Source organism: Zalophus californianus, chromosome 7 (genome assembly GCF_009762305.2).
Source record: "Zalophus californianus isolate mZalCal1 chromosome 7, mZalCal1.pri.v2, whole genome shotgun sequence".
Classification (NCBI taxonomy): Eukaryota; Metazoa; Chordata; class Mammalia; order Carnivora; family Otariidae; genus Zalophus; species Zalophus californianus.
Window position 1 is genome coordinate 4443881 of NC_045601.1, and position 72089 is coordinate 4515969.

Sequence of the window (72089 nt, forward strand, 5' to 3'; positions counted from 1 at the left end):
CCCCAAGACTGTCCCCACTTCAGATGTCAATCTCAGTGTTAGTTCTGAGGTTATCCACACATCCATCAAACTTGGTTACAAAACCAGAAGTTCCCATAACCCCCTCCACAGGTTTCATAATTTTCCAGAAAACTAGAAGTCTGGAAAATACTTTATTTTCTGTTACCCATTTATTATATAGAATACAACTTGGGCAGTGCCTGGGTGGCTCAGTCAGTTAAGGTCTTCCTTCAGCTCAGGTTATGATCTCAGGGTCCTGGGATCCAGCCCCATCTTGGGCTCCCTGTTGAGCAGGGAGCCTGCTTCTCCCTCTCCCTTCACCCCTCCCCCCACTCTTGTTCTCTTTCTCTCTCTCAAAAATCAATCAATCAATCAATCTTGAAACAAAAACAAAAACAAAAACAAAAACAAAATACAACTCAAGAACAGCCAAGAGGAAAAGGTGCATAGGGCAAAGCATACTTATCTTTAATAAATTCTGAAGATTGGTCCATATTTCCCTTAAACTACAAATTGGTTTAAATTGTGTTTTAAAATTTTCTTATAGAAGTGTGTTTTTTGCATTCACTACATTTTAATTTTACTGCCTTGGCATTGGAATTTTATTTTATTATTTTGGGGTTTTATTGCCAAAGCTATAGTCTATATTGCTTGACCCTCTGACACATGAATAAGTTTTTCTCTATATTATTTGGGCCCAGGGTACAATACATAACATAAGCCCTATTGTATTGACCATGTTTCCAGGCCTTCTAAATCACTTATATTTTATTTTTTCTACTTAATTTGTCTTAGACTCTGTGTTAAAGACTACATTTTGGGTTTATAGCTACCAAAAAAATCAATATAGATACAAATGAACCAAATATCAAGATCAAGCAATTGGATTCAATTTTATTTACTCTGAATTACTACATAAATAGTAGAAATATTTACATATCTTTTTATGCTTCTAGCATAATCTCTATTCTAAAACATGATAAACACCTCATAAGAAAATAAAATTACAGGCCAATTTCACTAAAAAATTAACAAATATTGGAAAATCAAATCCCATATTATATATAAGGAATAATACATCACAACAAAGGGGGTTTATTCCAAGGCTTGAAAATTGGGTAACATTTGATTATTAATCAATGTTTCTTTTACTACATTAAACATAAAATAAGAAAGGTTATATTATTATATAAGTAAATTCGGGGAAGGTTTAAAAAATTTAATACCCTTTCTTAATTAAAAATATTATTAAACCAGGAATATGAGAGTACTGTATTATTTGAAAAAGAATAACTACTGAAAAAAAAAACCTTAATCTCCATGGTAAAATATTTATCTTTCCTACCCTTAAAATCAGGAAAAATAAAAAAGAATGCTTGCTATTCTTCTTGTTCAACAAAGTGCTTACTGAAGTACCTAACCTTTGCTATGAGGCAAAAAATTTTTAAAAATCTATATGGATTTTGGAGATGGAAATAAGCCTGTCGTTATTTGTAGGCAACATGATTAATTCTCTAGAGCATCCAAAAAGATCTACAAACTGTTTAAAATAAGTATGCAGACTTCACAAGGCTATTGGACACAAGGTTACTAAAAATAATCTATTGTGTTTTATATACTAGCAACATACTTTTGGAAAATATATATTTCAAAGACATGCCAATAGTATTGCCTCAACAATATCAAATACTAGGACAAAAATTGATGAAAAATGTGCAATATTTCTCAATTGCATATTCATAGATTCTTCTGATTCAATATTGGAAAAATGTCAATTATCTCCAAATTTTTAAAAAATATTTTATTTATTTATTTGAGAGAGAGAGAGAGAGAGAGAAAGCACACAAGCAGGGGAGAGGCAGAGATATAGGGAGAAGCAGACTCCTCACTGAGCAGGAAACCTGATGTGGGACTATATCCCAGGACCCAGAGATCATGTCTTTAGCTGAAGGCAGATGCTCAACCGACTGAGCCACCCAGGCGCCCTTCCGCAAATTGATCTATGAATTCATTTCAATCTTAAACAAAATCCAAATAATTTTTTTTTTGAAATTGACATAATGATACCAAAATTATTATGGAAATGAAAAGGCACAAGATTGGCAAGGATTTTTCTTAAAGAATAATTTGGAAAACATACATTCCAAAAATTAAGACTTATTATTATAAAGCTACATGAATTAATACAGTGTAGTAGGGAATGGGTGTTGCTTTGTAACTGTATTCTCTTATGAAAAAATGTATTTCACATCCTATTTCAGACAATACACAAAATTAAATTTCAGATGGGATCCAAATTTAAATAATGACATTTAAAATAAAGAATCTTTTGGCAGAAAACATAAAAGAACATCACTATGATTGACTTTAGGGCAGATTTCTTAAAGACATATAAAATCACTAACTATAAAAGAGAAAAAAATAAACTGAGATGCATTAAAAAGTTATCATATCAGAAGGGATTAAGCTATTGAAAAGACAAGCATCACAGGGGAAGAAAATACTTTCAATACATACAAGCAACAAGGGACTTTAGAATACATAAAGAACTCTTACAAATGAATAAGGATAAGTTGGATAATCCAATAGAAAGACAAACCTTGAACAAATATCTCACAAAGGAAAATATAAAAATTGCCACTAAATATGTTAATTTGTTCATCTGTTTGTCATTAGGGAAATAATTATAATGGTATGGTACCATTACATATCCACCATTTTGGCTAAAATGGGAAAAATACTAAAAACTCACCAAGCACTGGGAAGAAGGTAATGTAAGCAGGACTCTCATACAACACTGATGAGAGTGTAACTTGAAAACTGCTCTGGAAGGCTATTGGGCAGGAGCTACTAATGTTGAACATATGCAGATCAATGTCATCACCATTCCGCGGTCCTGCATATACTCAACGGAAATGCATACCTACCTTCACCTGGAGACACGGACAGGAATGTTCATAGCAACATTCTTGGCAATAGATATGAAGGTAATTTGACAATATGCATCAAATACCTTGAAAAGATCCACATTCAACACTATTTTAAAAGAGTCTTACCTAAACCTATTATTAGAAGTGTCAACAAAGGTATATGGAATTCCTTATAAAAATAAAACTAAAACTGTAAATAATGAGTGAATGGTTACCAATGATTAAGATTTATTCTTAAGATAGAATATTATACAGTCATTAAAAATCATGTTCACAAAGATTATTTAATGTTAACGATTAATGTTTCTCAAAATGTGGTCTGAAACTCCTGAGATGGAGACAATAGACTTTCAGGATACATACGCAAACTCTTACACATAGATGAGGATAAGATGAACAATCCAGTAGAAAGATGGGCAAATAATTTTCATAATAACATTAACATATTTTCTTTTTTACTTATTCTCTCAGTGTACAGAATACAAAATTTTTTGAAACTACTATTGACTTGGGGTTATTAAGTAGACATATCACAATTAGCTGAATAGGAAAATTAAATACCCCTCCCTTTTCCAAAAACCTATCTGTGTGAGATCAGATTTCATTTAATATATACATTAACCAAACAACATATTGCAATCTATTGAATGCAGAAACATATATCAGAATCCAGCTGTCTTCCTTTAAGCCAGACAGCAAAGAAATTTACAAAAATGTAAAACAATGCCCCTTCTCACTAATATTTTGTTTTGGGAAACATAGTTAAGTGTCAGACAATATATTATCTTTGTTAACATGTAATAAATTACTGTTATTTTTAAATGACTAAATATGTATTTAAAATTATTCACAGTTTTAAATTGTGATATGGTATATCTTACATAAACCAAAGCTTCTTGATGGACTCAGTAAATTTTAGTAACATTATTCCAGAGATCAGAATGATTGAAAACTATTGGCGTAGGTAGTAATACCATAAGAAATTAAATACAGTTGATCCTTGGATAATTCAGGGGTCAGGGGCACTGATACCAACCCCACTAGCTGAAAATCCACATATAACTTTTGAATCCCCCAAAACTAAACTACGAATAGCATACTGTTGACCAGAAGCCTTACCAATAACATAGTCAATTAACACGTATTCTGTATATGTGTTATATACTGTATTCTTCCAAATAAAGTAGGCTAGAGAAAAGGAAATGCTATGAATAAAATCATAAGGAAAACAAATTTACAATAGTGTACTGTATTTATGTAAAAAAAAAATCTATGTATAAGTGGCCCATGCAGTTCAAAGCCATGTTGTTCAAGGGTCAACTGTAAAAACACAAAACATAACTGACTGCCTGGGCTTTGCGCATTCGTAGTAGTGAGTTAGGAAAGTTAACTTTTCTGTGACTGTGTTTTCTCACCTTTTAAGTGTGAAAATTAATCATGTCTTGTTAGTTTATTGCAATTAGAAATGCAGTAACATATTTGACCTTGGCACATTGTAATCCCTCATTTTGTGTCTTTAATTGTTTAATAATAATTAATTGCTTTCCGATTAGAAAACATTTAAAATTCACTATTCTTTACATGCAAAAATTTTGTTAAAATAAGGATTATGAAAACATAGAGATACAAAGAGAGAGAAGGAGAGAAAGAGACATAGAGAGATTGCATTTGCCACAACTAAGAAATTAAACTCTATTTCTAATCGTAAAATGACCCCTAGGAATATGCTAATTTATTGCATTTAATTGAAAGATTTTGGTATACTTAAAAGGAAGTCTTAGTAAGATGATTCTGTTGGTAATGTGGAAATCCAACATAGTTTTTGTTACCCAAAACTCCAGACCAGGTGACCACATTAAACCTCCAATATTGCATTACTAATATAAATATCATAGTCAACTTGCTGCATTTGTTATGGAAGAAATAAGGACTCTCACATAAAATACCATAAGACAAATAAATACCTTGAGCAATAAAAGCTATAATTTAGTAACTGAATTGTTTTTTAACCATGATTTGAAGAGAACTTTTCTCTACTCATTAATATTCTAGCTGACGCAAGGGTATCCTTTTCAGGTTCAAGTAGGAAATTAATCAGACATCTGATTTTCATTTTGCTTCGGAATAGTCTCTTTTAAACATCTAAAACTATTAGTTCTTTTTTTAATTTTTATTTATTTTTTTAAAGATTTTTATTATTTTTTTTTATTTGAGAGAGAGAGAGAGAGAGAGAGAGAGAGAGAGAGAGAGACAGCGCACACAAGCAGGGAGAGGGGCAGAGGAAGAAGCAGGATCCCCACTGAGGAGGGAGCCAGACTTGGAGCTCAAAACCAGGACCCTGGGATCATGACCTAAGCCAGAGGCAGACCCTTAACCAACTGAGCCACCCAGGCGCCCTCTTTATTTTTTTTTTTCTTAAATTTCTTTATACTAAAGGGCTGTCCCAGGTAATTCTTTAAGATTCCTTGTCTTCAGTTCTATGATTCTTTGGCCCTATAGTCCATGAAATGAAAATGGATTTTTTTTTTACCAAAATTCTTTTGACATCTTCACTTTTATAACCTAATCCACTCAGCCAACAATCCTTCTCAATTATCCAATGGCCGTTAAGATGTCATGTACAATTTTTCATTTAATTCTGAAACTGCCATTGAACATATTTTATAATTATAATAAAGGAAGAATGTTATTAAAATTGAGCAGGAATTGTGTTTTCTTTGATTTGCTCTGTGTAATATTCTTTGAAACAGGCTGACTCAATCGCATGTTCAAAGGCAGAGTTTCTCTAGTAAGCATTCTGGAAAAAAATGACAGGTCTACCGTGGAGACGAGTAGCCATGGGAAAAAGAAAAAAGAAGGAGAGCGGGAGGAAATGCATGTGTTGTTAAAAGGGGATCCCGATAAATAATTCAAACACATTCTGTCCAGATACTTTTGTGAAATGGAAATTGGTTTTGTGTGGGTGTTTTAAGTTTATTTGGTAAGGAAAATGATGAACTTTGAATGATCATTTTTTATTATTAATTTGGCAGCTTATGCTACTCTGGCACTTACAAGTAATGACAAATTACTTTCTTGCTTTGAACTTTACAGCAGCCTGTGAGGGTCTTTAAACGGGAAATATTTGCACATGAGGAAACAAGCAGAAAATTTAGTTAAATTGCCCTAATTCGTCCACATGTTAAATTGAACCAGGCCTTTTTCCTCTGAGTACTGTTTATTTCCATCTCATTAGGATTTCTTCCTGTCTCCATAGGGAGGAAGAATGAAAGGAAACAAGCCATTATCCATCCACAAGCTTTCCTGGACATTCAGGAGAGCACGTTTGTTATAATTTAGTGGCCACATTATTCATCTCTGCTCAAATATATACTCCATCAAATATACTATAAAGTATAGCATACGTACCATACCATACCATACCATACCATACCATACTACAAAGGTAGTTTTGGTTTTAGTGCCCTCCAATAAGCTATGGTGTTAGATTATGAAGTTTTACTGGAAAATCCTTGTATTCATATAAGTTGGGCAATATTTATGTGTGAGATAGTTTTAAGCTTTTAGCAATAATTTAATTTACAAGTCCTCAAATGATACACTTTTCAGATGGATTGATGGATAGATAGCTAGATGGCAAATAGATATGTAGCTGAAATAGTGTTGTGGAATTGTGCACGTGTGTGTCCATGTGTAGTGTATGTGGTTGGTTTTTATTCCCCCTTTATGCTGTCATTACAGTAATATTTCCTGACTTCTACTATTTTTATTAATTCATCCCACAACCTGCTTCATAAGGAGTTTCCTGCAGCTTACGTAAATCCAAATAACACAGCACAGTGTTCCACAATTTAAACTGGGTGGACGGGAGAGAAAGACGGCAGGACCAGGGAGTTGGGGAGCAGGAAAACTAGGAACGTTCGTGCAGTTGAGCACCTGCGTCTGCTCTCGGCTCCTAGAGCTGCATTCAAGGTTCAAGGCTTTCCAAAGTGGGACCATAAATTTGGTTTCAGATTTTTTAGAGACTGTAGCCCAGTAAAATGAAGATCAGATGCTTGATCAATTGGACCTGCTGGCTAAAAATTCAGGCATGGTCAGGAGAAATCTGTCCTGTTTAGAGGTGGACAAAATCTGGTCCAGCACTTTGTCTGTGGGGGTCCCCATGTCCTCCTGTCCCTGGCAGGCTTTGGACAGCAATAGTGCATGAAGGGAATCCTCCCTGCTCAGAATCAACCCTTAAAATACCCTCTCGGACCTCTATGCCTAACATTCATCTGCTCTTCAAGTTTATGGCTGCCAGTGTGTCCACCAGTGGAGGAAGCAAGAAAAATAAACAAAAAATGGTATCAACAGCAGCAACTGTCGAACAAACAAGCATCTGGTCAGCCCTTTCTCTTTCTGAGCTGGCCGTCATTAATTTTCCTGTCACTCTATTTATATTCAAAAGCCAAGGGGATGCTAGGATTTAGAGCTTATTTTCCATCTGTTGCAGCTTCTGCCATATCTGTAGATGGGAGCTACCTCGCTCTCCTCGTTCTTACGAGGGTGGTCGGGGGCGGGGGGATACGAGCTGAGCCCCAACCACCCTGTGCGTTCCTCCAGGCTCCCACCATGTGCGCTAAGCGCAGAACCTTGTTAACAAGAAAGGAGATTTCTTTCTACTCAACGTGAACAATTTTATTCAACAACCACCACCAAAAAGAAAAATCGTTTTTATTTTAAAAGCTTTAATAACCCGGAATTACCTGAAATAACTATGGTAACATGCTCTGAAGTAATATACATTGCTTACATAATCATAGAAATGGTACTAAAAACTGGAAATTACATATAATTTATCTCTGTTTCTTACCATGACAATAATGCATATTTCTCAAAAAGCCCATATTTTGGCTATCGTGCCAATCAAGAAGTTAGTCAAAAATTCTTTAAGGCTTTCCAAAAGGTATCAGTTATTGTTTGGTTGTTAAGGTTAGTTCTTATTAATGATTTTCTGGATGAGGAAACACAACTACATACACACACACACACACACACACACACACACACACACAAGGGAGTAAATTTTAAATGAAGGAAAACCAGGTACTTCTGAAAGTTACTGATACGGAGAGCTCTGATCAACAAGAGTTAGAACAACTGCTTATGTTATCTCATCTAGTTTCAGCTTTTTCCTTTGGACAATATTCAGTATTTCTATTTTTCTATATGTTTATAAATCTACAATTGTACTACATCTGTACTGTGTATTCCACCAAATCAAAATGGCCCATTGGCTCACTGGCCCACTTAAATGGACTCTGGGCACCATAAGCTGGGGTCAGGTACATGCACCTGCCTAGCCAGCACCTCCCCATGTGGGCCGTGGACACCAGCAAGACCTTCAATTTCTCTAGCTCTGCTGAGCCCTGAATCACATGTTGGACCCATGAAATACCTGAATCTAAGCTGATGCCTCAGTTTCCAAGGGTCACATTATCAAGTTCCAATTCACATGCTGGAATTCACAGATAACCCTGATTTATTTTGACTTTGTAGATTCTCTGATTATTTATTTTTAGGGAGATTTTTCAACAATGTCTTAGCATAAATAAAGGGCCAAACCTTTAATTTAATACTTTGAGAATGAAATCCATTCACCTAATGCTTACAGAAAGTATTTTTTAACAGCTCTATCTGGGTATAATTCACATATAATAAAATTTACATGAGTGTAGAATCCACTGTGTTCAGAGTTGTGTAGCCGTGACAATGTTCTAACTGTAGAACGCTTTCATAATCTCCAAGGAAGTCCTTACCCCTTAGCGGTCACTCCCCATTCTCATTCCCATCCACAGGCTAGGCAACAACTAATCTACTTTCTGAATTTATATGTTGCCTATTCATCACCATCCTAGTGAGGAAGCAAATAGGGAAGAAATATTTGCAATTGGGGAATTTAAAGAAATGGCATATGGAAGCTCTTTGAACTAGTTCTGCAAAATTTAGAAGTTTTAAATTATTTCAACACAATAGAAAAAAACCTTTTCTCCATCCTCTTTCTTTTCTTCCTGCATTTCCGGCGACCTCTTATGCAACAGGGGTCATTTTGAAATGTAGGTGTATATAAATGTATATAAAATATATGTCAAATATTATGAATAGGACACATAGTCCTTAATAGATATTATAGGTCAAATAAGGCTACAGTATTTTTGCATGACTTCCTTTATGAGGTACAGTCTATGTCACTGCCCATTAGATCTGAGCTAGCCCTGTGATTTGCTTTGACCCACAGAATGTGGCAGAAACCAAATTATGGAAATTTCAGAGTCCAGACATCAAAAGCCCTTCCAGCTTCCAAACTCTTGGAGCGCTCTTGCTGCCATGTAAACAGTCCTGGGCTTCAAGACTGAATTATAGTAGACAGACAGAGAGAGAAAGAGGTCCAGGCAACAGTCCACTCCAACAACATGAACGTGAACATGGACGTGAGGTTGTCCTAGAACCCTGTCCACAGCTGACCTTTCAGCTGATGCAACTATAGAAGTGAGCCCAGCAGGACCAGCAGAAATATCACTGTTGTGCTGAGCCAGTAAGATTTGGGGTGATTTTCCGTACAACAGTAGATAACTGTGCACTATGGGTGTCTACGTGTATACGTACATGTCGATTCCTCAGCTAGTCTTTTCTCTATTCATGCTTTGTGGATACTTTATACCTTCCAGTCTCTAGCGAACCTCTGACAATACCAACACTGATTGCCTTTTTCAAGCCCTCTTCTTGACACCTCTCAAATGAAGAAAGCATGACTACACTGGTTTTGTAATAAACCAAAACTTTAGGGAAAAGCAATTCCATCTACTGAATACTTATCTACCAAATACCAACCAGCTCTGAAATTCTAGCTGAGGGCAGTGTGTCAGTGCATCAGCAGGGCCAAGTGGGCTATGCCTCAAGCTCACTCCTTTCTCATAATTTAGTTGCCCTTTAGGGGCAAGTTATTCCTACAGATTTGGCCCTGAAACCCATTGACCCTTAGCTCTAAAACAGTGTCTGGCCCTTGGTAAACTGTCAATAAATATTTGTAAAATGAATCAATAAATGACGTCCCAGTACTAGCTAAATCTTTGGATGAGTGTGGCCCTCAAAATCTGGTTTGATTTTGTCTCTGTAACTCACCTAAGGCTCTGGATTTTGAGACCTTGCCCCTCTTGGCTATTTTCGTACCTTTATATTACTATATATGTAGTCATGTGTAGTAGTCATGTGTAGTTACACACACACACACACACACACACACACACATATCTTCAAAATTAAGAAAGCTTTGAGATTTAGGAATTTCACAGTACCTTTACCATTTCTTGGGTTCATGTCTTTACCAAAACATTATGCATTTAATTTGGATATTAGATTGTGAACATGCCTAATTATCCAATATTGTGACGAACCTATAAATGCAGAGAACAGCCTAACACTTTTTTGTTGTTTCAACGTGGTTGAAAATTTTGACTATAGCAAAAGTAAAAACAAATGTAACAAAAGGCTAGAGTTGAAGTTGTGCTCTGTGGATTATCTATGAAGACAGTAGACAGAGAAGAATTATGAAAATAATCAAGGCAGGGGAACTGCTTCCCCAATCAACTGTTTTTTGTTTTTTGTTTTTTCCTATTATTGCAGTATCTGTATGCATAGTACCTCTGCCTGCTAACAGACTACAACCAACCATGCTGTGTAATGAAACTGAATTGTCTGGTGCCTTACTTTATGAACCTGTAATTTAAATCTTGCATTTTCCTTTTTCTACTTATCAGGCTAAGTATTATACAGCTTTTTTTTCTTTTTCCAGTTGATTTAGAGGAAAAACCAAACAGAAAATAAATCCTTATAACTGGCTCTTTCTAGTGGTTCTCCTGCTGCCCCACAGCAGTAGTTTGGGCTTCCCAGCTGCCACACTGAAACCTCAGACCACCCATGGGGATCAGAAAGCCCTCTGAGTCTCTGTTAGTTTGTGGGATAAATTCTGTGCAAAGATAGAGACAAAGAGAAGCTTTATGCTGCATGCATTTATTGCTCTTTATTTCTTCCTCAGTCATAAATGAGAGCAAGAAACAGTTCCTACCAGAAGTAGAGAAGAAGGATATTAAAAAAATTAGGCACCAGGCCAGTACCCATAATGCCCACCCTAAATACCAAGTACATCTTCCTTTCTTGGTCATAATGCAGAAATCATTATAAGACTAAAAAAGCAACATAGTCAAAAAGGGAATTAGGTGAGTTAAATTTTTTTTCAATTTTTTTTATTGTTACGTTAATCACCATTCATTACATAATTAGGTTTCATGTAATGTTCCATGATTCATTGTTTGTGTATAACACCCAGTGCCCCATGCAGAGTGTGCCCTCTTTAATAACAATCACCAGCCTAACCCATCCTCCAAAACCCCTCCCCTCTAGCACCCTCAGTTTGTTTTTCAGAGTCCATCATTTCTCATGGTTCATCTATCCCTCCGAATCCCTCCCTTCATTCTTCCCCTCCTGCTACCTTCTTCTTCTTCTTTTTTTTTCTTAACATATATTGTATTATTTGTTTCAGAGGTACAGATCTGTGATTCAACAGTCTTGCACAATTCACAGTGCTCACCATAGCACATACCCTCCCCAATGTCTATCACCCAGCCACCCCATCCCTCCCACCCCCACCACTCCAGCAACACTCAGTTTGTTTCCTGAGATTAAGAATTCCACATATAAACAATAAAAAAATTAAAAAAAAAGAATTCCTCATATCAGTGAGGTCATATGATACATGTCTTTCCCTGATTGATTTATTTCACTCAGCATAACACCCTCCAGTTCCCTCCATGTCATTGCAAATGACAAGATCTCATTCCTTTTGATGGCTGTGTAATATTCCATTGTGTATATATATGTACCACCTCTTCCTTATCCATTCATCTGTCGATGGACATCTTGGCTCTTTCCACAGTTTGGCTATTGTGGACACCGCTGCTAAAAACATCGGGGTGCACGTACCCCTCCGGATCCCTAAATTTGTATCTTTGGGGTAAATACCCAGTAGTGCAATTGCTAGACCATATGGTAGCTCTATTTTCAACTTTTTGAGAGACCTCCATACTGTTTTCCAGAGTGGTTGCACCAGCTTGCATTCCCACCAACAGTGTAGGAGGGTTCCCCTTTCTCCACATCCCCGCCAACATCTCTGGTTTCCTGACTTGTTAATTTTAGCCATTCTGACTGCTGTGAGGTGGTATCTCATTGAAGTTTTGATTTGGATTTCCCTGATGCCGAGTGATATTGAGCACTTTTTCATGTGTCTGCTGGCCATTTGGATGTCTTCTTTGGAAAAATGTCTGTTCATGTCTTCTGCCCATTTCTTGATTGGATCATTTGTTCTTTGAGTGTTGAGTTTAAGAAGTTCTTTATAGATTTTGGATACTAGCCCTTTATCTGATATGTCATTTGCAAATATCTTCTCCCATTCTGTTGGTTGTCTTTTGGTTTTGTTGACTCTTTCCTTTGCTCTGCAAAGGATGCACTTCATCACTTGATGAAATCCCAATAGTTCACTTTTGCCCTTCCTTTCCTTGCCTTTGGCGATGTTTCTAGAAAGATATTGCTGCAGCTCAGGTGGAAGAGGTTGCTGCCTGTGTTCTCCTTTAGGATTTTGATGGACTCCTGTCTCACATTTAGGTCTTTCAACCATTTTGAGTCTATTTTTGTGTGTGGTGTAAGGAAATGGTCCAGTTTCATTCTTCTGCACGTGGCTGTCCAATATTCCCAACACCATTTGTTGAAGAGACTGTCTTTTGTCCATTGGACATTCTTTCCTGCTTTGTCAAAGATGAGTTGACCATAGAGTTGAGGGTCCATTTCTGGGCTCTCTATTCTGTTCCATTGATCTATGCATCTGTTTTTGTGCCAGTACCATACTCTCTTGATGATGACAGCTTTGTAATAGAGCTGGAAGTCCAGAATAGTGATGCCGCCAGCTTTTCTTTTCTTTTTCAACATTCCTCTGGCTATTCGGGGTCTTTTCTGGTTCCATACAAATTTTAGGATTATTTGTTCCATTTCTTTGAAAAAAGCGGATGGTATTTTTGATGGGGATTGCATTGAACGTGTAGATTGCTCTAGGTAGCATTGACATCTTCACAATATTTGTTTTTCCAATCCATAAGGATGGAACATTTTTCCATTTCTTTGTGTCTTCCTCAATTTCTTTCATAAGTATTTTATAGTTTTCTGAGTACAGATCCTTTGCCTCTTTGGTTAGATTTATTCCTAGGTATCTTATGATTTTGGGTGCAATTGTAAATGGGATTGATTCCTTAATTTCTCTTTCTTCTGTCTTGTTGTTGGTGTAGAGGAATGCCACTGATTTCTGTGCACTGATTTTATATCCTGCGATTTTACTGAATTCTTGTATGAGTTCTAGCAGTTTTGGGGTGGAGTCTTTGGGTTTTCCACATAAAGTATCATATCATCTGCAAAGAGTGAGAGTTTGACTTCTTCCTTGCCAATTCGGATGCCTTTGATTTCTTTTTGTTGTCTGATTGCTGTGGCTAGGACTTCTAATACTATGTTGAATAGCAGTGGTGAGAGTGGACATCCCTGCCGCGTTCCTGACCTTAGGGGAAAAGCTCTCAGCTTTTCCCCATCGAGAATGATATTCGCTGTAGGTTTTTCATAGATGGCTTTTATGATATTGAGGTATGTACCCTCTATCCCTATACTCTGAAGAGTTTTGATCAAGAAAGGATGCTGTACTTTGTCAAATGCTTTTTCTGCATCTATTGAGAGGATCATATGATTCTTGTTCTTTCTTTTGTTAATGTATGGTATCACGTTGATTGATTTGCGGATGTTGAACCAGCCTTGCAGCCCAGGGATAAATCCCACTTGGTCATGGTGAATAATCCTCTTAATGTACTGTTGGATTCTATTGGCTACTATTTTGGTGAGAATTTTTGCATCCATGTTCATCAGGGATATTGGTCTGTAGTTCTTTAACTGGGTCTTTCTTTGTCTGGTTTTGGGATCAAGGTAATACTGGCCTCATAAAAGGAGTATGGAAGTTTTCCTTCCATTTCTATTTTTTAGAACAGTTTCAGAAGAATAGGTATTAATTCTTCTTTAAATGTTTGGTAGAATTCCCCTGGGAAGCCATCTGGCCTTGGGCTTTTGTTTTTTGGGAGATTTTTGATGACTGCTTCAATTTCCTTAGTGGTTATAGGTCTGTCCAGGTTTTCTACTTCTTCCTGGTTCAGTTTTGGTAGTTGATACATCTCTAGGAATGCATTCATTGCTTCCAGGTTATCTAATTTGCCAGCATATAGTTGCTCATAATGTGTTCTTATGTTTGTATTTCTTTGGTATTGGTTGTGATCTCTCCTCTTTCATTCATGATTTTGTTGATTTGGGTCATTTCTCTTACCTTTTTGATAAGTCTGGCCAGGGGTTTATCAATCTGGTTAATTCTTTCAAAGAACCAGCTCCTAGTTTCATTGATCTGTTCTACTGTTCTTTTGGTTTCTAGTTCATTGATTTCTGCTCTGATCTTTATGATTTCTCTTCTCCTGCTGGGTTTAGGCTTTATTTGCTGTTCTTTCTCCAGCTCCTTTAGGTGTAGCGTTAGGTTGTGTATTTGAGACCTTCCTTGATTCTTGAGAAAGGCTTGTATTGCTATATACTTTCCTCTTAAGACCGCCTTTGCTGCATCTCCAAGATTTTGAACAGTTGTGTTTTCATTTTCATTGGTTTCCATGAATTTTTTTAATTCTTCTTTAATTTCCTGGTTGACCCATTCATTCTTTAGTAGGATGCTCTTTAGCCTCCATGTATTTCAGTTCTTTCCAGCTTTCGTCTTGTGATTGAGTTCTAGTTTCAAAGCATTGTGGTCTGAAAATATGCAGGGAAGAATCACAATCTTTTGGTACCGATTGAGACCTGATTTGTGACCTAGGATGTGATCAATTCTGGAGAATGTTCCATGGGCACTAGAGAAGAATGTGTATTCCGTTGGTTTGGGATGGAATGTTCTGAATATGTCTGTGAAGTCCATTTGGTCCAGTGTGTCATTTAAAGTCTTTATTTCCTTGTTGATCTTTTGCTTAGATGATCTGTCCATTTCAGTCACGGGGTGCTAAATTCCCCTACTATTATTGTATTGTTGTCAATGTGTTTCTTTGTTTTTGTTATTAATTGCCTATATAATTGGCTGCTCCCATGTTAGGGGCATAGATATTTACAATTGTTAGATCTTTTTGTTGGATAGATCCTTTAAGTAGGATATAGTGTCCTTCTTCATCTCTTATTACAGTCTTTGGTTTAAAAATCTAATTTATCATACCCCAATTTCTTTTTTGTTTTAATGATTTACAATCAATTTAGTATCCATTTTTATTTTTTTATTTTTTTTAAAGCTTTTATTTATTTATTTGACAGAGAGAGACACAGCGAGAGAAGGAACACAGGCAGGGGGAGTGGGAGAGGGAGAAGCAGGTTTTCCACGGAGCAGGGAGCCTGATGCGGGGCTCGATTCCAGGACCCTGGGATCATGACCTGAGCCGAAGGCAGACACTTAGGGACTGAGCTACCCAGGTGCCCCAGTATCTATTTTTAAACAACAATAATTACATTCGAGTTAAAGTCTTATCCCTTTAAAAAAAAATCTAATTGGATATAAGGATTTTTTGGTGTCCCCAAAAATGCCCCCAGGATTTTCTGGTCTCCATTAGCATGGTAAATGGTTTTCCACCCCCTCACTTTCAATCTGGGGGTGTCTTTGGGTCTAAAATAAGTCTCTTGCAGGCAGCATATCAATGGGTCTTGTTTTTTAATGCAATCTGATAACCTGTGTCCTTTGACTTGGGCATTTAGCCCATTTACATTCAGGGCAACTATTGAAAGATATGAATTTAGTGCCATTGTATTGCCTGTAAGGTGACTGTTACTGTATATTGTCTGTGTTCCTTCCTGGTCTATTTTGCTTTTAGGCTCTCTCTTTGCTTAGAGGACCCCTTTCAATATTTCTTGGAGGGCTGGTTTCGTGTTTGCAAATTCCTTTAGTTTTTGTTTGTCCTGGAAGGTTTTTATCTCTGCTTCTATTTTCAATGACAGCCTAGCTGGGTGTAGTATTCTTGGCTGCATATTTTTCTTGTTTAGTGTTCTGAATATGTCATGCCAGTCCTGTCTGGCCTGCCAGGTCTCTGTGGATAGGTATGATGCCAATCTAATGTTTCTACCATTGTAGGTTACATATCTCTTCTCCAGAGCTACTTTCAGGATTTACTCCATGTCTCTGAGACTTGTAAGTTTTACTATTAGATGTCGGGATGTTGACCTATTTTTATTGATTTTGAGAGGGGTTCTCTGTGCCTCCTGGATTTTGATGCCTTTTTCCTTCCCCAAATTAGGGAAGTACTCTGTTACAATTTGCTCCAATATACCTTCTGCCCCTCTCTCTCTTTCTTCTTCTTCTGGGATCCCAATGATTCTATTGTTGTTACATCTTATGGTATCACTTATCTCTCGAATTCTGCCCTCGTGATCCTGTAGTTGTTTCCCTCTCTTTTTCTCAGCTTCTTTATTTTCCATCATTTGGTCTTCTATATCGCTGATTCTCTCTTCTCCCTATTTATCCTAGCAGTTAGCACCCCCATTTTTTATTGCCCCTCTTTAATAGCCTTTTTGATTTTGACTTGGTTAGATTTTAGTTCTATTATTTCTCCAGAAAGGGTTTCTTTAATAACTTCCATGCTTTTTTCAAGGCCAGCTAGTATCTTTAAAATCATCATTCTGAACTCAAGTTTTGACGGTACTAATGTCCGTATTGAGTAGGTCCTTGGCAGTCGGTACTGCCTCTTATTCTTTTTGTTGAGGTTATTTTTTCCATCTTGTCATTTTGTCCAAAGGAGAACAGATGAATGAGAGAACAAAGTGCTAACTGGGTAACAACGTCCCCAGAAAATATACTCTAAACAAATCAGAAAAAACCTGTAACTGGGGGAAAAGAAAGGGAAAGAAAAAGAAAAAGAAAAAAGAAAAACACAAAGAAAAAAAGGACAAAAAAAAAAAAAACCAGAATACGATCAAATATGATCAAGCTGGTGCATAGATCAGTGCCACACACTAGATTTTGGGTGTATTTTCGTCTATTAGAAGAAAGTGCCTCCCAAAATTTTAAAGAAAGAAAAACTTATATATGTACAAAAATAAGGGTTGATACAATGAAGGGATGGCATATGACTGTAAAGATGAAAATTATAAAAAAATTTATAATAGGAATTGATAAGATAAGAAGTTGTTTGAAAAAAGAAAGAAGAGGATTTAAAAAAAAAAGGGAGAGAATGTGATCAGGAAGGAGACTAGAACAAGGCCATACAATAGAGATTTAAGGTATATTTTGATCTGTTAAAATAAACTGTATCTCAAATTTTAAAGAGAGAACAACTTACATATATATGCCAAAAATAAGGGTAACTACTATGAAGGGATAGAATATGACTCTAAAAATGAAAAATAAAAGTGTTTCTTTAAAAAAGGGATTGATAAGATGTTGCTTGAAAAAGGGAAAAAGAGGGCGGAGCAAGATGGCGGAGGAGTGGGAGACCTGGATTTTGTCTGCTCTCAGGAATTCAGCTGAATAGGGATCAAACCATTCTGAACACCTATGAACTCAACAGGAGACCGAAGAAGAGAGTAGCAACAACTCTCTGAACAGAGAAGCGACCACTTACTGGAAGAGTCAGATTTTATACCTTCATAGTAGTTACCCTTATTTTTGGCATATATATATATAAGTTGTTCTCTCTTTAAAATTTTGAGATACAGTTTCTTCTAACAGATCAAAATATACTCTAAATCACTAGTGTATGGCTTTGTTCTAGTCTCCTGCCTGATCACATTCTCTCCCTTTTTTTTTTCTTTTTCTTTCTTTCTTTCTTTTTTTTTAAATCATCTTTCTTTTTTCAAACAACTTCTTATCGTATCAATTCCTTTTACAAAATCTTTTATAATTTTCATCTTTACAGTCATCTTCCATCCCTTCATTGTATCAACCCTTATCTTGTACATATATAAGTCTTTCTTCCTTTAAAATTTTAGGAAGCACTTTTTTTTAACAGACCAAAATATGCCCAAAATCTAGTGTGTGGCACTGATATATGCACTAGCCTGATCATATTTGATCATATTCAGATTTTTTGTATTCTTCTGTTTTTGTATTTATCTTTTTCTTTTTTTTTTTCTTTTCTTTCTTCTTTCTTTCCCTTTCTTTACCCCTGGTTTCAGGTCTTTTCTGATTTGTATAGAGTATATTTGCTGGGGACGTTGTTAACCTGTTAGCATTTTGTTCTCTCATTCATCTATTCTCCTCTGGACAAAATGACAAGACGAAAAAAATCACCTCAGCAAAAAGAACAAGAGATAGTACCGTCAGCCAGGACCTACTCAATACGGACATTAGTACGATGTCGGCCTATAGTTCAGAATTATGACTTTAAAGATACTAGCTGGGCTTGAAAAAAGCGTGGAAGTTATTAGAGAAACCCTTTCTGGAGAAATAAAGAACTAAAATCTAACCAAGTCGAAATCAAAAAGGCTATTAATGAGGTGCAATCAAAAATGGGGGCACTAACTGCTAGGACAAATGAGGCAGAAGAGAGAATCAGCGATATAGAAGACCAAATGATGGAAAATAAAGAAGCTGAGAAAAAGAGAGAGAAACAACTACAGGATCACGAGGGCAGAATTCGAGAGATAAGCGATACCATAAGATGAAACAACATTAGAATAATTGGGATCCCAGAAGAAGAAGAATGAGAGAGAGGGGCAGAAGGTATATTGGAGCAAATAATAGCAGAGAACATCCCTAATGTGAGGAAGGAAACAGGCATCAAAATCCAGGAGGCACAGAGAACCCCTCTCAAAATCAATAAAAATAGGTCAACACTCTGACATCTAATAGTAAACCTTATGAGTCTCAGAGACAAAGGGAAAATCCAGAAAGCAGCTCTGGAGAAGAGATATGTAACCTACAATGGTAGAAATATTAGATTGGCAACAGACTTCCCCACAGAGACCTGGCAAGCCAGAAAGGACTGGCATGATATCTTCAGAGCACTAAACGAGAAAAATATGCAGCCAAGAATTCTACATCCACCTAGGCTCTCATTGAAATTAGAAGGAGTAATAAAAAGCTTCCAGGACAAATAAAAACTAAAGGAATTGGCAAACACGAATCCAGCCCTACAAGAAATATTGAAAGTGGTCCTCTAAGCAAAGAGAGAGCCTAAAAGCAGCATAGATCAGAAAGGAACACAGACACTATACAGTAACACTCACCTTACAGGCAATACAATGACACTAAATTCATATCTTTCAACAGTTACCCTAATGTAAATGGGCTAAATGCCCCAATCAAAAGACACAGGCCATCAGATTGCATTAAAAAACAAGACCCATCGATATGCTGTCTGCAAGGGACTCATTTTAGACCCAAAGACACCGCCAGATTGAAAGTGAGGGGGTGGAAAACCATTTACCATGCTAATGGACACCAAAAGAAAGCTGGGGTGGCAATCCTTATATCAGATCGATTAGATTTTAAAACAAAGACTGTAATAAGAGATGAGGAAGGACACTATATCCTACTTAAAGGGTCTATCCAACAAAAAGATCTAACAATTGTAAATATCTATGCCCCTAACATGGGAGTAGCCAATTATATAAGGCAATTAATAACAAAAACAAAGAAACACATTGACAGCAATACAATAAAAGTAGGGGAATTTAACACCCCCTGACTGAAATGGACAGATCATCTAAGCAAAAGATCAACAAGGAAATAAAGACTTTAAATGACACACTGGACCAAATGGACTTCACAGACATATTCAGAACATTCCATCCCAAACCAACGGAATACACATTCTTCTCTAGTGCCCATGGAACATTCTCCAGAATTGGTCACATCCTAGGTCACAGATCAGGTCTCAACAGGTACCAAAAGATTGTGATTCTTCCCTGCATATTTTCAGACCACAATGCTTTGAAACTAGAACTCAATCACAAGAGGAAAGTCGGAAAGAACTGAAATACATGGAGGCTAAAGAGCATCCTACTACAGAATGAATGGGTCAACCAGGAAATTAAAGAAGAATTAAAAAAATTCATGGAAACCAATGAAAATGAAAACACAACTGTTCAAAATCTTTGGGATCCAGCAAAGGCAGTCCTGAGAGGAAGGTATATAGCAATACAAGCCTTTCTCAAGAAACAAGAAAGCTCTCAAATACACAACCTAACGCTACACCTAAAGGAGCTGGAGAAAGAACAGCAAATAAAGCCTAAACCCAGCAGGAGAAGAGAAATCATAAAGATCAGAGCAGAAATCAATGAACTAGAAACCAAAAGAACAGTAGAACAGATCAACGAAACTAGGAGCTGGTTCTTTGAAAGAATTAACAAGATTGATAAACCCCTGGCCAGACTTATCAAAAAGAAAACAGAAATGACCCAAATCAACAAAATCATGAATGAAAGAGGAGAGATCACAACCAACATCATAGAAATACAAACAATTATAAGAACATATTATGAGCAACTCTATGCCAGCAAATTAGATAATCTGGAGGAAATGCGTGCATTCCTAGAGATGTATCAACTCCCAAAATTGAACCAGGAAGAAATAGAAAACCTGAACAGACCTATAGCCACTCAGGAAATTGAAGTAGTCATCACAAATCTCCCAACAAACAAAACTCCAGGGCCAGATGGCTTCCCAGGGGAAATCTATTAGACATTTAGAGAAGAATTAATACCTATTCTCCTGAAACTGTTCCAAAAAATAGAAATGGAAGGAAAACTTTCAAACTCATTTTATGAGGCCACCATTACCTTGATCCGAAAACCAGACAAAGACCCCATGAAAAAGAGAATTACAGACCAATATCCTTGATGAACATGGATGCAAAAATTCTCACCAAAATACTAGCCAATAGGATCCAATAATACATTAAGAGGATTATTCACCATGACTAAGTGGGATTTATCCCTGGCCTGCAAGGCTGGTTCAACATCCGCAAATCAATCAACGTGATACAATACATTAACAAAAGAAAGAACAGGAATCATATGATCCTCTCAATAGATCCAGAAAAAGCCTTTGACAAAGTACACCATCCTTTCTTGATCAAAACTCTTCAGAGTATAGTGATAGAGGGTACATACCTCAATATCATAAAAGCCATCTATGAAAAATCCACAGCGAATATCATTGTCAATGGGGAAAAGCTGAGAGCTTTTCCCCTAAGGTCAGGAACGCGGCAGGGATGTCCCCTCTCACCACGGCTATTCAACACAGTATTAGAAGTCCTAGCCACAGCAATCAGACAACAAAAAGAAATCAAAGTCATCCAAATTGGCAAAGAGAAAGTCAAACTCTCACTCTTTGCAGATGATATGATACTGTTTGTGGAAAACCCAAAAGACCTCACCCCAAAACTGCTAGAACTCATACAGGAATTCAGTAAAGTGGTAGGATATAAAATCAATGCACAGAAATCAGGGGCATTCCTATACACCAACAACAAGACAGAAGAGAGACAAATCAAGGAGTCGATCCCATTTACAACTGCACCCAAAACCACAAGATACCTAGGAATAAATTTAGCCAAAGAGGGAAAGGATCTGTACTCAGAAAACTATAAAATACTCATGAAAGAAATTGAAGAAGATAGAAAGAAATGGAAAAACATTCCATGCTCATGGATTGGAAGAACAAACATCGTGAAGATGTCAATGCTACCTAGAGCAATCTACACATTCAATGCAATCCCCATCAAAATACCATCCACTTTTTTCAAAGAAATCGAACAAATAATCCCAAAATTTTTATGGAACCAGAAAAGACCCCAAATAGCCTGAGGAATGTTGAAAAAGAAAAGCAAAGCTGGCAGCATCACAAGTCCGGACTTCCAGCTCTATTACAAAGCTGTCATCATCAAGACAGTATGGTACTGGCACAAAAACAGACACATCGATCAATGGAACAGAATCGAGAGCCTACAAAGGGACCCTCAACTCTATGGTCAACTAATTTTTGACAAAGCAGGAACGAATGTCCAATGGAAAAAAGCCTCTTCAACAAATGGTGTTGGGAAAATTGGACAGCCACATGCAGAAGAATGAAACTGGACCATTTCCTTACACCACACACAAAAATAGACTCCAAATAGTTGAAAGACCTAAACGTGAGACAGGAGTCCATCAAAATCCTAAAGGAGAACACAGACAGCAACCTCTTTGACCTCAGCTGCAGCAACTTCTTCCTGGAAACATCACCTTCTTCCTGGAAACATCAACATAATGAACTATTGGGACTTCATCAAGATAAAAAGCTTTTGCACAGCAAAAGAAACAGTCCACAAAACCAAAAGACAACCGACAGAATGGGAGAAGATATTTGCAAATGACTTATCAGATAAAGGGCTAGTATCCAAAATCTATAAAGAACTTATCAAACTCAACACCCAAAGAACAACTAATCTAATCAACAAATGGGCAAAAGACATGAACAGACATTTCACACCACTGGATATTTTCCCAAATAATACACAAACACTAATTCAAAAGGATATATGCACCCCTATGCTCATTGCAGCATTATTTACAAGAGTCAGATTATTAAAGAAACCTGGGTCCATCAATCAATGAATGGATAAAGAAGATGTGGAGTATATATACATTATTCAGCCATAAAAAGAATGAAAATATTTGGCCATAAAAATGGAATCTTGCCATTTGCAACAACATGGATAGAGCTAGAGAGCATAATGCTAAGTGAAATAAGTCAGAGAAAGACAATATCATATGATTTCACTCATATGTGGAATTTAAGAAACAAAACAAACAAGCAAAGGAACAAAAACAGAGACAAACTAAAAAAACAGACCCTTAACTACAGAGAACAAACTGATGGTTACCAGTGCGGAGGTGAGTGGGGGGCTGGGTGAAATAGGAGATGGGGATTTAAGAGTGCATTCATCTTGATGAGCACTGAGTAATGTATGGAATTCTTGAATCACCATATTGTACACCTGAATCAAATATAACACTGTATGTTATATACACCAGAATTAAAATTTAAAAAACAAAATAAAATAAATATAAAAAAGAGAAGAAAAAGTAAATAAAACCAAAAGAAACATCTATTATATTTGCACTTCTGACTGAGATGGAGTAATGGGACCAGATTTACCTCCCACCTCTAGCAGACAAAAATACATCAAACAATGGATGGCAAGACAGTGGGAACCAGACAAGAGAGGACCGTAATCCCTAAGAGAAAGGAAACAAAGGAGGTAAGCCCCCTGGTTGCCTTGCAAGAGTGTACAAGCCACCCTGCAGAGTCCCTGAGTTGTGAAGAGGGGGATGAAAGTTTTGGAAGACCAAGGTAGCTTGGGTTTACAAGTTCGAGTCCCAGAGAAGGGATGGCTGCACAACCTTCTCCACAGGCTTCTTGTGGAGGATTCAGGGAAACATGAGTCCAGGGAAAGAACCACCGAGGAAAATTAGCAGTACTGAGAATAGTGCCTCTTTCCATAAACCAGATTGGAAGTCAAGGTCATGGAGCATCCTTGCAGAGCACAGAGAATGGTCCCGTCACAGTAGTGGGGGATAAGTAGTATCAGATTAAGCACTGCTATGGTTTGCTCCCCAAAAGTCTTAGAGACCCACAAAAAGCAAGCTGTTTCCAAGCAACTGTACTGCATTCCAGAATAAAGTTCCTGAAAACTTACAGGAATAAAAGATATCAAGCACACAGGTTAAAATGCACAAACTCTGGCATTCATTGAAAAAACCATCACACATGCAACGAAGCAGGAAAATGACTTATAATGAGGAACTAACTCAATCGACCAATTAAACTGCCCCAGCACTGATATAGATGTGAGAACTAGCAGAAAATTACATTAAAACAATTATTATAACTGCGTTTCCACATGTTCAAAAAGTTAAGTGAAGACATGGAAGGTATAAAAAAGACCTTAAGCAAACTTGGGTAGAGGCAAAAATTACAATGTCTGAAACGTAAAATTTTCTGAATAAAATTAAAAAATAAGATTAGACTTTGCAAAGGTAAGATTAATGAATGTGAAGACTTAGAAATACAAACAGTCCAAAATGAAATGCAGAGAGAAAAATAAATTTTAGAAAATGAGCACAGCAGGTGTGACATGCAAGACAACGTTGAGCAGCCCAGTAAATGGATACAGTTCCCAAAAGCATAAGGGGCTCAGAAAAAATAATATTTCGAGAAATATTTTTGTATTTAATTTTTCAAATTCAATTTTTTTAAATTTAATTATTTGGCTAAATTTTTTCTCCAAATTTAATGAGAACTCCAAACCCACAGTTCCAAGAGGCAAAGAAAAAAAAAAAATCTAAGCACAAGAAATATAAAGGGAAATCCACCAACACATAGCACAGTCAAGTTACTCAAAAGCAGCCGGCTCAACCTCAAGTCAGATCATACATTTATTTGTTTGTTTACTCTGTGACTCACTAGCATGTGACAGTGTAATTTATCTATTGCTGGGTAGAAAACTACCCCAAAGCCATAGACTTTGGATAGCAACATTTGTTATTTCATGGTTATTGTGGGTCAAGGATCTGGTAGCAGCTCAGCTGGGGCTTCTGGCTCTGGGTCTTTCAGAGGTTGCAAGACAGTCATGGCAGGTGTCTTATAGAGCAAGAGAAGGGGCACCAAGGTGGGCCACCATCTCCTTGTAACCTAATCTTGGAAGTGACATCCCAGTACTTTGGCCAGTTTCTGTATATTAGGAAAGAGTCATTAGATCCATTCTACACTAAAGAAGGAAGAGATTACGTGAGAACATGAATATCAGTAGGCAAGTGTCATTGAGAGCCATTTTTAGAGGCTGCTTAACCCAGTTAACTCCATGGAACTAATACTATGTCTTGTGTGTGACTGATTCACAGTCCCTAGTGTGAAGTAGACACTGAAGTATTTATGGAATGGATAGACAAACAAATAGTCTGATAACTGGAAAACTTACAGTAATTATGTGTGCTAGAACAACTTTGACATTATCATCCAATGTCACCTGTATTAATAATCAATCACTTGGGACAGTTGGGAGTACAAGTTTCTGCCAGTAGACTTTAATTTTCAGAAACCAAGGGTTCAACTTCAGCTGAATTAATGAGTGGATATGCTGAATTCTATTAATTTCACTTTTAATGTAATTAAATAGACTTTTTTCATTAAATCATTACACGGGTGGCTTGTGCTTTTAGGAGGAAAGAAACAACAGAAAAATTCCTTTCACAGTCTTGGAATGGGAGATTTAACTTTGATAATTCCTCCAGTATTTTATAAACTGCTTGTATTTATGTAGTAATGAAAAAATATAAATCCACACATATTTCACTGCAGGGGAAATAAATGAAGCCCAGTCCTGGGAGGCTTGTCTTTAATCATGAAATGTGCAACATTTGGCTGCACTGAATTAGCCATTTGTCTCAGTAATGTAAATCCTCAAGAGCACCGAGACCGAACAGAAAAATCCATGGAGTTGCGAATGTACCTTCCAGGGGCATGGGCGTGAGTTAAATGCCGACACAAAAAGATGCCAGCCTGTTGCTTCCTGGACGTATTTGTGTCTGGGAAGTCCTAACTTCCGTGATTCTCTTTATCCCAAAAAGCCCCCGTGAATATATTTATCAGAAACACTGCACATTTTCAACTAGAGGACACCAAATAAGAGATAATAAGCTTCCATCGCCTTGCGATTTACACTCTTGTTCCGTTAGGGCTGTGTTGCCGGAGTTCCTGGTTTCAGAGACCCATGAGGTTCTCAGCCTGTCCTCCGCATCTGTCTCGAAGGTTCCTCCACTGGGTGTTATGCTCTAAGACCACAGCAAAAAAGGTCAAAATCAGAATATTCAGAAATGCAAACAATTAACCCCCCTGCCCTCTGGGGATCATATCTATCAAGAATATGGCCATTCTGATGAACTTGATCCACCTTTTGTTATCGCAAACCATGCATCAGTGCAGGTCGGTCCTACACAAATGCCATCAGGAGTTGAACAGCTCAGAGACAGCGGCCAATCTTCCCAGCTGTGCATTACTCATGCTCCCTTACTCGTCTCGTCTTCTAGCTTTTGAAAAATAATCATATCCTTGCCAGATAGCCTGGAATTTTCAGATCAACTTACCCAGATTTACTCTCTGCTCTGTCACTCAGCTGATACGCAGAGGGGATGGTTACCAGGAATATTAAATCGCATTTTACCCCTAATCTTCTTTCTTTAAAGGAATTTAATTTTTTTCATCTGTTTTCCTTAGATTTCAAAATGATTCCATTGTTTAAAATATCACCCCACTTAAACATAGTAAAAGTAGAACTGTGTTTAAGGGAAGTCCCTTAAGAATTTTAGATCAATTACACAGAAATGAGAATTTCTTTGTTAATTTTTATATTGAAGAAATTAAAAGTGGTTTTTAGAGCTTCACCTCTAAGAAACACTGAAATTCTAATATATTAAATATTTATATAAAAAATAAAACGAGATTGGAAAGAGCATTACAGAACATAGATCTGATCTTGAAATCAAAGACCCTTCCCACATCTGCACCAATAAGAAATGCCAAAGAAAAGAAACAGTAAATATAAATTCAAATTTGAAGATGTTGAAATAATCACAAAACTCGTTTTAAAAAATGCAAATAGGGAAAATCATTACCAAAAATATAACTGAGAAGGGACAATAAATTATTTTAGAAAGAGTCCATATAAGTAGAAAAAAAATCCAATTTAATGGAAAGGTAATTAAAACATGACTATTAGAGAAGAATTACAGATGATTAATAAAACTACTAAAATTGTTCAACTTAATGAAAGAAAGGCAAATTAAAACAAACATTTCTTGCTTGAGAGATTAATAAAATTTTTTGAATGATTGTATCCAATTTTGGAAAGGTCAGAATAAAATGAGCTCTCATGTATTTTTTGAAAATTCTGACATTTGGGGAGATGACAATTTTAGCACACACACACTCTCCTTCTCTCTCTCTTAAAATGTTCATTACTTCTTAGGAAGTAATCTAAGGAAATGTAATCTGGCAAAGATTTTGTTATTATACATATATATATATAAAACAACATTATGTATAATGTATAGATGTTATATATAATACTGAAACCTTAGAAGCAGAGTAAAATACCCATGGGCAGAAAAATTATTTAATTATCAAATGTTCACTTCATAGCAAAATTATCAAATAAAATATGATGAATATTCTAAATTATATTTCAAAGATTAGTTATGTATAAAACTGATTATTATATATTAAAAAATACAACAACCATATCCACATGCATATAGGTCTATAGTCTCTGTGTGTGGATACATATACAAAAAGACATAATTAAATGTGTGTATATATATAAACCATAATAAATAATATTTATATCATCATATAATAATTTAAACCTATATAATGATATGTTTGTTAATAATTTTATATATGGCTATATATATAACCAATATATAGTGGAAGAAAATGAACTAAAAATTAACCACAATTAATAACCTTGTTTATCTTCTTAAGTTTGGGGGGAAATTAAATAAAAAGATGTGTAAAGTGAAAAGCAAGGTTTGCCTGCTTTTCAGGGAAACGGAGACACTGTTCCCTATATTTGCTCGGACCTCCCTTTGTATATAGGTCTGCATGGTCCTTTTGACAATTGGTCAGGCTCATCTCACTGTGAGACCAAGGAGTCTGAGCCCAGTACTTTGTGTGGCCACTTGATAAGACTTTTAGAAAGACCAGGAGAGTTTTTGCAGATGGTTCTGGGTAAGGAGTTGGAGTATAAATGGTGCTAGCTCTTCCTTAAACTTCATGCTTTCTTTATGACAGTACACCCTCATATATAGCTCACACACACACACACACACACACACATTTTTGGTGGCAGAAAATTTATTTTCAAATCCTAAGCCACTTTCAATACCCTTAGCAGCTGTCTGTTGGAATTTCTCTGTGAGGTAGAGTTTATTTATTTTATTTTTTAATAAAGATTTTATTCATGTATTTATTTTAGAGAGAGAGTTCAGATGGGGAGGGGCAGAGACAAGCAGACTCACACTGAGCACTGAGCCCACTCGGGGCTCATGGGGCTCGATCCCACGACCCTGAGTCATGACCTGAGCAGAAACCAAGAGTTGGAACTTAACCAACTGAGCCACCCAGGTGCCCCTGTGAGGTAGGGTTTAGAATAACATATCAGGATCAGTGTGGCCTCACCTACCACTCATGTCACAAAATTACCATAAAGCTGAGCTTAAAAGGTTTGAACAAAAACAAAAGCAGTGATGATTTTTCTGGATTAATTCCAGTCACCGAGGAAGTGCTGCACATTGCATCTATGAATGGGTCCCTGGGCATATGCTGCCTGGGAACAGAAAGCACTGATTTGAAAGGAATCCATAAGTCCTGTGGATGTTGTGAGCTGTGTATAAGGGAATTTTGTTCTTCCTATTAGATATGAATTGTCCACCCCTTGAGTGAATGACAGTGGGCAAAGGTGTTCAGAACTTTTTCCAGGAGTAGAATATATGATTGAATCCTTTAAGGAGTTCAAAGTAGGAAGATAGACAAGTCAGAAGTTTACCTAAATTTAAAACTCTTTCCTTCTGGCTAGGTGTCCATGTCCTTATGATAGAAATGAAACAGACTGACCCATTGGGCTGGACTTACCAGCAAGAGATGGTCAGGGTCCTGGGCCTATAAATGCTGCCTCCCACAGTGTTCTGCCAATTGCTGTATGTCTTAGGATATTCCTTGAGAAATAGTGATATTCAACTGCATTGACTACAAATGCACAGACCCAGGTGTCCATGAAAAGATAAAGAAAAGTTGTAAAACATTCTCTGTCTCTGGGAGTCTGTAATCTTACTGGAAGAACATCAAAAAATGAAATAACTTTATGATTTTTCCTTTATTTCCATCCAACTTTTTCTTACAAAGAAGGACATTGTGTGTTGCTGAATTATTTAATGTTGCACCTGGAAGGGCATAATTATCAGTAATTTTCTTGTTTAATGACAGATTTATTAATCTTATGAGGTTACAAAAGTAAATATTTTGAGACATTAAGAAGTGCCATTCATCTACACAATTACATATAACTTGTTCAACTATTAACTTAAAATTTATGTACTTAACAAAAGAAATTTCTTCAAACATGGAAACACTGATTGGAAATGTAAGTATTTCTACATATCTTATTAGAATGCAAGTCTAATAAATCATAGTCTTTCAAATATTTTAAACTCTGCCAAAAACAGCTAAAATATACACAAAATGTCAAAATGATTGCACAAGTAAAAAGTAAACTTATCCTAAAAAGTTATAAAGAATATTAATGCCATGAGATTGTACTGTTACTTATTCCTATTCTTTCCTAGGATAATATCTACATTTTCCTGGGTTTTGGTATATATGCTATGCCCAAAGGAAATGAAAATATCTTTTTTGTGCTAGCCATGGTTGCAAGAGCTGGGTCATCAACTGAATATTTTTGGTAGGAAAGTAAGACCTGCTCGTGCAGCCAAAGCATAAGCTTTAACAACAAAGTCTACTCATCACATCATAGACTCTCTCAGGACCTCGCACTTTTTTCCCTGGAATTTGATTTTTAGAGACTTAGTGTCTTTCCCCAAGCCAAAGTATTCTACAAGTTTTATACAAACTATCATTATGGACACCCATTAAAATTCCATTATGAGAGCACACAGACTCTGTTCAAGTATTTAAACATATTTTTATTTATTATAATGACTTATCTAGAGTTTTCATTATTTAGAATCATTTCATCATTTGGTATCATTTAGAAACACAGCGACCATTGTTGTAGATTAGTTCATCTATTTCTAGAATTTCTTGCCTAACGCAAAATTGGCTGTGTTGGCTTGCATGCATGGTAGAAGCAAGCAGATTATCTGTTTTATGAGAAAATACATAATTGTTAGAGAATAAAACTACATATAATCACACTCTTGTACACTCAAAGTTCAGTAATGATTTAAATTTATTTAATGTTTTCTTTTTCAATGCTATGTATATCTTTTTATTAAGTTTGTATTTTGTCTTCTGATGTAATCGTGAATTGATGGCTTGATGCAGGCTTAGCTTGTCCCAATTTCCTATAACATAATCATAAATGTTTTGAAGATCAAATGGTCATAACTTAGCTGGTAGTCACCCTTTCACTTGCCTTCTTGTGTTTATTTTTGATATTACTCCTAACATTCCTGAAACCATCCTTGTTTTCTGGATGTGACAGGAAGTTTCAGAATCATCCTGAGGTTTTCCTGCCCAAGATACAGAATCAAGAGTATTTAAAATGTCCTGGTATCCATGAAAATTGATGGAAGACAAAGTGTTGCTACTGTTTTCATACCATTTTTAACAGTGACTGGGGCATTTTTACCAGTGTTCTCACTAATTTTATGAAGGGAGCAATTTTTAGAAGACCTTACTCAGCCACTCTTGTCAATATCAGTGCCAGTTTTCTTATCACAGCTTTCTCTGGCCAAGTTTTTCTCTACATTTACCGTGTGAAGGACATAAAATATATTTCTGGAGAAGCTTGCATTACAAACAAGTAAACAAATGAAATCTAGTTATTATTAGAAAATAAGGCCATCTATGAAGGTGTGATGAAGAGGATGAGGGGAAGCTTTGAATGCCATGCATAGGCGTTCAGCGCTCTCCTTTATTCCAGGACATTCCAGCACATGGTCTGTCACGCCGTGTTCCGTTTCAGAAGATACTCAGCATAAGGCAGTAGTCAGCAGAGGTCTGTCTTCTGTGTCATCTCTGTTTATCTGGGGAACCAAGTTCTATGAACCAGATTATCAAAGCCTGAGTGATCATTTAATCTTGCAAGATCAGGAAACCTCAATGTGAAGGGAAAGTAAAGAAGGTATCTGTTGTTAACCATAGTGCAGACTAGGTGCTGGGACAGATGTTTACAAAGATTGTTTCATTTACTTGTCATAAACTCCTAAGATGACTATCATCATCTCCCTTCAACAAATGGTCAAGGTAAAGCTCAGAGCAGGTAGGTAATTTGCTGAAAGTCACTCAACTAGTAAGTAAGTTTCACTACACCTTTTGAGTTCTCAGAGGACGTCTGTGTGTTGTGTAGTTAGAAAACATGGATTTAAACATTGTATCCACCATACATTAACTCTGTGACCATGAAAGTGTCACAACTTCTTTGAATTTTCTCTCCTCAATTAGGAATTACACATAATATTTCCTCCATGTCTGGGGGAGATGACGGGAAGCCAGTGGAGAGATGACTATGGTCATCTCAAAGCTGGTCACTGAGGAAATGGATCAACAGTGTCTCACCGGGGCCGCAGGGAACCTGAGTCAACAGCGGGGTCCTCGGAAACTTGTCCATTTGCTCTAATCATTTATATTTGCCTCACATATGTGATAGCTCAAGATGGGGCTAATCAGTGGACATAAATGTAGTCACTAATGTCACAAATTAATATAGTAATCTGCCATTTATATTAAAATGTTCCCAGATCAGACGGCTCCCAAGAATCTGAAATTTGGCTGGAGGTTTGTATGATTTTGAGGCCATACCCCTCCATGTCTCCTAATGAATATTTATCATTATCCTTCTTTCTAAAGTATATGTAAAATGGAAAACAATGAAATAATACCCACCATGCACACAGCCTCAGATGTCATTTTGTCAGTTCCTCCCACCTGCTTCGGGGGCTCCTTCAGTTACGTTGGCCTAGGGCACCTTCCACGGCTGGCTGGAAGCCTCACTGTGAGGCGGCTCTGACAGCTCCTGTGGCCACCTGTTCTGAGTCGCTCTTGGATCACAATCCACTTGGAAGGTGTGCACTCAGCCAGGGTCACCTTGGAGGCCCTGGGATCTCAGGGGAGTGCCTGGGTTTCTGCAGATTTCAGTGGTGACGCCCGCACTGCACAGATCTGACACATTCGTGCTGGTATCCTCACCCCTGGCCCTCCAAGCACAGGTCTCTAGGGGATTTCCAAGAAAGGCTTTCTTTGGGTTTTCAGTGTAGATTCATCATTCACTTCTGGAAACATCCAAAATCAAGAAACAAGGGACTGAGCCATGTCCAAAGCCTCTGCATACGTGTCTACCTTAAAGTCCAGGGGATACACTGACATCTAATTCAAAGGGCAAGATATTGCTCTTTTGTCACAGAAGAGAAGTACTCCACCTGTGATCTTTGGTTAAGTGTTTCTATTGGTCTCTGGACACCATTTAGCTTTCTGTGGGTTTTCCGTCTCCTGGCTTTGCTTCTCATTCGCTCTCTCCTCCTCCCCTCGCCCACCCCCAGGGAATGGATTCTCCAGCCAGGAAGCTGACTACCGGTAGGGCGCTGAGTTGCTGCCCCTGGAGGCAGGCAGGAGATGCTGGGCTGAGCTTTAGATTCACGCTAATGAGGTGCATGACCTTGATCAAGGCCCTTGACAACCCAACACCTCCCTCTTTTGCAGACTGGGACAGGTGGGTGTGCTTTTGTGCCTCATTGAGTTCCAAAAATCTCATTTTTTGAATAAAATTGTATGTGAAACTCCGATTCAGGTACTCTGTTACTCAGCTCCAGCAAGGAGTTCCTGGCATTGAGTGCTAATTGCACTAGTGTGGGGTGTGGCAGAGAGTGCCCACCAGTACCCCACACTCTCTCTCATTGTGTTGTTGCCTTGCCGCTCAGCAGGGACAGGGCCCTGGGATCTGGCTACGCTCAGACCTGCATGCGCTGTCATGGACCGAAGCTGTTCATATTGATACATATTACTAAACATTTACACATCATGGATTCTAAACGCTGTTCCAAGTATTGGTGGGGGAGGATGCATATCTAAAATGTCATAGGAATGACAGTTTTGTGTTTCTCTTATTACTTACACCTTTCACATTTTCTTGTCTTTTATGCTGACTTTTGAGAGCCAAGCATGAGGGCCACAGACAGCAGCAGCAACCTTGGTCTCTGAGCGTGCGGGCAGGGGAAGGAGTCCAGGCTGAGAGTGTCGTAGAGGCCAGGAGGTCACGGGAGGTGAGGCTTCAGGGCATGGCCCCTCTTCGCCCTCTGTCCTTAGTGGATGGCTCTTGTGACAGCAAGCATTTTCCTGCCTGGTCCTACCCCTTTTACAACCCCTCAAGTCTTTCTTGGGATTCTGTAAGCTAGCCAAAATACTTGCAAAAGTATCATATGCTGCTTAAATCCGTCAGTTAGGTTCTGCTTCTTACCAAAAAAAAAAAAAAAAACCAAAAACCAAAAACCCAAAAAGGCTAATCTCCCAGCAGAGGGTCTCAGTGGTAGAAACATGGTTCAGGACGCAGACACAAGGACTGGTGTTCACCTGAGCTTCAGAAAGCCCTGCTCTTACTGGCTGGGGGAAGGCAAGCCCTTACATTTTTATGGTAAATGATAGCATGATAATGACTGGATGGAGGATCCAAAGGTCGGTGGCTGTGTCCTGGGGCAGGTCACCTCGAAGCTGCCCCCTTTGCTGAAGCAGAAGCTACTTCATACCATGCTTCAGGACTCCAACACTTGGTGGGGCACAGTCTTCAAGCCCTTGAATATTCTCTTAAGTTCATGTCAACTTCAAAATATTATGATCCTAAAATTATAACTATGTAAATACAGTGTGAGGACTTGATCAGAAATTTTGGCATAAACACTTCACCAGACAGCCTTAGTATGGCAGGATCCATCTCTTCTCTCAGCAGCAGGAAAGTGTGGTTCCCGCCCTGACAGGAATAACATCCTAGTTATGCCGTAGATTCTTTGAGGGTAAAAGCTGTGTCCTATCTTTCTTCAGTGTCTGTATGAGTTTCCAAGGGCTGCCGTAATGAAATGGAGGGAAATGTACCCACCGCAGACCAGGGGGCAGAGTCTGACATCCAGCGTTGGAGGGGCTGTGCTCCCTCCAGTGCTCTGGGGGACCCCTTCCTGCCCCTCTGGCTGCTGGAGCTGGTGACCCGGGGTGTTGGTTGGCTGGCAGGGGCACCGCTCACCACTTGGCTTCTCTCTGGGTTTCTCCTTCTCTGGGGACACTGGTCATGTTGTGTGAGGTCCCACCCGACGCCAGCATGACCCGACCCCAGCATGACCTCACCCTAGCTTGGCTACGTCTGCAAAGCCCAGCCTCTAAGTCAGGCCACCCTCACCGGTAGGGCGGCTAGCCCTCTAGCATATCTTTCGTGGGGGACACGTCTCAGCCCTTATCAGTGCCTGACCGGGCAGGGGAAGATCAATATGCTGCTTTGAGAGCATATGAAGTATGTTTCTTCTCTTCCAATTTTCCTTCACTCACAAATAAATCCGCAACCCACGATTTCCTTTCTCTCCTACCTTCTTCGGTTGTATGATTTCAGCCTTTCTGCATATTTACCTGGGGAATTCACTATTCCCACCTGAAACAATCACCTCTTTCTTGTACTTGAGAAAAAGCCGCAGGGTGTCTTTCAGCTGGGTGCGCTTCTCTGCCTCCTTCATCACCACGAGGACAACGGGACCTCTGATTTCGGCATCGTTTCTTGGATCAGGCCCCCTCCTCATTTCTAGAAATAGTACTTCACAAAACAAGGGACCTACATATTGTGTGTCTTATGAGAATTTCCTCTGTGCTAGCCAACTCATTTCTTTCTCTCCTCCTCTGGCTCATCTAAATCCATCACCTCCCTACGTGGCAGAGAGAAAACATCTGGAGAGGAGTTACAATGAGCGTGGCGATGGGGAGAGAAAAATGAAGCTTTAACTCTGTGGCAGCCAAATCCCCATCCCTGTAATGAATCCCCCTTAGCCAAGTGCTGACGTGAGGCTCCTGTACAGAGGAATTCATAGCAGCAAACTCAAAGATCTGCCCCTCGGGCTGCAGACCAGAGATGAGTGTGATCTGTGTGTTTGCTGAAGCTAAATAACAGGCAGGATCTTTTCTCTACCTTGTGAATAGGCACAGAGGAATCCACCAACTTACAGAAAGAGGAAAATCCACCCCATTAACAAATGTGTTTCTTCTTCACACCCCTCCTATTGCTTCGGCCTCGGAGGTGCTGTTTGGAAGGGTGTATAGATTACATCTGGGAAACTTTCCAAACTGTCTACAAAAAGAAAAGAAAGAAGGAAAAGGTAACAAGCCATATTAGGCTGGCCATATTAACAAGCAAACTGCTTTTCCTCTAGTTAACCACAGAGGGTCTGTGGTGAGGAGGGAAATCAGTAATTTCTGGGGTTTCTCACAGAGGATTAGGTTTCCTGTCTATGGGTTTTCCTGGATCTAATCACTCATGTGTTCCTACCACTGGCTGTGCATGCAGCCAAAGTTCTAATCAATTTGCGGGCTTAACAGGGAGCCAGTGTGAGTGATGGGAGGGTCTCCCCAGATGACATGCATTTCTGCTTCTTGGAAGACATTCCTTGTTCAAAGTAAAAATTCATGATCATTTATACTCTCTGAGCTCAGTAGTAGCTAGGGACACATTTCACGGATTGTCCCCATTCCTTTATTTTTTTAATTTATTTATTTGAGAGAGAGTGAGAGCACAAGCGGGGGCAGGGGCAGAGAGAGAGGGAGAAGCAGACTCCCCACTGAGCAGGGCTCGATCCCAGGACCCTGAGATCATGACCTGGGCCGAAGGCAGACACTTCACCGACTGAGCCACCCAGGTACCCCGATCATCCCCATTCCTAAACATGGTAATAAATAACTGTACCAGTAACTAAATAAAAAGTCTCTGGAAAAGTTTCATGAATAAAATCTCTGTGAACTACTGCTGACAACATCATGACAGAATCCTTTCATTCAGAGTTGACTCTGCCAGGCACCGTGTAAGCTGGACTGACGGGAGTTTCCTGATTTTGGACTTCACCAAATGTCCATCAAGTGGGACTGTTATCTCTGATAAGAAACTGAGCATCAGAGGGGCACCTCGGTAGCTCAAATAGTTAAGTGTTCGCCTTCGGCTCAGGTCATGATCTCGGGGTCCTGGGATCGAGCCCCACATCAGGCTCCTTGCTCAGCAGGGAGTCTGCTTCTCCCTCTGCCTCTACCCCCTGCTCACTGAACATCAGAAGGATTAAGAAATTTGCTCAAAATAACAGAGCTAAGATATGGAAAAATTAAGATTTGAAACTAGGACCTCAGATTCAAAAATCCTTAGTTTTAATACTGCACGACGCTGAAGAATATAAGAAACAAAACTGAAATAATGTAGTGGAAAGGCAGGATGGGGCGAAAGCTTGACTATGAGTCAACAGAAAGCTCAGAATAAGAAAAACAAATTCTGGAATGTAAATCAAATGATAAAAATTAAAAAAAGATAGCAGCGGTATCCTAGCAGAAGTAAATTCTGAGCTGAATTTAGAGGTGAGAAAGAACTATTTAAAAGAGAAAACCCTCCTGTATTTCTTTATGTGGACTTCCTGTTTTAAAAGTGCAGTTGTTGAAAGAGAATCGCATAGAGATACAGAGATAATTCAGACTTGGGGAGACCATTCTATAGCCTGTGGTGGTATCAGCAATGGGAAGGCGGGGAAGAGAAAGCACAGCTGTATTTGAGTGGAGGTTCACTGATTTTATCAGAAAAATGGCTTTCCAGTTGGCTTTGGATAATTAACGTCCCTCAGAACAAAAACTAAAAGTAGAAGAAATAGTCAATTGCCCCAGCTGGGTCTATAGCCACTACCTGAATATTTTTGCTGGATTCAGGGAAGAGTTTGGAATGACCTGAAGACCACTTTTTTTTTTTTAAATGCGTTTGAAAATAAGATGGAATCTTCATTTAGACTTGAAAGTGTGGAAATCACAGCATGTTGCCCAAATAGTGGTGCTCAACGTTTGGGGCTAGAACAAGACAGGATGAAGACAGAACGCTGCTTGCGAGGTTGGGAGGCAGTTCTTACGTGATATGAAACCTGTACTTTGAAAAGCTGACTGTTTTTATGTTTCCTGTCCTTTCTTTGCTGTTTCCCTTTTATTCTCTCTCTTGGAGTTTGTGAAAGATCTTTTGGAAAATTCTGACCAGTTTCAACTATTCTGGAAGAAACTGTTAAAAGGGTGCCTGCCTATGTTTGGGGAGGATTTTTTGCTTGTTTGCTTTAGACAACTGTAGTATGGTTTTTTGTGTGTGAAATAATTCATATGTAATACATTTTTTAAGAGCAAAAAGTAAGATAAAAGATATATATATCTTCAGAATCGTGTGTTTGTAAGTATGTACATACTTGTTCTGTACACGATAGCATAATGAATTATATTGCACAAGTTTTTGTGATCATTTATTCGAAACAATATTCCATAACATCAATTTCAGTGGCTTCAGAGAGGTGAGTCCTGTGAATATCCTCTACTGAATTTAGCCTGCCCACCACTTTTTTCCCAATCTGGCTTTATAAGTAACACTATGAAGAACATAAGATACATTTCTGCATATACTTCTTCTATATCCTAAGTTTATTTAAATTTTCCCAAACATTCCAGAATTCTCATTATTGTGATATCTCAGAAAAGATCTCTTTTAAATGTGTTGTTTTGTCATATTTTCAATATTCCCCTTTCTCCACATATAGTGGCAAATTAAGTTATCTCATTATATGCCTTGTTTAATGCAGTGATTAACACATCTATTCACATGGTAAGAATTGAAAATTGTGACAGACTGTTGAAAAGTGTAGTAACTGTTAATAGTTACCAACTGTTCGTAGTGCACTTAGCTTAATTTATACAGAAAAATTGTGTGTGCATCTACACTTGCCAATATGAAATTTTGCCAACAGTAATGATTGTTTTGCCTCAAGACCTGTGATTGATCTCCACCTTGGGTCAGAGAGGATTTCTCCCTGTGCTTTAGTTTTTTATGGTTAATTCCATCATGGGAGCTTTCTGCTTTCCTCTGGAACATCTGGCACCAGCTGCTGTCACATGCAGAACTCCTGACTCAATGGACCATTAGTTTTTGTGCAGAAATATGTGTGGATTTACAAAAGGCACTCATGAGTGCCTATAATGGAGGCCATGTGTTATCAATTGGAAAGAAGGGAGAAATTGGCTTTGCTCAGATCATTACAATTCCCCAAGTGGAAGCCTCTGTCCTAAAATAAACCAAGCACATACTGAGATTATGTGGCCTCAGAGATCTCTGCCTGATCCCTTGAAGTGGATGCCATCCATATGTACTTGGAACCATCAGGTGAAGACTCCGTGTACCTGAGACATTCCACAAACCCCAAGGAATCAGAGCTCACCAAGAGGAGAGAAAGCAGCTGCTCTTTGGCATAATTTTAGGAATGCTGAGAAACGTCCTCTGACCTCAATAATTCCTCCTTGTTACCTTTAGCAACTCATTCCCAGCATCAAATTATTTTTCAACCTCAATATTCTTTTGCTTATGCATCAAAATAGTAACGCCATCGGGAAAAGTCACTTCTAACCTAATGAAGACTAAAATTAGTCTGCAAGGCTTGTGAAATTACAGTTGTACGTGTGTGGAGCAGAATTTGGAGAACAGGTGCAGGTTCGTTGCATGTTGGTAGGAGAGCAGCGCGGTTGCAGAGAGCATGTCCAACGACTCAGGAAGCTGAATGGTTTGGTCACTGCACTGAGAGCCTTGGGACCAGAAGAGCACTGAGGACATAGGGTCAGGGCAGCTGTGGCTCCTTATCACTGTTTTATCTGTGATTCTCAACTCCAACCTTCCTCCCCCTGGAAAGACTGTCCTTCCCTCCAGTCCACTCAGCAGCATATCCCTCTATTATAACAGATTGCTCCACCCTAAGATTTTCACTTCCATGTCTAGTTTTCCAGAGTTCTACTGGTCTTAAAGAAAGGGATTGTATTGGGAGGCCTGTGTGACTCAGTCAGTTAAGTGTCTGCCTTTGGCTCAGGTCATGATGCCAGGGTCCTGGGATCGAGCTCCACATCGGGCTCCCTGCTCAGCGGGGAGCCTGCTTCTCCTTCTGCTCCTCCCCCTGCTTGCGCGCTCTCTCCCTCTCTCTCTGACAAATAAATAAATAAATAAAATCGTAAAAAAAAAAAAGAAAGGGACTGTGTTTTTTCTGTCTGCGTATTCTAGTGCCCTTAAAAGTAACTAACACATGGCAGGAGTTCAAAATGTACTTCTGAAAAAAGGAAGGAAGGATTCCCAAAGTAGAAGGTGTTGGTTTCCTACTTAAAACATCATCTCTATACACTCGTACCTTTTCAGCAAAGAAATAGTGCAAGTGCCCTTAGCAGTAACACACACATTGTCTAGGGAGAGAATGGGAGTCCTGGAATTTCAGAAACACCTGGCAGAGATTCCTTGAAATTATTGACTACTGTAAGACAGAACCATACATTAGTAGAACAAGAGGGCTGAACAAGAGTGGTCTATTTTGCTCCCTGCTAGTGAACCCATGACGCAACAGGGCTGAGCACTGTTCTACAAATACTCATTGAGCACTCAGTGCAAGCTGGTGCCACTATTCCCAATCCTGATGCTACGGGTGTTATGGCACTGATTAAAACAAAGAGTCAGCCTCCCTGGAGCTTCCATTCCCAGAGGAAAGAAACAACCTTAGAAGTAAAATATAGTCTTCCAGAAAGCTTTAAGGCTATGGAGAAAAATAGGCAGGACATGGGAAGACGGGGCTCTGTCATGGGGGGCAGGGAGTTATCTGATGCAGGGTGGTAAGAAAGGGCTCATGGAAGCACGGTCCGCCTGTAATTTGGAAACTGGAGGGGTAAGAAATGTCAGCTGGATGTGCACTCCAGATAATGTTACAAACCGTGGTTTTGAACCTGTATCTTGAGCAGGTGAGTGTCTGGAGTACAAAGGTGGTGAGACTACTGAAAAGCACTAGCACCGTGGGAGTTGTTAACCCCACCCCCCAATCTGTCACTTTAGATGGTCTTACAAGAGAGCTGCCATCAGGTTTGCAGAACAGAGAACTAGAGGAGGAAGGTCCGAGTCTGCATGTTTTACACAGTGTACGGGAAAACGTCAGGTGTGAATACTCACACAAGGAATTAACTAAAAGCAAAAAGACCAGACATCTGTTAAGTTTTAGAAGCAACATCATTGCCAAAGAAATCACACAGCTGGCAATTGCTCGTATCTGTTAACCTCTAAAACACTCTTGAGCCCCCAGTCTTGAAATTGTACCAGAAAGTAGGAGGCTAAACTTAAATTTTTAAATTCTGATTCATGTCTATATAGTATTCCGAATAGAGGCAAGTAGTTGCTTTTATCTGTGAGCAAATCTGCCCTATATTTGAGAAGTTTGTTGGTTTGTTGCTTGATCTCGTGTTCTTCTGTCTTGTGAAGCCACTCCAGAGAGCAAACCTTGCATAGTTAAGTTAGAGGCACATGGCCCAATGAAATCAATTCTGTATATGTATAAATAGCATAGGTTTAGAAGCAGAATTGAGGATGCTTCGTGCAGCCTTGTTTGTGATGGGGAGAAATAGCAGGGTTTTGGGGATTGGGGGGGGGCCTGTAAACGTGGGTGCACATCATGAGGTGCCCTGTGAGAGTTAATGTCAAGACCACAAGCACACCCTGCACTGTAGATAGAAAATACACTCGTCGTGGTAGTTACTAACCTAAAACAACAACTGGCACCAAACTATATAACTACAGCAGAACGCAAACCTTGTTCTTGGGCAAGTAATACTGTTGAGTGTTACCCAGGTCAGGGGCGAAAGAAGGAAAAGGGCAGGCCTGACACAGCTCTAGTCTCTGTGTACCTCCCGCCATACTAGTGTATCCGATTTTTTATTTTTCTAAAGATTTATTTATTTACTTTAGAGAGAGAGAGAGATTGAGAATGAGCAGGAGGGGCAGAGGGAGAGGAAGACAGAATCTCAAGCACACTCCACGCTGAGCCTGGAGCCCAACCCAGTGCTCCATCTCACATCCTGAAATCATGACCTGCGCCAAAACCAAGAGTTGGAAGCTTAGACTGAGCCACCCAGGCACCCCCCGGTGTATCTTTAAAACTTCTCCCACAGTTTCAGCTGCTCCCACTTGCTATGGTGACACTTCATTAAAATCTGGAGTTTGCATGTTTTCTCAAAAATGTCCTGAAGATTTAAGTTTTTTTGTTGTTGTTCTACTTATTTGTCTAAAGTTTTCCAGGAGAAGCCAAAAAAAAAAAATTAAGAACTCGACTGCCACCATATTCCTATCTGAGGTAGAATACAATCTTTCCTTCACTTATGCACTGTTCACAGGGGCACCTCTTATGCTGTATTGCTCTCAAGTGGTTTCTAAAAGAGTTTGGGAGGTGGACAGACAAATAGAGATATGTTTGGAAAAAAGTATGATGAGAAATTTTGATGGGAGGGATGAGGGTCATGTGAAGAAAATTAGGAAACAGAGGAAGAAGTTTTTTAAACAAAGCTGCTTTTTAAAACTCCCGGAGAAAATAAAGCCGTGCATACCTTTTCCCCCTCTTTCAACCAAGATATTTATGAGGAAATGAAACATGAACTAAATTCATATTTGGTGAAAGTGGCAAATTTTATTTTAAATTGTGAAACTGATATATTTTTGTATTTCAAACTTAGAAAATAAAGCCCTGGGACAGAAAAAAAAACTGTTTCTGTGTAAAGAGAGGAAAAGGAATCAGGGTGAGTTAAATAATGCCAGGAAAAACGGAGGATGCGATTCTTAATATTTATAGAGGTAATCCTTTGCCTGTATGTTGTAAATACACGCACAAAAAGCAAATCAGAATTTCAGAAGTATGAAAAAAGTATAGTAACTTTAATAAAAAATGATCAGGAACTATGTAAGCTTCATAGGCCAACAGAGAATTTCCGGAGAGTTCTTGAATTTTTAAAGATGTTTACAAAGTGGAGCTAAGAGGTCTAAAACCTCTAGCCTCTTAGCATTCCACTGAGGCTGTGGATGCATTAAATAATGAGTCAGAAGTTTGTAGGAACCACTTTGTGGCGATTGCAAAGCATAAAGCATATTTAATTAAATTAAGTAATCTCTATTTAGATGAAAATAAATCATTTTAGTGCTGACTGTTTTTAATGATTCAGGCTGTCATTCAAAAAGAGGACAGGAAGCTGATAAAGTACTTAGAACTCTATTTATGGGGCTTTTACGGCAAAGCCTAATGGGATTTTTCTTGCCAGGGAAATGCCACATTTTATTAATAAATGATTCTGAAATATTCACAATAATTAATAACACACATCACAAATTGTGCCAAAAAAGGGGGAAATTTTTTAAAGAGGTAAGCATTTTTGAACGTATAAAAATGTCTTTAGACTATTTTTAAAAATTATGGTTATTTAATCCATACATAGGCAAATTTCTATAAGAACATTAATAAAAAACCATAAGAGATCCTTACTAATACCTGTCTTTTTTCATGTTAAGATAGACGACCCTCTCTTTCAGCATTCAATAATATAAGGACACACCATGGAGGATTCTGGGAAGATGGGGGAGTAAGAAGCACCCAGAATTGATCTGTTCAACCAGACAACAATTGCACTAGCAGAATCTCATGTAGTTATTTTGGAACTCTGAAATCTACTAAAGGCTTGCAACTTCCAGGGGAAAGGCTTGGATGGTAAATTGTGGTTAATTTTGCTCAATTTTAGCTCTTAACACAATAGCAGCTATTCACCCCCCACCCTCAACCCCATGGCAGAAGGTGTGCACATATTCTTGGAGCAACCTGCACACAATCTGCAAGAGCCAGGTGGGCAAAAAAGACTCTGCCCTGCAAATGTTGGGGATCTGTGCTCGGATCACTGATTGCTGCCTCTGGTCACAAAGGCACAAAAAGGTGGGTAGCCGCTCTTGTTGTACCTCTCCTCATTGTACATGGCCCTCCCTCTCTGGTTGAAGCAACTTCCAGGGGATTTCAATTTCAAGGGCTCTTTTGTTTCTTCCCATCATTTTCTTCTTTTTTTCTTTTGTGGGAGCCAGACATTAGGAAATGGTGAATGAGATGTCCACAGGGAGCTTTGCACCTGAGCAGGGCCATACACATTCTGAGCAAAAGCCCAAGGAGTCCTAGGCTCTCCCCTCTTGCTGACCTTGAGGCTCTGAGCAAGGAAGAAGTGAAAGCTGAGGCAGAATCTGTAAACTATGTGCTGGAAAATGGAAGGTGCACTCCAACAGGCACATAGAGCCTCTCAAGAAAAGCTGATTCCAGGTATGGAAGGAAACATCTGTCTAATCAGCTGACCACTAAGCTGAGTAGAGACTCCAGTGGCTATATATGACAAAGAATTCATATTACAGAATCAGATTAAGAAAAAGACAGCATAATAAACATCAACAAAAACAAACCCTGGGGGTTAAGAATGTGATTCCTAGAGTTGCCACACAATGTAAAAAGTACAGCTTTTGAAAAAAAAATGTGTACGATATGCAAAGAAACAAGGAAGTATGGTCCACACACAGAGAAAAAAATCAATAGAAACTGTTTCTGAAGAAGCCAAAGCACAGGGTTTATTATACATAATTTTTAAATCATGTATTTGAAATATTTTCAAAAAATTGTTTTCAAAGGATTAAAGAGAAGTGTAAGTGTGATGTCTCATCAAATAGAGAAATAAGATAGAAATTATTAAAAAACATTAAGTAGGGGTGCCTGGTGGCTCAGATGGTTAAGCATCTGCCTTCGGCTCAGGTCATGATCTCCAGGTCCTGGGATTGAGCCCTGGGTCAGGCTCCTTGCTCAGCAGGGAGTCCGCTTCTCCTTCTCCCTCTGCCCCTTCCCCTCTCATGCTCACTCTCTCTCAAATAAATCAACAAAAGATCTTTAAAAAAAATCAAGTAGTAATTCTGTAGTTGAAAAAACACAAAAACTGAAATGAAAACCTAGATTTTATTTAATTAATTAATTAATTAATTTATTTATTTGAGAGACAGAGCATGAGCGAGTGTGGGGAGGAGAAGAGGGAGATGGACAAGCAGACTCCATGCCCAGTGCAGAGCCTGATGTGGGGCTCTATCCCACAACCCTAAAATCATGACCTGAGCTGAAATCAAGAGTTGGATGCTCAACAAACTGAGCCACCCAGGCGGCTGTGAAACGAAAACTAAAATACAAGAGCATAAGAGTAGATTTGAGCTGTCAAAAAATATTATTTTATAGAAGATATTATTTATAATCTGCAGGACAATACTAATCCTCAAAAATGTAGCAAAACAATTGATAAGGAATAAATATAATGCAGTAGAAAATAAAATATGTACATTACACAAAAGAAGGCAGTAAAGAAGGAAGAATAAAGGAGGGAAAACACAGACATACAGAAACAAATAGTAAAATAGAATTCATAAAGAGAGTTTTATTAGTAAGACTGGTGTACGTAAATGGATTAAACAATCAATCAATAGGCAGAGATTGTCGGGGACCTGGGTGGCTCAGTCATTAAGCGTCTGCCTTCGGCTCAGGTCATGGTCCCAGGGTCCTGGGATTGAGCCCTGCATCGGGCTCCCTGCTCCGCGGGGAGCCTGCTTCTCCCTCTCCCACTCCCCCTGCTTGTGTTCCCTCTTTTGCTGTGTCTCACTCTGTCAAATACATAATAAAATCTTTAAAAAAATAGGCAGAGATTGTCAAAATGGATTTGAAAGAAAATATTAAAGTATATGCTATCTTCAAGAGATGTAGTCTAAATTCAATGACACACACACACACACACACACACACACACACACACACGTACATATATCAGACAAAATAGACTCTAAGAAAAAAATTATTGTTAGAAGCAAAGAAGGATATTTTATGAAGATAAAGGGGTAACATTTAAAAACATGTATGCACCTAACAACAGAGACCCAAAATACAGGAAAAAACTCCTACAGAATTGAACAGACAGAGAACTGTTAGAGATAACAAAGCTTTCCTTTTAGTAGACCCTAAAGGACACAATGCTAAGTAATGAGTTGATCAAGGAGGAAATCCCAGGAGAAATTAGAAAATACTTTTATGTGAATAAATATGAAAACACAAAATACCAAAACTTAAGAGTTGAGCTAAAGTAACGTTTAGGTGGAAATATATAGTTGTAAATATCTCTACTGAAAAATGAGAAAGATCTTAAATCAATAACCTAACCTTGCATCTGAAGAAACAAGAAAAGTAACCCCCCCCAATAAAAACAGAAGGAAGGAAATAATAAGAGTGGAAATACATTAAACTGAAAATAAAAAACAGTTGAGAAAAACCAAGGAACTCAAGAGTTGGTACTTTGAAAAGGATCAGTAAAATTGTTAAAACTTTAGATCTAGAAAGACCAGAAAATTGAATAAAAATGCTCAAATAACTAAAATCAGGGAAAAATGAGTGGTAATTACCATCAACCTTACAGAAGCAAAAGGATCTATAAGGTAATACTATGAACAATATTATTGTATGGTAATTTCTACACAATAATATTAAAAATTTATCTTTTACTTGTTTACCAACAAATCAGGTAACTTTAGAGAAATGGACATATTCTTAGAAAGATACAAACTACTGAAATGGATTCAAAAAGAAGTAGAAAATTTCAGCAGACTTATAAAAAGAAGTGAGGCTGATTAATAATTATAATTTCTCTCTCTCTCTCTTTCTCTCTCTCTCACACACACTCACACACAGCCCAGATTCAGTTGGCCTCACTGGTGAATTCTACCAAGTTATTAAAGAAAAATTAACACTAATTCTTTAAAAACACTTCCAAAAATTATGAGGAAGGAACTCAACTTATTTATGAGGCCAGGATTACTGTCATATCAAAACCAGAGATCACAAGAAATTACAGACATACCTTAGGAATCACAAAAATCTTCAAAAAACAGCCACTGCAGTTTTGAATCCAGCAACATATAAAATGGATTTTACACCAAGACTAGGTGGTATTACTCTGAATGCAAGGTAGTTTGAATGTGTGAAAATCAATCAATGTAATTCTCCCTATTTATAAAGAAAAATAATATGATTATCTGAGTAGATGCAAAAACCAAAAAAATGATTTGCTATTATTATTTTGAACAGAGTGCTATCAGATAAATTTATGAGTAAGAAAAATTAAATATTCTGTTTTTACCTTTATTTCTTCTCCAGTGCTCTTTCATTGTTTATGTAGACCTGATTTTCTGATTCATAAAGTAATCCTTCTCTCGGAAAAACTTTTTAAACATTTCTAACAAGGCAGGTCTATTAACAACAAATACCCTCAACTTTTGTTTTTCTGAGAAAATTTTTATTTCTCCTTCACTTTTGATGAATAATTTCACTAGCTACATAATTCTATATTGGTGGTTTTATCTTTCAACCTTAAATATTTTATTTCACTCTTTTTTTGCTTGCCTAGTCTGAAAAGATGTCTGATGTGATTTGTATAATTGGTCTTCTCTACCTAAGGTCTTTGTTCCTCTGGTTTCTTTCAACACTTATTCTTTTTCTTTGATTTTCTGCAATTTGCAGATGATATACCTTGGTGTAAATTTTTAAATTTATTTATTCTATTGGTGTTCTCCAAGTTTCCTGGATGTGTGCTTTGGTGTCTGTCACTAATTTTGGATAATTCTTAGTCATTATTACTCCAAGTATTTCTTCTTTTCCTTTCTTTCTTTTTATGGTATTCACATTGTGTTCATGTTACATCTTTTGTAACTGTCTTGCAGTTCTTGGATAGTCTGCTCCATCTTTTAAATTACTTTCTATTTACATTGTAGTTTTGGTGGTTTCTCCTGACATATCTTCAAGTTCACTGATTCTTTCCTTAGTAGTGTCCAGTCTGTTACTGAGCCCATCAAAGGCATTCTTCATTTTCAGCCACAATACATTTTATTTCTTTATGATTCTTTCTTAGAATCCCTATCTTTCTGCTTCCACTCCCCATGTCTTCTTGCTTGTTGTTCACTTTTCCTTTAGAGGCTTCAGCCTCTCTATCATAATTGTTTTAAATTGTTGGTCTGATGATTCCAGAATCTCTACCATATCTGAGTCTGCTAGTGATGCTTGCTTGGTCTCTTTAAACCAGTTTCAAGATTTATCTTTCAATATGTCTTGCCATGTTTTGTTGACAGCCAGACATGATGGCTGGATTAAAGGAACTGAAGTAAGAAGGCCTTTAGTGTGAGGGTTTGTGTTTATCTAGCTATTACTTAGACTGTGTTTACTGTTTGCTATAATGTTGTAAGCTAAAATTCCCTTGTTTTTGTCTCCTGTATCATCTTAGGGTTTCCTGGGAGATTTCTTATGTAAGGCCTGAGACATGCAGCTTGCTCCCCTGTAATCCCCAGGCACTAGCTCCTGTGACAGTTTCTGCTTCTGGGATTCTTCTTCAGTGATCTGTGATTCACTTTCTCCCCAATTTGGGAGGAAGTAGTTTTTCCTGTGACCTCATTTCTCTGATGGATCTAAGAAGAGTTGTTGATTTTCAGTGTGTTCAGTTTTTTTTGTTGTGAGGATGAAAGTGGTAATTTCTAAGCTTCTTAGATGCTGAATCAAAGTATAAATACTTTCTGAATACTCTTCAGCAAAGAGTTAAATTTACCTTTCCAGGGTTAGCTTTCCAAGGTTCTAATCTTTCTAAGCAGTTATTAGAGCACCTTTTCTGTTAATGTACCATTTGGTTATTTAAAGAGGGGCTAATACAATAATTTAATAATTTTTATTATAATTCAACTTCTCAATATATTTAAATCAGTTTTTCTTAATTTTTTACAACACACTTAAGTATTATTTTTCCATATTATCTTTACTGTAAAATCAGACTCTTCAAAAGTTTGGGAAAAGCAGAAGATGGGAGTATAATTTGAGTTAACATTTTTACAGAGATCCCCATAATGTTATTGAGTGATGATTTTATAATTTTTAAATACTTTGAAATCCATATCTGTGTTACATTAATAACTAAAAATTCTAATTACAAATGATCAATGATGTACATTTCTATGACAAAAGTAATAAAAATTGGAAGATAAAGTTCCCTTTGAGTTTAGATTGAGATGCTGAGCATCTGTACCATGTGACACAGTTTAGGTGCACTTTAATGGGTACCTTGATGACAATTACAAACTCATCCAAAACCATTTTATGGGTCAAAAACTGACAACTGTTTTAATATTTAATTCTGGATTCTGGCAGTTACAGGTGAATGAGCATATGAATCTCTTCTCTTACAACCTCATGTTCAGATATTATTTATAATAAAAGCAAGTTTTAGACCACATTCTGCCAAACACAGAAACACAGTGTCAAGCAAATTAAAAAGGGTCACATAACATATAAAGTCTCACTCACCTAGGCTCCTCCAGCTACTACTATGCATGAAATAATATCTTGGAAGCCTGCAATAATATTCCGGCTTCTCTGTCAGAGGACAGAAACCTCTGTGAAGTAAGAAGGATAAGCAAGACGGCCCTGGGCTGTGAGCCTTGACCCACAGCTTTTTGGTTGCTTTGTTGGAGGCTTAAACCCAAGCACATATTGGATCTAGAAAATATTAATAAATTCTCGCCCACTTTTACTATCTTTAACATTCTCATTTTTTCAATATAATTTATTTTAGATATCACTTATGGTAGTAATATGTAATTTATTTCAGATATCACTTATAGTAGTAAATATGATATATAACCTCCCACCCCCAGTGTACTGTAAATACTAAATACCATTCTGATGCAGTTGATTTCTTATTAGAGTATTTCAAAACCTTGGTCAGTGGCTCTTTTGAGTAGATGAAATTTGAACACACACATCACTGTTTATAATGAGAGATTTGCTAACTAGTTACTTCATAGATAATATAAAGGCCGGAGCATTTGGAAATGGGTACAGATGAAAGATAAGCAGAAGGGAGAAGCCACCAAAGACAAACCAATGGTGCTGCCTAGGGCAGACCCCCAAGTGATGGAATGACATCTCTTACTGTCATTGCTGCCAGTTTTTCAATATGGTCATCAGTGCTGCCAGCTTAATGTCCCAGGCTGGCCCTAGGAATATTATTGTCATTCAGTAAGGTGCCATCACTGAGCAAGGACATGTCATCAGCAGTCTCTTCTACCCTCTGGCTGTCTCTAGTGTCCATAAAAGTTGTCTGACTTCATTTATTCACCTGTCCAGGCAGAACAATGACAGAGAGGGCAATGCTAACAGTGACTCTCAGGGTAGGTTATTGGATCTTCATGGGGAAAGGAAAGATCAAAATTTGGGATTCTGTGAAGTAAAGAGTATTTGGATAGAGTCTTTCTTTCTTTCTTTACTTCCCCAAGTGATATTTTCAGATAAGCAAAGTGGAAATAAACAATGGTTTTTTAATTACTTAGCAAGGGGTAAATGGAAGAAAGCATTTTCAAAATCAAGTTGAGATGTTGAGATATAAAAGCAAATCAGTATTTAAAAGGATTATTTCTTTGGGTCCTCCTTACATGTTATTCAATTGTAAACCTCTGCTTTCTCACTCAAACTGTGGGACACAATGAATCACAATTTAAAAAAAACTTCATATGTTATATGCAACTGATGAATTATTCAACACTACATCTGAAACTAAAGATGTACTGTATGTTGGCTAATTGAATTTAATAAGAAAACATTGCACAGTTGATTTTTTTCATACTGCTTTGAGAAAAAAATAGGAAAGTATTTTTTTTTGGAAATTGATGAAAATTTTCAGAAAATTACCTACCTTGAGTTCCCAAAAATCAGATTGTGCAGGAAATGATTTTAAAACAGCTAATGCAAATTTGTTAGACTAGAGAGACAAATATAGAAAATAGATTAAAAATAGAATTTAACAAGGAGTTAGAATCTATAAAGAAAGGTCAAAAAACACTGTAGAACTAAATAATAAAACATAAAATCTAGAGCTCATCAGATGGTGTCAACAGCAGATTGGACTGAACTTTAAACAAAATTAATAAACCGAAAGACAGATAGATAGAAAATTTACAAATTAAATATTTGCATTTAATGATACAAATTAAAGAAAAAACAATGAAAAATAAAAATAGTAGTAAGCATAAGAACCAGATAGGACATGGTTAGATGATTTCATATACATACAACATGACGGTGCAACCAAAACCAAAAACTGAATACCTAATAATTGGGAATTTCCCAATCATGATGAAATGTATCAATGTTAAAGCCACACAGAATAAAGAGAAGAAAACCACATGTAAGTATATCAAGTCAAATTGCTGAGCATAAAAAATAAAATTTGGGAAGAAATGAACACTGGGAAAAGTAAACTTGTGGATGAACATTACAGAATGTTAATTGTTTAAACAAAGAATAAAAACTATGTCTATTTGCATTTATAACAGCTGTAGAATAAAGCACATGGCAACATCAACACAAAGATCCAAAGGAGCTAAAATTATTTAAACTGTTATAAGACACTTGTATGGTTCCGGATATGGAAAAAATAATTTAGGAAATAATCTGATACACTAAAGTATAGATTTTACTATTTGCATTTTTAATTAGACAATAATACCAAAATGTTATGAAAATAACATAATGGAAGAGATATAATTAAATGAAAAAATAGTTGGTTATCCCAAAAGAACACAGGAAAGGAGGGATAAAGACACAAAGAACAGATAAGACAAATATAAACAAATAGATGAAAACCTTAAAGGCAGCAATATATTAAAAGGAAATGAATGAAGCACTTCACTTTGGAAGATAAAACATTGTTTTCCTGATCAATCCCTGTACAAGTCTGTGCCATGGCCAGCTGAAACTACAATGGTAGCAAACTTCAAAGTAGAGGTTTGATGAACTCTCATGTTTTGAGACTATCCAAAGAAGCCAACTAAGGAGAGTGGGAATGTGTAATCTGGAAGATTGGAAGGAAAGTAAGATAATGTCTTGCCATGAAATGAGAAAGCACCGGCAGATTTCAGAAAAGCTGACTTCCGCTGAGACAGATAAGCTGAGGACCGGACATGGTTCAGTGGGTTTAAAATCACAGTCTGGGGGCGCCTGGGTGGCTCAGTTGGCTAAGTGTTGACTTCAGCTCAGGTCATGGTCCCAGGGCCCTGGGATCGAGCCCTGCATTGGGCTCCCTGTTCAGTGGGGAGTCTGCTTCTCCCTCTGCGCCTCCCCCCAATTTGTGTTCTCTCTCTGTCTCTCAAATAAATAAAATAAAATCTTCAAAAAATACAAGAAATCACGATCTGTTCTTTTGTATCCTTTTAATAAAGGGCATTGTTTCTGAACTTTGGGAGAAAAATATATGAGTAGATTGGAGTAAAATGGGAGATGAGGACATGAAAACCAAGTCTCTGGTGGCACTTTTCAGAAGTCTGGCTGGACAGAGATGCATGAAACTGTTTTTTTACAAAAGATACTAGAGCTTGTGTTTTTAGGTGATTTTTATTAAAGCATAATGCACATGCAGGAAAATGCACAAGTAATAAATGCATTGGTAGATAATCTCTAACAGAACTAAAACAGTTTTGTGACCAGCCCTCCTTATCCATGTCTTTGCAAAAACCCAGAAACTTCTCTCCAGTTTCTTCCTATTCATCAACCCTTATGAAGGAAAGCAACTTTCCAGATTTCTATCACCATCACTTAGCTTTGAATATTATTGAACTTTATATAAATGAAATCATAGGGCTTATTTTTGCCTGGCTTCTTTCACTCTTTATATTTGTGGAACTTTTCCATGTCATCCAATATAACAGTTTATTTACTTTCATTGCTATATAATACTGCATTTCTTTCAATGTATCATATTTATTTGTGCATTCTATTTTGATATGCATTAGGTTATTTCTGGTTTTGGTCAATTCTGAGTAAGATACGTTAATATTCTGTAATGTCTTTTTTGTAGAAAACTTTTCATTTTTCTTGATTGAATATCGAGGTGGGAGTTCTTTGGTTAAAAGTTTGCATGTTCGGCTTTAATAGCCAAATTTTATTTCCAAAATAGTTGTACCTCTTTACATTTCTACTCACAGTGTGTGAGGATTTCAGCTGATTTGCATTTTAGCTAAAACTTGTTAATATTTGTCTTTTTTTAAAATTTGAGTCATTCCAATAGATATATATGGGTTTTTTTAACGGTTTTAAATTGGATTCCCTGATGAACTATGAAGTTGAAGTTCCTTTCATTTGGATAATTCTGTTGAGAAGGGCCTTCTCAAATCATACTGAGTAGGCTGGTCTTTCTTCCTACCTGCTAAGGTCTTCACACTATTGTTGCAAACCACGTGACCATGTCAAGTGTGTGACTACGTCTGAACTTCCTTGGTCCACCTCTTCTATTCATCTCTCCTTGCGTTAGTATATGTTACTCTTTTAATGACTGTGGCTGTGTCAGTCTTCATTCGTTTGTTTTTTTTTTAAAGATTTTTATCTATTTGAGAGAGAAAGAGAGAGAGCACAAGTGGGAGAAGGAGCAGAGGGACAAGCAGACTCCCTGCTGAGCAGCGGGTCTGACCCAGACGTGGGGCTCGATCCCAGGACCCTGAGATCACAACCTGAGCTGAAGTCAGACGCTTAAGCGACTGAGCCACCCAGGCGCCCCAGTCTTCATTTCTGTAGTGAAAGACCTCTAACTTTACTTCTCTTATCTTGGACATTTGCCTTCCCATAAAAAATGTTAGAATTTGCCTGTCAATTTCCAATTTGGCCCCCCCAAATCAGCTGGAATCTTATTTAGGATTGCTTTGTAACTATAGATCATTTAGGGAAAAATAACTTCTTTACAATATTAAACCTTCAATGCATAAGAACGCTATATCACTTCATATATTTGAGCCTTCAATTATTCTCAGTAATGTTTTATAAATTTCAGAGTAAAAGTTGTGCACATCAATTGTAGATTTATTGTGACATTGTAGATTTTTGTGATACCATCAATGGTATTAATTCATTTTTAAATTTACTTCATTTACATGTATTTATTTAAATTTGTGTATTTAGTTTTTAAATTTATTTGCTTATTGCTATTGTATAGTGGATTTTTACATTATACTTGTATCCAGTGACATTGTTAAATTCACATATGAATTATCATCTGCAGAGTCACATATGAATTATCATCTGCAGACTCTATTCATTTCTCTGTACACAAATATTTCATATGTAAATAATGACAGTTCTTTTTTTTTTACTTTCCTATATTTTAGCATATTTGTCATTTTCTCTTTGTTTTTGCTCTTTCCCTTTTATTTAATTTTTAACTTATTTTTTTTATTAGTTTGAGGAGTAGAATTTAGTGATTCATCAGTTGTATATAACACCCAGTGGTCATTCCATTAAGTGCCCTCCTTAATGCCCATCACCCATTTGCCCAATCCCCCTACCCACCACCCTTCCAGCAGCCCTCAGTTTGTTCCCTATAGTTGAGTCTCTTACAGTTTGCCTCCCTCTCTGTTTTAATAAAATAAAAAATAAAATAATAAATTAAGATTGTTATTTTCTTTAATATTGGATTTAATTTCCTTTCAGCTAGCAGAAGTTGAGATATTTTGAGTCCGAGTTTCAGACTTTGTGAGGGCTGGTCTATTTTTAGTTGGCCCTTTCTACCAAGGAAAAGCCAGACAGAGGTCTGGACAGAAAACTGAGGGTGTTTACAAATCCCCTCCTCTTTCAAGGGCTCTGAATTAGAGTTTCTGCCTCTCTAGTTCTATGCGGAAGCCAAAAGCTTTTAACCTTTTTTTTTTAAATGTTTTATTGTTATGTTAATCACCATATATTACATCATTTGTTTTGGTGTACTGTTCCATGATTCATTGTTTGTTCATAACACCCAGTGCTCCATGCAGAATGTGCCCTCCTTAATACCCATCACCAGGCCAACCCATCCCCCTACCCTCCTCCCCTCTAGAACCCTCAGTTTCCTCTTTGGTTTCTCAACCTCTGACCCTTAAGCATCTTCGGATTTGGCCATGGCATTGAGGGAAAAGTCTTGGAGAACACAAAATGTGTGTGTGTGTGTCGGGGGGGTTGGGGAGTCCTCCTCCACTGAGAAAAAAAAACACTGTACAGAAGAAACACGAGAAGATGCTTGTGCAAGCAGGCATACTTGCGTGTTGGTGAAAAGCAAGGTGGTTCTACCCAGTACTATATTCTCAATAAAGGAAGGGACATCATCAACCGATATCGGGAGGCCCATTTGGACAGCAGGTAAAGTGAGGGTTCAAGAGAGCTTGCACAGAAAGAGAAAGGTTCAGCACTAGTGATCCTTAAAAGTGGGAACATGCACTTAATAGGAAAAGCTGGTGAATTGCCAAGCAAATTACATCATTTTTCTGTAAGGCAATTCTTTCACCTGTTTTATTTATTCAGACCGTCTTACAGGGTTGATGCATGTTCTTAAGAAAGAATAACTACAAATTGTCTTTAAAGACTACTGAGTGTTATAAAAATACAAAGGCACAAATAAACATAGGGATTAGTGAAGGAGGAAGTGAGGGTTGGGGAAAGTCGAGGTAAGTAGGGGAGGGAAGAATGGTCAAATCTTTGCAATTGGCCTTGGGAGATCTAGGGAGACCTGATTCAAACATCTGTGTCTTGTAAGGAACCACAAGTCTGTCTTTAGTGGGGAAAAAGGGGATGGAGTTGCCTGCTGAGCGGGTCAAATCGGAGAGTCCTACTAGTGTACCTCCTAGTGTACTGTGTTTGAACCCTAAACACAAGTGCAATTTTAGAAGATTTTTTTGTTATTTATTTATCTGAGCATTCTGCATCTCTGAAGCAAAGACAAGATAGAAAAACAAGAGTTAAGATTCATTATTGTTATTATTGTTATTGTATGTTTTAATAAATGCAGACTCTCAACCTACTGTCCCCAAAGGGGTTTTGCAATCACTAGGCATTCAGCCAAACCATCATGTATTATGCATAAGGCTGCTTTGTTTACTTTAAAAGATATTTAAGAGCTGTTCCAACTGCATACTGCACCCAATCTCTATAGCATCTGCAAGCATTCAATTCTACTTGGGTAACCCTTTCTATCTTGAAAGCTTAAGACATATGGTTTTTACTCTCACTAGGCTTCTTTGATTCCTGTGCTCTCACTGTGATGTGTCATGATCAAAAAGGTTAACAACCGGTACAGTCATGTTGACTGTTGAATATCAACCCTGTAGAGAGCTCCCTGTACATAACTCTGCTATTGTACAAATCATCATAGGCCTGTTGCTCCAAGAGGTTGCTGTGCTTCTTGAGGATAGAATTTATAACTGGAAGCATGGAAGGATTCAGAATTTTCTGGAAGAGACTAGTTATGTCCCAGGTACCCAGGCAGTAGGATTAGTTGGTGCTTTCAGCAGTAAGTGTTTGAGGAGAATTTGGGTAACTGAATGACTATTTCATCCATTGGTAATATGTGAACTAGCATTTGTTCAAACAGTATTATTAAGCACCTACAATCTGCAATGTTTTGTGTGTCTGTTAAACTTCTATGGAGTCAATGGAGTATAGAGTATGGTTCTTCCCCATCAGTAATTTTTAATTAGTCAAAGAAACAAACCATATACACATAAAACAGTTTTAAGAATAAAAACTCACATTGTATAGATTTTAATAGTTCACAAAGAACTTCAACCATGTAAAAGGCTCATAAAATTCTAATAGTGGTTAATACAACTTTCATAATCTCTATTTTAAGGGCACTGAGAAACTGAGTTTCAGAGAAGCACCTACTAGTAAATGGCAGGGTAAGAGCTTGAGTTTCCTGTGAATGATCCTCCACCCCTGGGTCTGGGCAGTGGGGAGACCCAGTCAGCCCAGAGCCGAAACAGCAGTGCAAAGACCTGCTTGTGGGATTGGACACAGTGTAACCAAGCAACAGTAATTCAGTGTGGCGGGAAGAAATGCAACTTTGTAAAATGAGTTTGGACCTGAACAAAGAAAGGGGAAACAGAGAGGGTGGAGCGGTTATTCTAATCCAGAATAATGGGAGCCTGAGCTCTCACTCGGGACTCAGTGTAACATATTCCATGGACAGCCCAGGGCTCCACCCAACTGAAGCAGAGGTCTGGGGTTTGGGTCTAGCCGAGACAAACTGGTAAGAAAATAGGGTTGAGTGGGGATGAGCAGATACTGGAGCTACTGCTGGATTTAATTAGGGAATTGACACCGCCAGAAGCATTTTAATTTTGTTCACTGAATGGCTTATTTCATTTAAAACTTTGGTAAAAGAGTGGTTGAGTTTATGGTGTTTTACACAGATGATGATGTATTATTTTTATAAAGTTTTAAAAAATCTCTTTAATTGTCACCTTAATAGAGCTGTAATTTTACTCAAAGCTAAGAAAATTGAACCCCTATCTCTCTATATATTTAGATTAGAAGGAGGCAGCTGGGCTTTAAAATTGGCCCCATGCATTTTTTCCCTTCCATAATTTGGCAAAACTGTAGCGACCTACTCTCCAACATTGGCCTCTTTCCTTGTTTTAACACAATGGAAGTGTTCACATTTCTTCCAAAGGGCTTATTCACAATTATGCAGCCCTTTATAGAAGCTTCCTACAGAAAGTCACACTGAGTGATGAAGGCACCCCGTTTGTCTGGGTTCCTGCCGAGAGGCAGCAATTTAATGAAAATAAGGAAGCCAGACCACATCGTGAGTAAGATTTTAATGTGTGAGCCAGCATACTAAAATGTTAACCATGCTGCTCATATCATTCACATTAATGAAAATGCAGTTAGTCTGACATACCAAATGCACTTAATTTTAAAAGCACTTCTCATTCACACACCAACTAGATTATCTGCAATTTTTTTATCTCTCTTTTTTTTTCCCTTGGACCTAAGAAGATGGGTCAGAGAAGAATATGCTTCCTGTCTTTATACTGGAAAAAAAGGGAGAATTTTTGCAAATAGCAATGAAATATCATATTTCCACTCTGAGATTTAACATTATTCAGAGGAATGTATTTAAATGAGACTAGCAATGAAGCATGAAATATTTCGTTTCCTGATACGGCCGGGCTCACTCTCTTTTATTGTTTTGGTAACATCCTGCGAGAAGTTGCATTCAGACGATGAGTTCATCCCCTTTAGATTTGCTGGCTGTTTACTTTAATATATTTTAATAATTATGTAATTAGCTCATCATCTCTCCCACATTCAGTATTTCCCTCCTAGCTACTTGCTTTGTTTACTTTGGGGACTTTTTGAAGTTCTGTGTACCGAATTAGTAAGTGGCATAATTTATCTCTTTACTGTTCCCAGAGAGTCTTTTCAGGCCCAGAACACCTCTATCCACTATCAATCTGGGCCACTCAGACGACAATGTGGTTCTTAGTAGCTACTGATTCCAAGAATCCGTTTAAAAAACACAGTTCGCTCTTTATGCTGTTACATTTTGATTTCTTGACCTATAGATTTTGTATCTGAAACCATTTTTAAAGAAACTTCCAGTCAAGAGTGTTAAATTGCTAATCAATATGTCATGATACGTAAAATAGGGAACAGGACAGATTTGGGACCGAAAAAACAAGAGGGCAATACCGACATTGTTCTTGATGGAACAATGACAAAAGTAAATAAAGAGTTCTAAAATTTTGAATGACAGTGAATGGCAATCCCACCCCCTACCCCTTGTTTGTTTTGTTGGTGGATAGGGGTTGAGAAGCTAAGCAGGAATGGACATTTGCAGAAAGACAACCAGAGACATGCTAGGGAGTGAGCTGCTCAGACTGGTTCAAACGGAAGGAGAGGAGGCAGGTGGATATTTCCTTTGAATGAGGATCTCAACAGATAGAAACAATTTCCTAGTCCTGGGAGAGAAGCAGCCCCTTAGGCAATGTGCCCAGCATTGAGACTGTAAGCAATAGGATCAGATTAAAAGTGAATCAGAAAATCTACAAAAGAAATTAGTGGCAAAAAAGCACGTAGTTTGACTAGGACTTCCCTCAAATCTGGGAAGTCAAACTAAGGAAGTACCAAATGGTAGAAATTCAACTGAAATAGATTTCAGGTTAATTAAAAGAGTTCTGAAACAATCAAAACTGTTCCAGAAAGGTAAATATACTGCCTCCGCAAGCAACATGCTTTTCAAGAATTGAAATGTTCAAACATAATATATCATCATTTGCTGGGTTCGTTTCAAGACAGACTCAGACATCAGCTATATGATTGCACAAAATTACCTAAAAGTTTAATATGTAATCTATGGTTCAAAGCTTCTTTATTTTTAACTTTATTTATTAGCTCTTAAAACAGATACTATCCTTGCTGTTTTTACAAGGAAGATGAAAGGATGGTCTCTGATTTCACTTCAGTGTTGATAAAATAGGAGGAAGGGTGCCTACAATCAAGACAGACCCGAGAGAGACAATAAATAAACAAGGCATGTAAAAATCCCGGGGCAATGACTGCAACTCATTATTATTTCTACATTAATTTAATTATGAACTCCCACAGATAATCCTAAACTTCCTAAGGTAGATAAAGAGGAAAAATACCAATTCGCAGAGTTTTGTATTTTCATTTCTGTTCAGTTTTATATATTGTTTCATTCTCTTTCAGGCTTTCTTTTTTACCCAGGGCTTATTTAAAAATGTATGTTTAATTTCCAAGTGTTTGGGGGTTTTCATGTTGCCTTTCTATTATTGATTTCTAGTTTGATTCCATTATGGTCAGAGAACATACTCTGCGTGACTTAATTTCTTTTAAATGTGTTGAGGCTTGTTTAATACACCAGAATATGATCAATCTTGGTGAGTATTCCACACGTGCTTTAAAAGAGTGTGTTTTCTGCTGTTTTTGGGTGGGACGTTCAATAAAGCTCAATTAGATTCTGTTGATTGATGTTTTTTTTACAGACTATTGAAAAGTTCCTCTTTCGAACATCCATTATACTTTATATCTTAGGAAAGCACTTTAGATAATAACCACTATTTAAATTTTGTTTAAAATGCCAGATACGTTGCATCTTATATATATATATATATATATATATATATATATATATATATGATATGGTCTTAATTGTAGCGTGGGTTCCCACACTGGTTTCCCTCAGAACACTGTTTCAAAGGATTTTAATAATGGCTTAAAGAATTCCATTGCTGTGAACAAAATGGTAAAATACTTGTAGAATTGGGCAATGCTAACACATTTCTTTACTACAGTAACCATTCAGAACTATTAATATGGTAATGTTAACAAGAATATGAAGAGGTCCACCGACGACTGTGTGTCTTCTTGTGTGGTGGTCGCCGTAAGTCGGGAATTTACCTCACTCTGGAAGAAGTGTTCCCTGATGTCCGGTCTAATGAGTACCCGGAAGTGGCGTCAGTGGGCCGTCTCCTTGACGTTTTCTGAGGGGAGGTAGGAGAGGGTCTGGAAGGGCACACAGATGATGAGGATGTCATGCTGTGTAAGGAGCACAGTGAACTTCTGTCTGTCACTGTTCCTTGATAAGAGCGTGGCGTGTGAAATTCCTGTGATTGCTACTTCATGCTGCATCACCTCTAGGAGCAGTGTTAGCTGCCCAGGTTCTGTAAAGAATGTCTTGCTCTTATCAGCCTCTGGCTTCTAGATGGCTTTCTCCTGTCCTCCATCCAGAGGGTTTCCTTCCTTTGCCTATTTGCAGTAGGCCAAGAGCTAAAACAGTAAGTTATATGCTTCTTTCCTTCCCCTCTGCACCGCCCCCCCCTTTCCTGCCTCAGGTCTGAGAAATGAGAGGTGAGGAGAGGAATACAGATATTGCCTGAGGATGATGAGAATGGCTGTTGCCTCCCAGAGACCTAGACTGTGGAAAAGTTTCTGCATTTTGAACGCATCTGATGCATCTTACAGTGTAGTAGCCAGAGATTGCCACAGAAGTACCTCTTAATAAAGTATCTCCAAACCCAGTGGAAGATATATGTAAGCACTTCTCATGTTCCTGAACATGCAGACAAGGTCATTTGGCTATGGCAGAAGTGCTTGGCTGGTTAGCTCTACTTCAGGTTGCTGGTTTCCCACACTTTGTCCCTGTTGTAACCGGCTCAGGTGCTCTCCCCCAGGTGTTGTTACTAGGCCAGGGCTGGAAATGCATCAGCTCCCTGGAATAGGTTTTCCCCATTTTAAAGCACTGTAGCCCAAGAGCAAAGCCATGATGCACAGCATATGAGAGCCTCTGCTCACGTCACATTTACTAACATTCCATTGACCAAAGCAAGTGACGCGGCCAATCACCACATTACTTGATTAAGAAGCATCCTCTGTTCTTGCTGAAGGGTGTGGGGAGAAGCCAGTGAGTATCTGCTGAACAGTAATGCAAACTACTACATAAATCCAGAGGCTCCCTCTCTTTTTAATACACTTCAAATCTAGCTTTTCTTATCAGCTCAAACCATTTGGGGGACCAAACGGAACAAGATATTATAATTAAATAGAAAAAAGGGAGGGAATCACCTAACGTCTCCTCAGGATGAATACTGATTTCAAGCAGAGACAACAAATTCAAGGTAAATGATGGATGAAGTAACTGTACTTGGAAACAAACTGAGTGTTGCTGGAGTGGTGGGGGGTGGGAGGGATGGGGTGGCTGGGTGATAGACATTGGGGAGGGTATGCACTATGGTGAGCACTGTGAATTGTGCAAGACTGTTGAATCACAGACCTGTACCTCTGAAACAAATAATGCAACATATGTTAAGAAAAAAAAGAAGAAGAAGATAGCAGGAGGGGAAGAATGAAGGGGAGTAAGTCGGAGGGGGAGACGAACCATGAGAGACGATGGACTCTGAGAAACAAACTGAGGGTTCTAGAGTGTTCTAGAGGGTGGGGGATGGGTTAGCCTGGTGATGGGTATTAAGGAGGGCACGTTCTGCATGGAGCACTGGGTGTTAGGCACAAACAATGAATCATGGAACGTTACATCACAAACTAATGATGTAACGTATGGTGATTAACATAACAATAAAAAATTTAAAAAAATAACTATACTTGGGTAGAGAACTAGGGCAAAGACAATGCTCTTCTGAGGTTAAAAAAAAAATGGGAGAGAGTGGCTAATCTGTTTCTCCTTTGGTTTCCCTTGTCTTTTATTCAGTTGACTAGATTACAGAAGTTGAAAGCAGAAGGATATAGCAATAGAGATGTCTCTGTGTGACACTCATATGTGCCTAGACTATTCTTCTCTAGCATGAGATTTGACTTACTTAGTTCTTTTTTTATTTTTTAAGCTTATTTTCTTAAGCTGAAATTTGTTCCTTGGGTGTTCAATATTTGATTTGATTTATTGCCTGAGGAAAAATAGATTATAAAAATAACACCTAGATTGTAACATTTTTAAATTGTGGAAAGTGGTCAATTTTTCCCATAAAAAGTAATATATGGGCACCTGGGTGGCTCAGTTGGTTGAGCGACTGCCTTCGGCTCAGGTCATGATCCTGGAGTCCCGGGATCGAGTCCCGCATCGGGCTCCCTGCTCAGCAGGGAGTCTGCTTCTCCCTCTGACCCTCTTCCCTCTTGTGCTCTCTATCTCTCATTCTCTCTCTCTCAAATAAATAAAATCTTAAAAAAATAAATAAAAAGTAATATATGGATTGATCCACATGGGTGATTGAGCCCATGAATCTGCAAGTCTCTCCTGTATATAGTATCTAGAAATGGGTAGAGGGGCATTTTTAGAAGGATAAATCCAAAATTTTACAAGGAAACCTAAAGTGCCCTTTGTGGACACAAAATTATAAGTAATTTCTGAAAGGCAAATCTCCCCAAAAAGTGCAGCAGGATGGGTCAGTGCAGAGAAGGAGCAGGTGATAAGCTGTGAGGTGGGATCTGTGGGAAGCAGCAGGGCTCCCCGGGCAGGAGCCAAAGTCATGGAACAATTGAGATAATTACATGTGTGTGTGCGTGTGTGTGCGTGCGTGTGTGTGTGTGTGTGTGCGTGTGTGTGCATGTGTGTGTGTGTAAAATGACAGCTAAACAATATAATGATATGTATTATTTTAATCACTTCATAATTGTATATACATATATATGAACATTCCTAAGAGATTATGTTAAGAAATGTAAACTTCCAGTTTTAGAGCAGTAAGTATAGCAGGAACTCATTTTGTTTTTTTTTAATCATATAAAATTAAATGCTTTTGTTTGAACATAAAATAGAAGGTAAATTCATAAAGAAATGATCTTATTCCTTGAGTGAGTAAACTGGGACTTGACAAATTTAGATTCAAGTATTAATTTCACTTTCTGTCATATGAGTTGTTAATGAGATTGTCTCTGCATATAACTCAGGTAATTAAGAACACCTACTAAAAAGTGAAACTAAATCAATACAAATCACTAGAAAAATACTTAGCGAATATAGAAAAAGAAAGAAGAAAATCATATTCTAAATATCCCCACTGTTGAAAAAAGATATTATAAATATCTTAGCATAGTTCCTTATTATTTGCAGATTTTATATTATTTGATATAAAGCAGGGATTTTTTCCTTTTTTGTTCTTTTTTAGCATTTCTTCAACCTACCATGCTCATTATTATATTTGTGACTATTATTTGCTCAACACTGTTATGGCATGCCCTTTCTTACACTCTATGCCTAATTCCAAATTTTGCCTGTTAAAATATTGTATTTAAAGGCTAACTGGGAGCCTGGGTGGCTCAGTCGTTAAGCGTCTGCCTTCGGCTCAGGTCATGATCCCAGGGTCCTGGGATCGAGTCCCACATCGGGCTCCCTGCTCAGCGGAAAGCCTGCTTCTCCCTCTCCCATGCTCCCTGCTTGTGTTCCCTCTCTCGCTGTCTCCCTTTCTGTTAAAAACTAAATAAAAAATCTTAAAAAAAAAGGCTAAATATGGTTATACTGAGTCCAGAGTTTTTCTTACAAACCAACCTATAATACATGGATTTGTCGGCAATTAACTGCTTGTCATTCAATTATATTCTCTGTTGTGAAGTTTTGGGTGTGTAGTGTGTGTGTGTGTGTGTGCGCGTGCGCATGTTCTCTTCAAACAGAAAACTCTTTGAGAGCAAATATATATTTTTTTAATTGTAGCATCTAGGAGGTACATAATGGACCATCCTTTTTTTTTTTTTTTAAGATTCTGTTTATTGAGAGAGAGTAGGGGAAGGGGCAAAGGAAGAGGGAGAGAGAATCTTAAGCAGACTCCGTACTGAGCTGGAGCCAGAGATGGAGGCAGGGCTTGATCTCATGACATTGAGATCACTAGCTGAGCCAAAATCAAGAGTAGGGTGCTTAACTGACTGAAGCACCCAGGTGCCCCAATAATGGACCATTCTTGATGAAAGCATGGAAAGAAGGGAGGGAAATAAGGAAAAGTAAAATGGAGGGAGAGAGGTTATTTAATATAGCAAGTCTGTCAACATGGATGTTGGTGAGGTCTAAGGGTAGTAATGTCAAAAAGTATTTGGGGAATATTTTCAAGATAAGTCCTCCCATCCCATCCTGAACCATGGCATATGTAGATTCACGGGTTTGAAAACAAGCTCCAGAGATTATTTTCAGTAGTCACTCATATCTCTTGCAATCTTTCCTACCCCTTTATTGAGGACCATTATTTTAATGTGATAGTCATACAAAGGAACACTTGCTATATAGCGACTGAAAAAGACACTGAGACAGGATGCATTATTCTACGCCCCCACCCAGAACAAACAAACAAATGAACAAACACCTTTCAAATGTGCTAATTTCCTACAGGGATGTTACCAACTAACTTAAGGTTTTAGGATCATATAAAGTATCTTTTTCTGAGTTATATGCAGAGACAATCTCATTAACAATTCATATGACAGAAAGTGAAATTAATACTTGAATCTAAATTTGTCAAGTCCCAGTTTACTCACTCAAGGAATAAGATCATTTCTTTATGAATTTACCTTCTATTTTATGTTCAAATAAAAGCATTTAATTTTATATGATTAAAAAAAACAAAATGAGTTCCTGCTATACTTACTGCTCTAAAACTGGAAGTTTATATTTCTTAACATAATCTCTTAGGAATGTTCATATATATGTATATACAAAATAAAATCACATGAAAAATCAATGATAAAAAGATATCTAGATAATCTTTAGATACTGGGAAACTATACAACACAATTCTAAATAGCAAATAAGAAATTTAAAAAATATTTTAAAATATTTAGAATGAAAATGAAAACATATTCTATCAGAAATATTAGGAATGAAAGAAGAGATATCATGCCAGATGTTACAGAAATTAAAATGATGAGATGGGGGAATTATGAACCTTATACAAATAAATTGGATACATACTTGAAATGGACAAATTTTGTGAGATACAAACTTCAACAGTCTACTAAAAAAATTACATATAGAGAGATTACCAGGATATGCCATATCTAGGTCTCTCATATTTCAATATAAATTTTAGAATTATCTGACTAATTTTTAAAAAGCCTTGGTGGCTTATTAATTAATTTATATTGAATCTATAGATTAATCTGAAGTAAAATTATATCAAAAAATATTGACTTTTTAAAACCATGAATATGGTTTTTCTGTTCATTTATTTTCCTTAGTAATAGTTTTAAATTTTAGGACTTAACTACTTTTCTTAAATTTAATCATTAGCATTTAATATTTTTGATACTATTGTAAGAAAATATTTTAAAAATATTATTTCCAATTGTTTTCTATTAGTATAGAGAATGCAACTGATTTTTGCGTTTTGATCTTTTGCTTTTTAATCAAGTTAAATTTAGTTACCGATTTTTCTGGCTATTTTGTAGATTCTTAAGAATGTTTATGCAAAATTATGTAAACATGAAAGTTGCAAATATACTTTGCTTCTTCCTTCCTGAATTTTATTCCATTTATCTGTTTTTCTTGTTTTATTACAGTAGCTAAGATTTTCAATATCATGTTAAGTAAAGGAGTGGATTTCCTTAAATATAATAACCAACAAGTTTATATTGGTACAATCAAATTGGAAAGTGTTTTATCTTATTTTCTGAAAGAGATTGTAGAAGATAGGGTTATTTCAACTTTTAAGTATTTGATGGAATTCAGTGAAGCCATCTGGTCTTGAGTTTTCTGTGTGGTAAAGTTTTTGGATTTTTTTGGCTTTGTTTTGTTTATTGGTTGGTTGATTTTAACAAAAATGTTATTATTTATTAATGCTTGCTTCTTCCACTGTTAGGTACTGTACAAAATTAAAACAATATAGTTTGAAAAAAAAATAAAACAATATAGTTTCCCTTCACAGAAGTTTACAATTAGGATTTTTAATTAAAAAAATTTAAATGCTTAATGGTTTAGGGCTATTCAAATTTTGTTTCATTTTGTGTCTGTTTTGGTAAGTTGAGCTTTTCTATAATTTGCCTATTTTATATATGCTATTGAATATGTTGGAATAAAGTTACTCATAAATATCTTGTTATTCTTTTTTTTTTAAAGATTTTATTTACTTATTTGACAGAGACACAGAGAGAGAGAATACAAGTAGGCGGAGCAGCAGAGGGAGAAGAAGCAAGCTCTCTGATGAGCTGGGAGCCCAATGCAGGGCTAGATCCCAGGTCCCTGGGATTATGACCTATGCCAAAGGCAGATACTTAACCAACTGAGCCACCCAGGTGCCCCAATATCTTGTTATTCTTTTAATGTCTGTAGTGAATTTTTTATCTCTTGTATTTACATTTTAGTTATCTCTTTTTTTATCATGTTCTGACCTGTTTGGAGTTTATCGATTTTGTTGATCTGTCCAAAGAACCAGCTTTTAGCTATGATAATTTTCTCTCTTTTTTTGTTTCCTATGTCTTTGGATTCTGTTCTCATCTTCACTATTTTCTTCTTTCTACTTAGATATATTTCTTCTTTCTGGTTACATTAAGTTTTCTGTGTTCTATTTCTAACTTCTTAACATAGAAATTTAGATCATAGAAGTTAGACATTTATTTTTCTCAACTATATGTATTTAATGGTCTATATTTCTTGATAAGGACTTTAATTACATTCCACTGTTGTGATATATTATATTTTCATTTTAATTTTTATTGACATAATTTCTAGAATTTTCATTTCTTTTTTGATTCATGCATTATTTAGAAGTATGTTATTTAATTTACAAATATTTCCTATTTTTATTCATTTCTCACTAACATCAGTGAAAGAACATACTGTGTATGACAGAAATATATTAAATTTATTAACACATACTTTATGACCAATGATATGTTCTAGCTTGGTAAATATGCCATGTGCACTTGAAAAAAATGTATATTATGCTGTTGTTAGGTGCAGTGTTCTGGAAATAACAATTAGGTCAATATGTTGATAATATTGTTTAAATTATATGTGACTTTACTGTTTATTTTGTCTAGTTTACTACTAATTTCTGAGGGAAAAGATGAAATTTTCACTGGAGTACATTTATAATCTATGACCATGTAATTATATTTACTTACATCTTGTTACATATTTTGTATCTCCTTAAATACATATATATATACATATACATGTCTATTTATGAGTCAACACATATACAGAAGATATATAAAACAATATATGTAAAACACACACATACATAGTTATTATATGTAATTTAGGTAATGTTCAGGACAGAATTATTAAAATATTTTTTAAATTTGTCAGTTATGTAATCATTTTGGAAAATATAGCTGGCTAGTCATGTGATCAGGGATTCCACCTGATAGGTGGTAGCTTTCTCAATTCCAGGCTCTCTCTATTAAGAAATGATCTACCTATGTAAGACCAACAGATCAAAACCAAATCCAACCAATGATAACAAAAGATATTCTTTATTAATTTTCCCCTCAAATGAATAAGTTTACATGTTTTTTCCCTAAGTTTACATGCTTTTTAACAACAAATATCCCATACTGAAGGTCTTCATTGTAGCTCAAATATAACTACTAATATATGCACTACTCAGGATCTTTTCTTTATTCCTTAATAACTCAAATCCAGAACACTCTGGATATATTTTAGGTGAACTGATGGTTGCTAAGCCATGTGAAGTGTTATACTTTATTCTTAATATGTACTAGAAAATAAAAAAATAATGTTTTTCTTATAACAACATAACATTTCATCTCCTTAAAGACATTTATTCATATTAATTAATTAAATAATTAACGAAAAGAACAATTTAGGAGAGCATTCAAATGCATTTTTTTCTTTCTTTTTTGCTTTTGATGGTAGAGGTAAAAGGTTGATTTGAAAATTCTGTGCATAATTCTGTGTTTGTTTTAACTTTATTATATCATTGTTATATAGTATATGTGTTTATTTGTGTCTCTCTGGCAATGATGTAGATCAGCAGTGTTTGGCCTCTGGGTAAGAAAAACTATTGCATTAGCCTTGCAGCCTTGCATATAAATTGGTACCACTGGGATGGACAACTACTCAAATTATTGTGTTATTTTTCACAAGATGCCATGTTCTGAAATACTTCCCATTCATCAACCTAATAGCTCAGTGGGTATCTTCTGCAGTCTTTATTGTCTGGGTCAGTTAGCTCTGGAGGGTAGAATGGTGATTATGAGGCCAGGGCTGTGGTTAAAATCCCTGTATGGGCCAGTTAGCTTCTCAGTTAAAAAAAACCTGTGCACAACTACTAGCTGCATCTCTAACCTTGCGGTCTTGTAGTCCCACATTAAGGGTCATAAAAGTGATATGTCACGGGAATGTAGATGACACAGTGTAATTCATCATTACTATTAGGAAAAAAATCAAGGTAAATATTCCCTTGACTAGGTATTTTCTTTACTCTTAAATGGGGAAGCATGTACGTTGATTTAAAGCTATATATGCTTGCATTTAAATGAACTTCATTACAATAAATACAAAGCCAATAGCTTTTTGAATCAGGAATATTGAAGGATAAAGCAGATCAATGCTTGAATGTTGGAATCCTCTTAAAACTCACAATGTGCCATTATCCAAAGCTCCCAGAGATGCATTTCTGAGAGGCTCAAAAATTCCTTCAGTATGATTTGAAATTATTTTTTCCCAGTCTTCCATGATCATCACATTTATTTTTGCATCTAGGTGTATTTATGATCTAGTTTTGTTCGGGTTGACAACCCAGTTTTTATTCATCTAGGTGGCTGAGTCCCAATGTATCCTAAAGTCAATATTCTTCTCTCTAGTTAGTTGTACTTTTGCTGTAATGATCCATGCTTCTGGAACACTCTCCTTGCCTGCACTACCTTGTGACTCCACTGGGTTCTTAACTCAACATCTTTCTCCATCTATTCAGTCAAGAATATTTGCTATCAGCTTTTATCAAGTGATGTATAAGATAAAGAAAACAATGATGAATTGCTTTAAAAAACTTACCATTCAGGTATAGGAAAAAAGAAGCGAACATACTTCATTTTAATTCAAGAAAGAACATGGGTCATGACTAATGGGTATAGAAAAGATATAAGCAGTGTTGTAGGAATACTGCAAGTACTGAACTGTACTAAATGTTGAGTTCACCGCTTTGAACTTGACTCTCCTCAATATACTTACTAGAAAGAAATGGAAGTTGGTGGCTAACATAATTACATTTAATTTTTCCTTGATACTTTGAGTTATGTGACCTAAAGCAAGTTGCTTAATTTCCCTGAACTTCAACTCCCCACCCATAAATGAAGTATAATATATTTTGAAGAGTTTTCATGAGAATTAACAATAATGTATATGAAAATAAGCACACTTTCTCTCACACAAGTAGATGTTCAGAAAATGTTGAACAAATAAATACATAGGCAGATGGATAAATAAGTTGATTACGACTTGCTTCTAATGCAAATTTTGCACTTCTTTAAAAGAATAACACAAGGGTAAGATTATTACACCTTTTACATTTTCTCTTAAAGTATATATTCTCTGGCATTCCACCTCCTAATTAACTTAATTTAAGTCTTCCCCACCTCATGAATGGACTTCAGGAAGAACACCTGGTCATTCCTGCCTCTACAACTTCAATTCTTTCAGTTCACCTTGAGTATAATTCTTATACAAGCTTTATATTATCCATCCGTTTTAAAATCATCAAAAACCTATTACAGTATCAGAGGTTTGATTTTCTTATCATTACACCCTGCTAGTCCTCTTTTTACAAAGCAAAGTAAACTAAAACATGACCAAACACCCACTTATTTGCAGTATTTTCTAAAAATATTCTCCATAGCACATATACATGGAGTCAAAACACCAATATTTGTTAATTTTGTCATTAGAATGTTTTTGAGGATTACTGATATAGTTGACCTATAATATTGTGTAAGTTTGAGGTGCACATAGTAATGATTTTATTTATTCTTTTAAAGATTTATTTATTTATTTATTTTAGAGAGAGAGAGAGAGTGGAGGAGAGAAGCAGAGAGAAAGAGAGAGAGAGAGAAAGAGAGAGAGAGAAACTCAAGCAGACTCAGTGCTCTGCCTGATGCGGGGCTTGGTCTCAAAACCCTGAGATCATGACCTGAGCCAAAACCAAGGGTCAGACGCTCAACTGACTGGGCCACCCAGACACCTCAGTAATGATTTCATATATGTATATATTGTAAAATAATTACCACATTAAAGTTAGTTAACACACACATCATCTCACATAGTTACAATTTTTTTTTGTAAACTATTATAAGCTACTCTCTTGGCAACTTTCAAGTAGGCAATACATTATTATTACCTATATTCACCATGCTGTGCATTATATTCCAAGACCTCATTTGTCTTATAACTGTAAATTTGTACCCTTGACAGCTGTCACCAGTTTTCCCCATGGGTGGAAACCACCAATCTACTTCCTATTTCTATGAATTTGGATTCCACGTATAAGTGAGTTCATTCAGTATTTGTTTTCCTCTGAGTTATTTGTCTTAGCATAATGCCCTCAAGATTCAACCATGTTTTGTAAATGGCAGGATTTCCTTCATTTTATGGGTGAATAATATTATACTATGTGTATATATACACACACACACATATATACATATATAAATAGATATACAGAATCACATTTTCTTTATCCACTCATCTGTTTGATGGACACTTAGCATTTGAGTGGTTTCCATGTCCTGGCAAATGGAAATAATGTTGCAGTGCACATGAGGGTGTGGCTATTTCTTTAAGATAATGATTTCATTTCATTTGAATATATATCCACAAATGAAATTGCTGGATTATATGGTAGCTCTATTTTTAATTTTTTAGTTTTTAAAAATTTATTAGGGGAACTCCTTACTGTTTTCCATAATGGCTCTACCTATTTCCACCAACAGGGTACAAAGGTTCCCTTTTCTCCGCATTCTCGCCAATACTTGCTATTTCTTGTCTTCTTCATTATAGACATTCTAACAGGTGTAAGATGATACTTCATTGTTGTTTTGATTTGCATTTCCTTGATAGTTAGTGATATCAAGCACCTTTTCATGTACCTGTTGGCCGTTTGAATATCTTCTTTGAATAAATGTCTGTCTATTCAGGTCCTATGCTCATTTTTTAAAAAAGATTTTATTTATTTATTTGTGAAAGAAAGAGAGAGAGAAAGAGTGCACAACTTTGGGGAGAGGAAGAGGGAGAGAGAGAAGCAGGCTCCACGCTGAGCAGGGAGCCTGATGTGGGGTTCAATCCCAGGACCCTGAGATCATGACCTGAGCTGAAGGCAGATGCTTAACTGAGTGAGCCACACAGGCACTCTTACACTCATTTTTTAAATTGGATTTGTTTTCTCTTGGATTGTATGAGTTTCTTACAAATTTGGATATTAACCCATTATCAGATATGTGGTTTGTAAATATTACCCTCCATTCCATCGGTTACCTTTTTATTTTGTTGATCATTTCTTTTGCTGTGCAGAAGATTTTTAATTTTTGTAGTCCCACTTGTTTATTTTTGTTTTTGTTGCTTGTGCTTTGGGTACCATTTTCATAAAATTATTGCTAAGAAGTAATGCCAAGGAAATTTTCCCTATGCTTATTTCTAGGAGTATAATGGTTTCATTTCTTATACTTAGGTATTTAATCCTTTTGAAGTTAAGTTTTTTTGAGTGGCATAAGATAAGGGTCCAGGTTCATTCCTTTGCATGTGAATATCCAGTTTTCCCAGGACCATTTATTAAAGAGACTGTCTTTTCCCCATTGAGTGTTCTTGCCTCTCTTGTCAAATATTATTTGATTGTTTCAGAATGGTTTATTTTTGGACTCTAGATTCTGTTCCATTTATCTATGTGTCTATTTTTAAAAAAGACTTTATTTATTTATCTGAGAGAGAGAGAGAGAGAAAGAGCATGAGCAGGGGATGGGGAGAGGGAGAGGAAGAAGCAGATTCCCTGCTGAGCAGGGGGCCGGATGCAGGGCTGAATCCCAGGATTCCGGGATCATGACATGAGCCAAAGGCAAACTTTTAACCAGTTGAGACACCCAGGCTCCCTTCTGTGTCTATTATTATGCCAATATCATACTGTTTTCATGATTATAGTCTTGCAATATAATTTAAAATCAGGAAGCACAATGCCTTCATCTTTGTTCTTATCTCTCAGAATGGTTTTTACTATCTGGGTCTTTTGTGGTTCTATACAAATTTTGGAATTATTTTTTCTATTTCTGTAAAAAGAAAGTCACTGAAATCTTGATAGAGAAAATTAAATCTATAGATTACATTGGGTGGTATGAACATTTTACATTAGTTCTTCCAAACCATGAACACAGAATATCTTTCCATTTATTTGTGTTTTCTTCAACTTCTTTCATCAATGCCTTCTAGTTTTAATTGTACAGATCTTTCCCCTCCTTGGTTAAATTTATTTCCAGGTATTTTTCACACTATTGTAAATGAGATTGTTTTCTTTATTTCTTTTTCAGAAAATTCATTTTTAGTGTATGGAAACACAACTGACTTTCATATATTGTTATTATATTCTACAACTTTCTGAATGTGTTTATTGATTCTAACAGGTTTTTTTTTTTTTTTGGTGGAATCCTTGGATTTTCTATATAAGATCATGTTATCTGCAAAGACAATTGTACTAATTCCTTTCTAATTTAGATGCCTTTTATTTATTTTTCTTGCCTGATTGCTCTGGCTAGGACTTCCAGTGCTACGTTGAATAGGGTGGGGGGAGTGAGCACTTTTGTCTTATTTCTGATCTTATAGGAAAAGTTTTTAACTTTTGCCATTGA